General features: G+C 40.8%; 1 protein-coding gene across 5 annotated transcripts; it reads right to left on the minus strand.

Annotated features, from left to right (window-relative positions):
- Positions 1-2,836: 2,836 nt before the first annotated feature.
- LOC147460307 (agamous-like MADS-box protein MADS1) lies at positions 2,837-11,947 on the minus strand. 5 transcript variants are annotated; one of them, XM_086511392.1, is made up of 8 exons: positions 11,492-11,650; positions 10,161-10,522; positions 8,614-8,689; positions 8,188-8,249; positions 7,919-8,018; positions 7,722-7,763; positions 3,358-3,399; positions 2,837-3,276 (listed from the first exon to the last, which is right to left on the minus strand). In XM_086511392.1, exons 2-8 carry the CDS (start codon positions 10,457-10,459, stop codon positions 3,145-3,147), a joined length of 753 nt encoding a protein of 250 aa, XP_086367518.1. In that variant the 5' UTR covers positions 10,460-10,522; positions 11,492-11,650; the 3' UTR covers positions 2,837-3,144. The 5 variants fall into 5 exon arrangements, with proteins under 5 accessions (XP_086367518.1, XP_086367517.1, XP_086367515.1 ...); XM_086511391.1 differs by having other exon boundaries at positions 11,496-11,634; XM_086511389.1 differs by having other exon boundaries at positions 11,478-11,616.
- Between the last annotated feature and the right edge of the window lie 60,142 nt (positions 11,948-72,089).

Consider the following 72,089-nt stretch of genomic DNA (forward strand, 5'->3'; position numbering starts at 1 on the left):
CATGCCTAACCAGACCATGGCGCTACTACATCTTTGCATGACAAGGCTACTACAAGCTGCATTACACAATATTGAGAGAAAGCCTAGGAGGAAAATGAGCTTAAAATTTAATTTCCCACTCTCATTAGATAACACCATCAAGGAAGGGACACCCATATTTATGCAACCTCACATCACTGTCCAAAACCCTCCCTAATTTAGGGTAGAGTCCAACAAGGATAAGGTGTGCGGTACAGAAAGTTAGTTGTGTCTAAGCATCTAACTAGCCATCTCTGATGTGTTTTGCTCTCATAGGCCCTAGTTTTTGAAATAGCTGGTGAACACAACAATGTGCAACCAACCTAACTACAAAGGGGACATTCTAAGATGGCAAGGGTGTTGGCCAAGAGAATAGTAGGGCCTTGGAATTGTCGTGGTGGAAATAATGGGGCTTTGGATGGACAAAGCATTCCTAAGCCTCTAAAAGTACTCTAAAAATAGCTTCAAAATAAAAAAAATCTTTAGATTGTATAAATCATAGGGAAATCCTTGCCCAATTGATTGCTCCATGGAAAATGTCAAATTGAAATAAAAATGCAAACTAAAAACTTTTATATCACAAACGAGAATCAAAATGCAACATGTATAATACAAATTTTTATAGGTTTTCTATGAAGAATGCACCAAATGTAATTTTTTAAACTAAAATTAGTACTAACTTACACGAAAGCCTACTCCTACAAGCAACAATTCACATGTGAAAACATGGTTATTTTGCAAATGTATGAGTAATAGCAACTCTTATGTACACAAAAGGTGATTCACACTATAATCCCTACTCCAATTCGATTCATTTTGCAAGAAATGGAACCTAAATCTATGGCTAAGTATTGTAATTACATCAATGTGGGTGTGGATTTCCATTTGGGTAGGCTAATGCTTCTTGACAATTGGTTACTTGAGCTACAATCTACACGGTCCCTTTACAAAGCATGTACACACACACACACACACACACACACACACACCCCTCAATCGAGCATAAAATGCACATTCACACTCTCAAAACACATAAATACCCACACAATGGAGAGATCACCTCTCTAAACGTACACAAGCACATGCACATAGAATCAAACAAACACGTTCATAGATTAGGAAGTAAAGAAAAAGAGAGCATGGACTCATCATAGAGCAAGAGCATGCGGATGCATACTCACAAGTAACCCTTCATCAATACAACCATAGAACAAGCATGCATAAGCACAAAAGCTAAGGAAAGCTTGAGCTTGAGAGCTTGTACACTCGAGAGCTCTACGCTGCAAGTAGGGAACAAAGCTCTTTCACATCTTCCGAAAAAGCATGGTTTGCTCGAGCATTGTCCATTCACACACTAAAAAAACTAAGTAAAGTAAATTTCAAGAGATCTCAAATGACAAAGTGAACCTTAATAGAGCTCAGTCTAGCAAAGGGAAGTATAACATCATTCACATTGTCACAAGATGGTCTCAAGGCTGTACAACATTGCTCGCAAAATAGGTGAAGAAATGGTTGAAGTGGTTGGCATTGGTAATCCTCATTTGCTCTAGTTCCTCACATATGCAATCTCCATTCTTCCATGGATGTCTTTGCTATATAGGGGAATTATCAATAAAGTCTTGATTGCACATGATAATACCAAAGTATAAAAAGAGTGATGCATGTTGAATGTACCATGACTTCAATGCAAAGCCGAAGGTGGACATGTTAGTAGTGCTCGAAAAAAACCTAGGTTTAGTGTAATCGAACCTACAAATTTTGAAATTTACCTCCAAATTTTATATTTGAAGGTGGGAAAACCTACAAAATTTTGAAAAAATTAGTGTAATTTGGTGTAAAAACCTTCAAATTTTGTCAATTTACCTCTATTGTTTTGCATACGTAGGTTTGTCAAGTTTTTGGAAAAAAGTTTTTTCTGAGCACTGCACGTTACTTGAGACCTATGTGTGCACGCATGCATGTGGGATCATTTGATCCTCTTGGGATTGTTCCTTCAAACTTGAAAGTTCTATTCTTATTTTTCTCACTCGCCCCCTTGATTTTTCAAATTTCTTCTTACATCTACTCAGTTTCATTAAATAGAAACTTGACAACACGTGGACATGGAGAAAGATGCAAGCCAACAGACATTTAAACCAGTATACAAAAGGAAGATTATACTAAATTAGCCTTATTTGCACATGAGTAAGAGCATTCTGAAGTCATTGTTGACTTACTTCTCAGGTTTTAATGTTTTGTTGCCTTGATTTTCTAAGTGCATCAACATTTGAGAAGCTGAGCAATAAGAAAACAAACATGTGTAGAGGGTAGAAATGTGGAGGAGTTTGTTCTTGCAGTATAAAGCTAATTTTTCCACTATGCCTTGATTCAGGCTTCTCTGTAGTTTCTTTTGTTGTTAGAAAGTATAACTTCGACGAATACATAGTATGGCAATATAGGTATAATAATTCCAACACCCGATACCCTTTTGCAAAGCGTGAAATCCATACATGTTGGGGACGAATGAAACTTACATTTTAACAAATGTCATGTAAGGGCAAAATGCAAATCCCATGTTTGCATGCCCCACCGCCCAAGTTGGTGTTGTTAGGCACTAACTCTTTCTCAACGTTCCATTCTTTTCTAGATAACCACTATGGCGTCAACCTGTATGTCCACTCCGACGCCTTTAAATTCGACGATAAAAGAAAGCCTTGGAGAAACAAGTGGAATCCACAAGGTAGCCACTTTGAATTTTGTGTGTGTGTGTGTGTGTAGACATTACAAAAAAAATGTGTGTGTGTGTGTGTGTGTGTGTGTGTGTGTAAACAGATGTATGTGCTCGCAAAAAAAGGCTCCAAGTGAACCTTCAAATTACGTCTTTACACTAAAAAAAGGACCGTTCTTTAACTTGAAAATTGTAATCCTACCAAATATTATGCGCCTCCAACCAACCAGGTCCAAGTAATTGATCAGTATTTGAGAGGCCACATGAAAAACCAAAACCTTAAAAGTCTACTTTCTCTCTCTCTTCTAAAAGCCCTCAAGGAAATACCTGCATGATAAGAAGGTATCCATGGAGCTTGGATCTCTCTCTCAAGTAGAGCATATTCCTCACTATGGATGCGAACCTAACAGCAAACTCACTCATCCAAGCTTCAGTTTGGTGTCCAGCACTTGTAATTTGCCATTGTCACTGCCACTTGCACCACTCCCACCACTTGCAGTCACACAACTTGTTGGAATATTCTCTCCACTTGCTTGCAACACCTCTTCAATCTGTATATATTTATATGCCACCACACAAAGAGCATCAAAACACAGAACCTGCCACACCACTCCCAAGTAACAGAAAACTACCTTTCGCTTCAGCAGATTGTTCTCTGTCCAAAGATTGTTCCCCTGCATCCACAAGAAGTTTGGACAAATTCTTACAATAATTCCCACATTGTGACTTACCTCAACATCATGAGCTTCTGTGAGGGAGGCACCACATACCTAGCTAGGTACCGAGCAGAAGCTCATGATGTTATGCATTGTATGAAAAACACTGGAAAACACTCCATTTTCCTACATGAGAAAATTTATAAATCTTCTTGTGATCATCATGGCCAAAAAAACCGAGGACGCTCATTCACTGTTTCTTTCTATATTTGCAAAGTAGCCCTTCAAGTCATTTAGAAGAACCAGAAACAAATGGCCTACATACTACACAGAAAATAGGATAGGAAAACAAATGCCAACTATCTCTCACAATGGCCTACATACCCAAAAGACATTGCCCAGTTAAATGCCTCTGTTATAAGAAATAGGGATAAAACAAGCTTTCCATCATTAACTTGCCAGGTGGCACTAATCAACAAGCTTTTATCCAACGGTCCACAATGGGTCCTGAGAGTTCAAAGCTCTTATGTAGGTCAAAAAGAGGAAAATCAGGAGATTTCAAAACAAGCAGGCTTCAAGCTCTGATGTGATAGGGAGGTGATGGTCATATGGTCTGCTTCGAATTCCGTGCCCTATTCATTCAACCTCTTCATTGCACTCTTTCCCCTTGTGTTTGTCTAACGAGTTGTCGCCCTCTTTCCTTGCGACGGAAGGGGACACAGCTATGGTGCTTCAAGAAGCGTTGCAAAACAGGTTTCCCTCCTTCCCTAATGTACTAATCCCATCAGCTTAGGCCCTCTTTTGGTGCCTCTCCCCACTAATACGGTAGGAGCCAGGCCTCTCCACGACAATCTGAAGTCAGCATTGAAAATCAAAGCTTCAGCCATAGCCTATTCCCCCAGCAGCTTCAGATGAGCTTTGCCCCTATGGCCCCAGTTCAGCAGACCTATGCTAATATTACAAGCATACCTGATCATGAAAGGCACTACAACCCCTTGTATCGACCTACAAACCCCCAGTACCAAGGTATGAATCTCCCCTTTTCTGTTATTCAACAACAAGCCCGGAATGTTTTACCTAGTCATGCTGAGCAAGGGCACAAAATAGATGAAATATCTCCTCAGGGAAGGGTATGGGTGATTGATGACAGACCATCAGGGAAACATCCTTCAACCATAATGTTGAAGGATCAATGATAAGGGTGTCAATGAAGCAAGCTCTAGGCCTTCATCCTCAAGTCGCCGAAGGCAAGGGGGGGATCTTCAAAGCGATGCAGTAACAATTAATAATCAGGATCTGGACTCCTGGTTTGGGCAGCTACAGAATAAGGTGGTTATAGGGTTATATATGGTCCCAGACCCTCCCTAAAGGGATGGATAGCAACCAACTGAGAAAGTAGTGGCCTTTTCCCCTCTCACATACAGTATCTACCTAACAGCTACTATCTATTCTTTTTTGATGATGCTAACAGTGCTCTTGAGGTAATAACAGAGGGACAGTGGTTAATTAAAGCACCTCTATGTCCTTCAAGTGGTACAGTGGCCCGAATGATAAAACAAGAGGAGTGTCAGATTGAGATAGCTCAGACAGTGAAAGGGGAGTCATTAAAAGTACATAGGGAAAGAAACCCTTCAACAAGAAGGAATTTGAATATGAGCTTGAAGCTCAAGAGCAGCAAACAAAAATGAACCTGCCAACTTCACCAGAGGCCTTGTGACTCAAGCAGAGGAGGAGACACTACCAATGCAAAAAGGGAAAGCTTAAAGGAAACAAAAGAAGCCTAATTGAAAATCGAAAATAACCACTCTATTACAAAGACTAGCACCCAAGAAGGCTATACTCAGCTTTGCAACACTCATAAAGTCGTGGAAGTTTTGGATGACCGTATCAAGAAAAATCCTCATAGGATGATGGTGAAAATATTTTCTTTTCTTTCAATGGTAGGACCGAGATTTATGTAAGGTGCAGCGGAAGTGAACGTTGAACTTTGCTCAAGATGAGTGCTCCAAACTGTGCACAAGGTTCCTTTTACTTATGGAAGGAAGAGCCTTCCGTTCTTTAATGAGAGAGTGCAATGGACACCAACAAAGTGAATGGACAATGTGCATGAAAGTGCATGAGACTGAGAGATAGAGAGAGAAGAGAATACGACACCAGAATGTTGTCAAACCCTCCTCCGAAGGCCCCACTCTCTATGGCGAGAGCAATCTACTTATGATTGCACAAATCTCTACAATGCTTGGACTTGTCGACGACGATGAGGACGACGACGAGACGGGCTGAAGTCTGAAGATGCTAAGGGGCTGAAATCTGCAAATCTTGCATCTGCTGAATTCTGACTCTATGTCGATGACGACGGCGATGCAACGACGACGTGCTGAAAACGCAGATGTTGAAATCTGCATGATGCTGAAATCTGCGTTTTCCAGGCTGAATCTGCAAACTGTGCTGGATCTGAACGTGCGGGAAGGTGAGATCTGCGAGGTTCGGGACTTGTTCTGCAATGTCTAAAGGTCGAAAACTGAAAACGCTGGTTCTAGGGCTAAATCTGTCGCGAAGATATGCAAAAACGCTGAGGTTGATCTGCAAACCAAAAACGCTAGGGTTGGAAACCAACCTTGCGGGGAAATCTGCTAACGCTAGGAAATCTGCTATATTGCTATTGGAATCTGCTAACGCTAGGGCTGATCTGCTGTCTACTGTCGCCGGGAATCTGCAAGTACAAAAACGCTGGTGATCTGGTCCAAAAACGCTGGGCTTATGCTATAGAGCAAAAATGTTAGGCCTCTTGGGGGTTCTGCTAAGAAGTTGCCTGTTGAGCGAGTGCTCCTGCTTCCTCTTCTGCCAGAAAGTGCTAGCGCTAGGTTTCTATTTATACAAATTTAGTAAATTTGCACTACCTACTTTTCAACAAAAGTCACAAGAGAGAAATGTCAAAGATAGGGAAAATAGGTTTAATGCACTAGAAAATTCCCTTGATGGATTCTGATGGATTCTAATGGGAATACTGATGATCATGTTGTGTGCAATCGGAGGATATGCATCTAGCTCAGCGACTGGCCATGCACGGTCTGCGAACAGACTCACAAAAGTGCCAGAACACTTCCTATTCTAGACTAACTTGGCTGAATTGAACCATGGTCATGTTATAGCTTGTCCACGGACACGTAGGATTGGATGTGTCACGTGTCAATTTACTTCTAGCTCACACCTGAAAGTACCAAGGTAGAGCCTTTGTTAGTACTTCACCTACTGCTTTTGGCATCACCTTGACTACCTAGTGAGGTAGGCTTATTCCACTTCCTTAGGGCACCACCATGGAAGACCCTTGCACTATGCACGATTAGGACGTGACAACGGCCAATAATTCCTTTGTGGGAACCCAAGTAGTGTAGGACTTGCTTCGGCCTTCCAACTATCTCATACCTAGAAGATAGCCTATCGTTCACCTTAATGAACTGCCTTTGTAACCCACCTATTCTCGTGAAGGGAATTCCACACCCTTTAAAGGACCTTGGCCCACATCATGGTTCCATAAAAAAATTAATGGCATTCTCACAACGCTTACTAGATAATAGTTATTGCTAGCAAGATAGAGAATATACCTCACATGTGAATTTTGATTGCTGTATTACCAAGGCTACCATTTAAGAATGAGACAAGGACAACATGGATAAAGTCATGGAGGTTTGAATAACCGTATTAAGAAGGATCCACAAAAACATTGGTGATAATCCAAATGTAACATACAAATTACATGAGAAAATAAATAGCATTCTCACAATACTCGCTTCTTCTTTAAAGAGATGCATTTCCAAAGAGCAAACATGATTAAAACATTAGAGATTACAAAGCTTTCAACAATGATATCCTTTATCTTTCATAAAATTAAACGCTCTTCGCTCTTCCATGCTTGCTCATTTTTGCTCCGTATATATTGTACACAATAATAAATAAATCTTGTCTTGATCTCTTTACTATGTAAATATTTTTTACAAATCATGAAAAAAAATATTACCTTTAATTACCTAACATTGAATGACAATGTATATCATAGTCAATGTTCATTCTCGAGAACTTATAAGAGTTGTATAACTTAGAGCTAGAAGTCAAACCTCTTGTGACATTGAAATCTCTCTCTCTCTCTCTCTCTCTCTCTCTCTCTCTTCGGTCAAGATGTATGAAGAGTTTACTTGAAAACATTACAGTGTGCGTGATGAAGTGTATACTCAAATATAGTACATTGTGCACGTTAGAGAGAATAAATATACCGATGAAAATTATGCACATCCATCTAATTTAATGTACCAAATGCAAAAGCCTTCATGAAGAAGCTTTACCTTATTTATAATCTCTCGAGTCTGCGCTTCAAGTAGCTCATTCTAGAAAACGAAAATAGAAGACAATAATCAAGTAAGATACAATAATCAAAATACAAGACAATAACAAAGAGAAATACTCATTCTAGCACATAAGAAAGAAAGTATTCAAGCATAGAGTAAGAATATAAATATAAATGATAGTGACAGACATTTACCTTTCGAGCACGAATCTTATCCATAATCGATTCAAAATGTGTTTCAATACTTTTTAGCTCGTTAAAGGACAGATCTATAGCATTTCCTCCCGTCATATAGCTATAAAAAGTTTATGAAATCCACGTATAAGTAAAATTATATAAGATAAAATGTATCTCTTTAACCAAAAGAATATATTTCTCAAATACAAAGAGCTTCTCATTCATTTTACAGAGCTTGACTACATTAGATATGCAAGCTTCAAATCATCATTTAAAATAGATTTTACCTTTGCAAATCATTCAAGTATCCAACTTGTTTTCTTAGGTGAAGAGCTTGGTGCTTCCAATACTACAAAACACAATAGCATATGATTTGAATCAATCCACTCAAAGTACAAACATATAAATCTAATACGTACGTAAATGAGATTAATTTTCATATCTCTATTTAGATTCTACTACAAATAAAAAGTGTATGCTTAAAACTTAATTCTAGATATAGCTCTGAAAAGTATTTAAGCTTCAAGTATGCTTTCTAGTTTTGAAGGCTAGATTAAATAAATTCAGATAAACATACTAGCTTCAAGTATACATAGATTCTTATTAAAAGATGAAGGAAATTGAGAAATATATTTATCAAAATCTTTTGAACTATAAGAGACTATAATGATGATACACTCTAGACATATAAAGATGTGAACAATAAAAATTACCTCTCTTTCTTGTGACAATATTTGATTTGTATTTTGAGGTTGAAGATCTTCATAGCGTTTGATAATTTTGGTCACACTACATATCCCAATTTGAAGATTAGAGTCTAAGCAATAACGATATAAACATTGAATCAACGATAAGTACAAAGCTACCATAAAAAACAATATAATATTCAACACTTAGAATAAAAGGTAGACTAGTTTAGTGAGCTACTAACTAGACAATGAAATTTGACATCCAACTCTAAAGAAGAAGACACCATAAGGAAACTAAGCACTATCAAGTTAGATAAACACTAATAAAAAGGTTTTAATTTACAAACACGAATTGTGAATAATAAAACGATATATGAGTAAATGTATTGTAAAATTTTAAAAATCCTCCTAAGGCAATGCAAAGAGGATTGCAAAAAAGATTTTCTTTTATGATTGATAATTGTAATCACAATAATATGAGCAAGATAATTTTTGAAATATAAAATTTGAAATTAAATGTATTTCAAGTAAAGCCAAAAGAGATGAATATATAATCATTAACAACTCTATAACTTAATGAAGATAATTTTTATTAAATTATTATAATTACATAGATAATCTATTAACTTATAAAAAACTTGAACTTATTATTTATGAAAAATTTTATAAAGATAATCTTTCATTATTTTAATAAATTACTGAAAAACTAATTATATCATTCAATAATTTATTAAACATAAAGATACAAAAGATTATACTAAAATTATAATAAACATTGTATATCTCATAACAACAATAAAAAGCAACAATTTTATATTATTAAAAATAAAACAAAATATATATAAAATATAATTTTAATTTAATAATAATATCAATAAATTATAATTTATTTTTTTAAAAATAAATATTATAATATTAATATATCGCATAAATTATTATCTTTAACCAATAGATATTATCAAAATAATTATAAAAAAATATTAATAGATTTTTAATGATAATAATTTATTATATAAATGAAATTTATCTCGATGATAAAAAATTATATAATTTCTTCCCAAACTGTTTTTCAATTAGTGAGTGATCAATTCTTCTCTCTGCAAGTAAATAAATTCAATAAGTTGAAACTAAACATAATAAAAAATTACAATAAAATCAATAAATATAAAAAAATCAAATATTATAAACCTTCATTTATTTGCTTTACAATCATTGATAATACTCAATACTTTAACTCGATATTACTACCTTAACCTATAAAAATTCTTGAAAAGTGACTTTTAGAAAATATGAATAGGTCTCTTAACAAAAAAAATCAACTCTTAAATCTTGACGATGAAATAAAGATGAAGTCAAATAAGAAATTAACTTATAACAAAATAATACATATCTAAATTTTATATACATGAGATTATGCATATTCTTTATGCAACAATGTTGGAATAATTTGTTAACAAAGTTTACGAGTCTTATATCTATTTTTATAAACATCAAGCATATATATCCTTGCATATTTGTGCTAAAAGCTACATATTTTCTTTATACCACTAAGTTGACAAAAGTAAACTAACCTTGAACTAGCAAACTCAGAGAGCTTGCCAGTGGTTGAAAAGACAACAACAGCAACCTCAGCATCACAAAGAACCGAGAGCTCATGCGCCTTCTTCAAAAGACCATTTCGACGTTTAGAGAAAGTGACTTGACGATTAGTATTATTTTCTATACGACGAATTGCAAGCTTAGGAGACTTGGAGGAGATGGAATGTTCGGTGGACAATCGGCTTGACCAATTGTTATCCTCATGCTCTGAGATGATATTGTGGGTTGCCTCTGATTGACTAGATTGAACCTCATACATGTTGAAATCCATTGAAAGTTTCTCTACAGAGAGTAATGAGGAAGGAGGAGCCAAGCTTGTATGCTTATTCAACTCCTTTACAAAAGAAAAAACCAAGATGAGATCATTAACAATACTCTGTAAAAAAAAAAGAGAACATACATAATAAGCAAGAGATATGGAGTCAAAACGTAAAATTAGTACTTAGTATAGGCAAAGAAAATGTTCAATATTATATATGCACATGCTTATATTTATTAATTAAATTGAATTACATACATGAATGCACCATGTATATCAATCCATGCTACCAACGCCTATAGAATATAGTACTCCAAAGACATTTTCTTATCTACATCTACAATACTAAGTTAAGTCATTTGTTCTTACCCTCTCAAATAAGAAAGGCATGTGATTACATAATACACTATAAAGAGAAAAGATAAATGAAAAGAAAAATCGTGTACATTATAAAAGGTAGAAACTTACAAGCTTCAAAACATGTTTAAAAGATTCACAAAACTGACATCTTCAAAACAAAGTCAAAAGATTCTCAAGCAACATGAGACCGATAAGGTATATAAAACATAAAATTGTGCCTTGGTATTCCATTACAATGGTACACTAGAATTCTCGATGATAGCACATACATAAATTGATGCCTTTGCAAAAGATAAACAATATAGATCTTTTTTTTCCTATTCTTGCTCGTGTGAATTCGTGGTGCACTATCTGCATGTGCATAGGAGATTATAAACCCAAATTTTCATATTATAAACCTTTAAGCTTAAAATTTATGATTAGTCCCTAAAGGGAATTGTTAAAACCGCTCCTTGATATAGGGTATACTCCATTTAAACACTTACTCTATTTTTGAGGTCTCTTGGGCTGGTTCCTACAACGTTAAAACCAGTCTCTCTCTCTCTCTCTCTCTCTCTCTCTCTCTCTCACACACACACACACACACACACACACCGCATACAAGTTACACTAACTATCAAATCTAGAATAGATCCACTATCCGAGAGAGAGAGAGAGAGAGAGAGATCACCAAGGGCAGCATACTTGCCGTAGTAAGAGGGGTGAGACAGCTTCAAGGTAGAGGAGGGAGTAAGGAAAGAGGATGCGCCACTGCTCACAACTCGCTGAAATCTCATACTTGGAGAAGTAAAATCGCCATCGCCCTTTACTGGAAGACGGGGGTCTGTGAGATGGAGGACTCTCTCAGAGAGAAAAGAGAGAAGGGAAAGGATGGGTAGAGAGTAGAGGAGCAGCAGGCCCACTCCCCCCTTTCCCTTACGATCTACTTCCGGCCACGTGCCTGCTGGGCCCGGCAAAATTCTAGGGTCTGTCTCGAGTCTCCATCTCCTGAAGCTCATCAGGGACCAGGGACAGCCCGGACAAGTCTCTCTCTCTCTCTCTCTCTCTCTCTCTATCGTAATTGGTAGGTAGTCAGTACCGGGTACTCTCTCTCTTGTCCGAACCATATGCTCGTTGGGCAAGTTTCCAAGGTGCATGGAGAAGAGTCCATAACCATGGCGCAAACATTACCTTTCTCTATAGGTGGAGGCCCGAGGGAGGAGTTGTGAATCACGAGATGAATCTCGGCCATCACATTTAATGAGGAGCTAGGGGTGAGCTAGCCTCGTTTATAAGTGACACGGGGTGTCACTCGAGGGATCAACGACGGGGGCGTATTTTTGATCGGGCGGAGAGCTTTGGGCCGTCGGATCACCGTAGCAAGGAAGGGGGGGGGGGGGGGGGGGGGGGGGGCAAGACTTATATAGCGCAAGCCTCGCATTACTTTCAACATAACGCGCTAGGCAAGATGGATTGAGTGTGGGAGAGTGAAGGGACAGGTTGCGGGGTCGAGCCTCGACGGTGGACGGGGACCCTTCCCTTTTACGCTTGCTGAAAATGAATCGACGGTGGATCCTCTGCTCGTCGTTGATCCCTTGAATCAACCCCGTGCCACCTATTAACGAGGGTGAGCTAGGAGGCTTCAAAAGATGTGCCCCTAGAATGATGCATAAATTGGGGGTGAAGTGGGCCTCAAAAGGTGCGCTTGACATGTGGGCTTCGATGGAGATCTTCTACCAATGAATGATAGTGAGTTGGGGGTGAGCTAAGGGAATCGAGAAGGACGAATCAGTTTGAGAGAGGTGCACTACAGAGCACTTCCAGACAGTAGTTTGGCACTGTACAGATGCACGTGTTGGACCACTCGGTGCAACACTTTTGGTGACCATGATGATGGCAATAATGCCAACCCCGCGCCTTTGCGCAGTGGGAGCACGAATGGATAAGCATTTCCTCCAAATGTGCGTGTCGCGAGGAGTGACGATGGGCAGCACAACAGCCGGTAGATGGCGCTGCCACAAAAGAGCATGAGAGAAATAGCATATCGAGTTAGAAAAAGTCTTCAACAAGAGGTTGACAGTGTCAGAACCAACCACTCCAGTAGTATTTGCACAAGAAGGGCCCACTGCTACAATTTGTCGATCCTGCTCTCTCCTTTATTGCTAATGAATTTCGTCGTCGAAGGATCCCAACTATAGGGCGCACTTGCCCATTGTTGCCCCTATCCTCTACACCCTCATACAAGAATCGTTAAGCCTGCTTAGAATCGTGTTGTTTGAAGCACCCTCGAACTCTTTTTGCTAAACCCTCCTCTCATCGGCCCACCTTCCACGCTCATACCATTCCTAACCACGACGCCCTTTTCAGCTTCACCACCCATCGTTTCTATGCTGCATGGTGTGCTTCTATAAGGATGACAAACTTGAAATATCCTAAGTTTTTTGTAGCATCGATGCAAGATTCTAGTGATCATTGCATTATGTTCGAGGAAACATATTATCTGAATAATCCCTTGGTGGATATCAACGACGTGATCGCCATCGAACAACTGTAGATGAAAAGGACTTTTGCCACCATAATGATCGGCGTGGCACAAGCTTTGGTAATGTAGTACATGGCCACAACTGTCAAAGTCGACGATGCGGAAGCGTAGAGACCAAGGAAGGTAGGAGGGAGAGAGAGAGAGAGAGGAGAAGAAAAAGAAGAAGAAGATTATTATTATTTTAACATCGTAGGAAACTATCCCAAGAGACCTTAAAGATCTAGCCGATGAGGAGAGTTGAACTCAAGACTTGTTATTCGAGAGGGAAATGGCATAACCAATCTACCACACTTGGGTGATAGAAAGGTTATACCATTTTCCTCTTTTTATTAGCACACACACACCCACACACACACACACACACACACAAGAAGAAGATTATTTTAATGTAGTAGGAAACTATCCCAAGAGACCTTAAAGATCTAGCCGACGAGGAGAATTGAACTCAAGACCTGTTATTCAAGAGGAAAATGGCATAACCAATCTACCACACTTGGGTGATAGAAAGGTTATACCATTTTCCTCTTTTTATTAGCACACACACCCACACACACGCACACACACACGAGAAGAAGATTATTTTAACGTCGTAGGAAACTATCCCAAGAGACCTTAAAGATCTAGCCGACGAGGAGAGAGAGAGAGAGAGAGAGAGTCTCTTGAACCAATCAATCTTGGCAATGAATAATTGATTCTAATGTACAATGGGGGCAAGGGGTCACATATATACCCACCTCAATAAATTGCCCTACCGAGACTTTGACAAATAAGTAAAATAAATACCTAAAAGCCAAAAAAAATGAGATCACTTTGGGCAATTTATTTGAGATGCCAAAACTCTAACACCCTCTCTGCAGCTCATAGTGGACATAAAAAGTGAGACTAAGTAGATGAAGAAGCTACCATGGACACCCCAGCTGTAATGGAATTGGCCTATTAACTTGAGAGTAGCAGAAATTAAAGAGAGTACTTTTATGAAATTACTTTGTGAGCATAACAAGTGAACATAATTGATGGTAGCAACATAAACATAGCATTTAGTTAACTTGGCATGAACAATACTTTTGCAAGAGAGAGAATTTAGAGAACATGACAACAGTTGAGGACCGGATTTATGTGGAGCCGGCGGTCCCCCCTCCAATAGGCATTTGTATTATGATTTCTCCCATCAAGAGAGACTTGTTACAATACAATATTTGTGTTCCTTGTGACCTCGGTGATGCAATGAAGATGGAAAGCTTCATGCATCACGAGCATAACATAAACTTTGAGGAAAGCATTAACTATCTCAAGCCTCACTCCCAAGACCTCAAACACCTTCGAAGGTAGAGAGAGCTAGCAGGGAATGAGGATAGGGAAGAGGAAGAAGAAACTTTTCTTAGGAGAAAGAATTAGTTCCTTACTTATCATCACTCTTCTTGCTAGCATACATAATAGCATAGTAATGAAGATGGAGAAAATGGAAAAATTAAGCATTGAAGCATGGCTCTTGGTTGGATTTGTACTCCATAGCCAAGAGTGTTGGTGTAGGCTCTCAACCTCTCTACTTGCTTGGAGAAGGAGAGGGAGCTCTTGCACTTTGCACTTCACAGAATGAGAGTGTGTGTGGGAGAGTAGACCCCTAAGCAAGCCCCTAGCTTCCTTGGTCGACCCCCCCTTGTAGCTCATGCTTGAAGCTCATTCAACCCCTCTAGGTCTAGCCAATCACAAGCAGGAGGTAAATCAAGTAACAAGGGTAGCTTTGGGACAAGTGTCCCCCTTTCCCCTTTGAGAGAGAGGACTTGATAAATGTAAAAACAATTAATTAAATCTTCTAATTTATCATTGGACCCCTTGGGTGGCCAACTAATAGGCTTCAGACACACCATTAGGGCAACATGAGAAGGAACTTGACAACTGTCCCTTTTGCTTTCTTTGTACCAAGCATGCCTTGTGTGAGTGTGTGTGTGTGTTCTCTCTCATCCTTCCTCTTGTAGGGCTCGCCCCCTCCTTGTAGGGATTAGCTTTGACTTTTGTGCCACCTCAAGCCCCTCAAACTTGGGCCTAGTTCTCACCACAAGTTTGGCCCTTAAGCCCCTCAAGCTTGGGCAGGGTTCTCACCTCAAGTACAGCCCTAGCATCTCAAGCATGACAAGCATCTCAATCATCAAGCACCTCAAGCATCTCAATCATCAGGCACCTCAAGCACCTTAGTCATCAAGTGCGACAAGCACCTTAATCTTGGGCCGGATTTCCACCTCAAGCTCATCCCTAGCTTACCTAAGGTCAAAGGACTTTTACACTAATTATTGGAGGTCTTCAATGAAGCTAACCCTAAGGTCTTATGCTCCATTGGTTAGCCTTGCTCTTTGATAGACCGTCTCTCATTTGGGCCCCTTTACCATTGGCCCCATGTTGAGATAGATCTATAAGCACATGTCTATATCTTAACCCTTGTTCCTATTTATTCTCCCACATTAAATGATCAGTTTAATATGAGAAAATCATTTGGGTTGGTTAGATATTAGATTTTATGACACCAGTAACATCTCCTTCTTGGATACACCTCATATTTGCTACCCTCAACTTTGTACTAAGAAAAATGCCATCTTGAGCATCGGTGCCTTTTGAAATCTTAAACTGTAGGCCACACTACGTCCAAGAATCCCCATTCATGACTTGTGAACACATCACATTCAAAATACTCCAAGATAATGAATTGTGGAGCACATCCTTTCCATGATCCGATGAATAACAATGGATTGGTGCACTCATCCATAGTATTTTAGATACGTCTAATTGGTTCCTTGCTAGATGCATGTGCCTTGAACTCCGACCAATGGGTTCAAACACCGATAACTTGAACTCCAACACAAGGGTCCAAATTAATTATAGGGAGAATTGTTTGCCCCTCTTTGCCACTCACAAGATTCTCTCTAGCTGAATCTGGTGGCGGCACTGTCCTCCATGTGAATAGAAGGTGGGAGTCCTTGCCAGTGCATACTCCACTGCACTAGCAGCCTCTTTGCTATCCTTCCATGAGTCACTATCACTACTTTCCTCATGATGCTTGCTTTTATCTTTGTCCTTTCTAGAACCTCTGTCTTTGCTTTTGGATCTTTAATCTTTAGACAAATGACCTCGCTTTCTACAATTGTAACAACGGTTATTGATCTTTTTTTTTAAATCCGAAGCAGCAAATGCTTCCACACCTTTCTCAAAAATATGAATTTTGCCTTGAGTTATTAACAAGGCTTCCTCCTCAACGAAAAAGAGCTGAGATTGTCAAATATCATCTTTTCCTTTGTGAATTGTAGCGAAAGTGTCCTAGACAGTGTTGCATATGCCTCTGGCACTTTCGTGAGAACCAAAGCAGCCAACTGAGTACTGGTTAGTGCACTTTTCATAGCCGATAGTTGATCATTAATAACTTTAGCATTAATAAGGAATGATTGCATGGAACTTCTAGGTGGAAACTAGATGGCAAATAACTGTCCAAGAAGGCTGATTGCTTGCATCGTAGAATCCCGATCAAACATTCCAACAAGCTTGAACCACATTTCGTTGGCAGTTTTCAAAGGTTGAATGACTGGAAAAATTTCCTTTGAAGAGATTTTGCAATGGCCGACATTGCCTTCGCATTATGAGGATCCCAATTGACACACGATTTTTGACACTCGTCATCTTGAAGGTGGGTACACCCGTAGTTGCTATTTGGATCCCTTGTAGGACGGGGCTCTGAGCCGTCAAAAATGTCCCATAAGCCTTTTCGTGAGAACCAAAGTCGCATAATCAAATTCCAATGGGCGTAGTTATCACCTCTCAATTTGTATGTGGCTCTTGTGCGAGGGGGGGGGGGGGGGGGGGGGGTTGAAGTTGCAGGATCTGGGTACTTGAGTTCCTTCTCGCACTCCAAGAAGGTGGCCACACAAACTCCACCAAGCCGCTTCGCCCCATACTAGTCCTCATTCACACCTCCCAAGGGGTGGCCACACAAGTCCCAAATAATTCTCGAAACTTTGCACAAGGAGGTGACTCCTAAAAAATTTCTCTCCAACACACCTAGACGATCGTCCATGGGGCTTTACTGCCCAAAGGGTGCTCACAAACCCATTGCAAAAACAACGTTTCAAAATGCTAGTAAAAGGAGGGAAATCGTGCTATCACTGGTAGTGGGTGGACCAGAGGGTCTTTGCCAAGGGAGGCGTTTCAAAATACTAGGAAAGGAGGGCACTCGACACTGGCAAAAACAAAAGGTGCATTTCAATTGTAGCCCACATCGCTACACATTTTGAATCCCTTGAATAACATCAAACAACATGGACACTCAATCTATGCTTATGCAATAGAAATTAGAAAGCTAGTGAATCGGATTGACCCAGCCAACCTGTCACAAGATCGGGCACCCTGTTGTTGTATGTGGTTAGCATTACAATTGGGATAGTTGGTGTGTAATAGTTGATTATGGTGCGTTATTTTTTCTTTTTACTAATGGTGAGATTGATGATGTGTAAATTGGAATTCTAGGAACTTAGGAGAAGGCGCCAAATAATATCTTTTGGCCATTTATATTTGCACAATGTTTTAGTTATTTTGTCAATAAGCCAGTATGGTTTCATTGTAAATACCTAGTGAGAACTCACCCTATAAAGGGTCATGCAATAAGTGATAGCCACTCCCTGTGGACTAAAGTGTAAAGTGTAAAGAGGGGCCTCAAATACTTGGCACCTAAAATAGGTTAATAATAAAAAACTAAATATTCAACTCCACAAGAGGTGTTGTGGAGTTTGGGGGTTATAATTTTAAGCCAGCTTGTGCAAGATGTGTGCATAAATTATGTCTAAATCTCCTTCTCTTACATGTTTTCACTATCAAGTCTATCCTATGTGTATGTGTGTGTATAGTGTCCTTGTCTAATTGTGTATACTTGGATTTTGGGAGAGATGGTGAGAGGTTGATGGTTGTTTGTGTGAGAATAATTGAATAGTTTAAGCTTTTTTTTTCCCGGTCTCCCATTAGTGGTATCATAGAGAAGGTTCATGGCAACTAACAACTTGATTTTCAATTTCTAAGGAGGAAAATTCAAATATGTTGCATTGGACTTGCAAATATTCAAACGTGATTTTCAAATTCAAAATTGAGCTCACAACTAGTGGAGGTCAACTCCAGAGTGGCTAACACTAACCGTAACAAGAGAATGCCTTTCTCTTCTAGCTTTGATAAGAACATGAATAAAAGCCGTACCTTCTTCAAGAAATGTAGATTTGACAATTCTACTACACCTTCTCAGCCCCATGGCAATAACTATAGCAACATCCACCATAGGGGAAACCAAAAACCTTCCAACAATCAACGTCTTCCTCAACCTTCCAACGGTAATAAAAAGGTGAAATGTTTTAAATGTTTTCAGTTTGACCACTATGCAGATAAGTGCCCAAACAAAACTTCTAAGAGCAACGGTCATTCCAATGGCCAACTCAATGGATTCATGTGTAATCCCAACCAAAGACCAAACAACAACAACCGCCCAAACGGTGCAACATTTAGCCTTATCAAAGATGCTATTTTTGACAGCAATGAAGTTGAAGACAATTATGGTGAGGGCTATGATCTCAAGTATGATGCCAATGAAAAAACTTCTCTAGGTATTCCTATATCTTTATACACTTTATTCAAAGTGAAGAGGTACAATTAACCATGAAGATATCACAATTCTCTTAGATGATGGTAGTAGTCATGATTTCATCTCTGCATGATTGACACAACTCTCTCTCTCTCTCTCTCTCTCTCTCTCTCTCTCTCTCTCTCTCTCTCTCTCTCTACCTTATAAAGTAAAGACTACTTTTAATAATCAACATTTCAATTGTAAAACTCAAGTCACTATTGAAGTTTGCATTGGTGAATTTTGCCATATACGTACATTTTTAGTGGCACCACTACATGGTATTGATATGATTTTGGGAATGCCTTTCCAACATGAATTTAACCCACCAATCACCTAGAAAACACGCACATTGACTCTCACTCATGAAAACAAAACCTTCTCCATCCAAGTAATCCTCGACCATAAAAAAATTTCACTACTTTATAACACTCAAGTCAAACGAGCAATTAGAAAGCAAGGGAAAACATACCTAGTGCTTGTAACCAATTCTCTGCTAAAACTGAAACTCAAAATCACTCTTCACATTACATTTTGGGAATGCCTTTTCGACATGAATTTAACCCATTAATCAATTACAAAACATGCACATTGACTCTCACTCATGAAAACAAATCCTTCTCCATCCAAGCAATCTTTGAACATATAAAATTTTCACTACTTTCTCGCACTCAAGTCAAACGAGCAATTAGAAAGCAAGAGAAGACATACCTAGTGCTTGTAAACCAACTCTCTATTAAAACTAAAACTCCACATCACTCTTCACATGATGATTTTCTCTCACAATTTAAAGATTGTTTCGTGCATGATTTGACTCCTAGAATACCACCTTTATGCATTGGAGACCGTAAAATTGATATTATATTGGGTAGTGAAACTTCCTGCATAGCACCCTATCGTGCAAACTCAATTGCACACAACAAAATACAAAACCAAATCATAGATTTACTTGATTGAGGGCATATTAAACCTAGTAGATCACTATATAGAGCTCCAAAACTTCTTGTTAAGAAGAAAAATGGAACCTTTCATATGTGTATTGACTACATGGCTTTAAACAAGATCACCCTTAAGAATAGGCTTTCTATTACCTGGTTGATGATTTGTTAGACAAACTAAAAGAGGCAAAAAAGAAAAAGCATAATTGACCTTAAATCGGGGTATCACCAAGTCAAAATGTTTGAGCAAGATGTTTACAAAACTACATTTCAGAACACAAATGGGGCAAATTCCTTGTCATGCCATTTGGTTTGACAAATGCACCAACTACCTTCACACGTATGATGAACATAAGGTTTATTGACCATCAAGATTTTGTCATTATATTGTTAATGTTATTTTTTGGTGTTTTGTACATTTGAGCAAGAGCATGAAGAACATTTAACATACGTGTTTGATCTTCTTTCACAAAACCATTTATACATAAATCCAAAAAATAGTTTATTTTTCCAATCTGTAGGTGAGTATTTGGGACCCGTTGTTGGGGTATAAAGCCCAATGTGGTCGCCCAGGTAAGTGGGCGGGCCGCCAGGTATGTACACATATTCTTTTGTAAAAACCTAATAAGAACTCACTATGCTCTACACATTACAGTAGAGCGAGTTCACCATATCATCGTGCTCTTCTTCTCGTACTCTCTCTCGCGTCGCACTTCCGCTCGTACTCCTTCAACTGGTATCAGAGCTCAGATCGAGGCTCGGGGCAGCACTGCAGGAGGCTAGAGTCACCAACTCAAATTGGAGTGAAATTCGACAACCGAAGACACGGCCCCAAATCTCGTGGTGTTGTCAGAATTTCATTCTGAGGTCATCTCGGCCACCGTTCGGCTTCGACAAAGGTCTGTGCAGGCCATTTTCGACTACGTGGTCTCGACGGGTGCAGATCCGTCTCTGCAAATTTGGGGTTTTCGGCCTACGACTGCAGGTGCTGAGGATATCGACACTCCCAGAGTGTTGATTTGTGGCTGTCTACACATCGAAGGACGGCTCACAGTTCTTGGAGGCGTGTCACATACGACACGGGCGCATCTACACACAGACTGTAGGCGACATCCACTAGTTCATCAGGTAGCTTGTGTTTGCTGCTTGATATTCCAGATTTCATCTTGACATTGCAGGTACTTCCACATGGGATGTATTGTCAGAGATGATGTATGTCTGTTGAGGGTTTGCTGGCTGTGAGTCACGCAGCAAACAACCGCCACAGCGGTTACAGCATACAGTGGGAAATTTGTGGATGTATGACTTTGTGGGAAGTCTATGTACTATCAGATTTACTGCAGCCTTTGTTGAGGGTCGAGTGAGGTTTTATTGAGCTGGGGGATTCTCGAATGTTGAGATCCTTTCGGTGATACAGGTCTTGGAGCGATCCCTCGAGCACCCTTAGATAGGCAGCTAGGATGTATTGACTGTGAGTTAGACAGTTGGGATTGCATCTTTGCTTTACTGCCAATGAGGCATTGTCGCAGTCTATGCTTATAGGACAGTGACAGGACAGTCAGAGACAGTACAAGTGCAGGACAGGTTTACCCACAGCTTACAGTGTTAGAGAGACAATGGTTTTCTGAGCTGTTTTTTGGTCTGTTTTTAGTACACCAGAGCCATTTTACAAAGGAGACTCTGCCAAAATTTCTGTAGAATCTGAAGCTTTCTTGGTTCATTTGACAGGTTGATATTGGTTCAGAGGTCAGTTTACAGGGGAAACTCTGCCGAAGTTTTCCCAAGAATGTAAACTACTGTGAAGCGTAGCTATGGCTGGATCACAGGGCACTGCTCTTTACAATATCAAGAAGCTGGATGGAACCAATTTCCCATTGTGGAAGAAGCATATTTGGCACGTGTTGGTACAAAAGAAGCAGATAAAACCTATAAAGCTCAAGGGGATAAAACCAGAAGATATGGACGAAGATGAATGGAGCGAAATGGATGAATTGGCACTTTATACCATTATGCTGACTTTGGCATAAAGCGTTTACTTCAATGTAGCAGACGAGATGTCGGATTATCAAGCATGGTTAAAGCTGAGTGATCTTTATGAGAAGCAGAGTGCAGCTTCACATGTATACTGGCTTAAGAAGCTTGTTGACTTGAAGATGAAAGAAGGGACACCTATGTCCAATCATCTGAATGAATTCAACACAATCTATAGTCAGTTGTCAGCTCAAGGTGTCAAGTTTGATGAACCTGTTAGAGCTATGTTCTTGTCGATCACATTGCCGGAAACTTGGGACACTTTTCGCACAGCTTTGAGTAATTCTGCACCTCCAGATGGTTTGAACATAGCAGGTGTAGAAGAAAGTCTGCTTACTGAAAAAACCAAAAGAAAGACAATGGACAAAGGCAAAGGAACAGCCTTAGTTGTCAGGGGAAGGACCAAAGAAAAGTACAAAGGTGGAAAGAGGAATCAGTCTCGTAGCAAGTCCCGCAGTGCTAAAGGCAAGAGTGACATAGAATGCTACCATTGTGGCAAGAAGGGTCACATGAAAAGAGACTGCAGAGAATGGAAAGCGGGAAAAGGCAAAGAGAAAGCTGAAGACCATGGTGAGAAGAACAAGTCCTCATTGAAGATTAAAGAAATAAATGTGACAAACACTGTTGTAGAGGATGACAATCTAGTGTCAGGAGACATCTACTTCTTGAAGAACACAATGGACTCAGCTCTTCTTACAGCATCTGATGGAAATGCACTGAGTGACTGGATTATAGACTCAGGGGCATCACTTCATGTGTCTCCAAACAAGGAGTGGTTTACCTCTTATGTGACCACTAAAGATCATGTTCGGCTAGGCAACGGGCAGACATGTGAGATCTTAGGTGTTGGAGATGTTCAATTGAAGTTTCAGAATGGCTCTTCTTTCACGCTGAAGAATGTGAGACATGTTCCCGCAATTACAAAGAGCTTGATCAGCACAGGTTTACTTGATGATGTTGGCTACGTCACCACTTTTGGACAGAACATGTGGAAGATATCCAAGGGTTCTATGACAGTAGCACATGGAGTAAAGTCTGGAGGACTTTACATGATTTATGTATCAAATGTCTCTAAAAATGTAATCAATGTAACCGAGCAGCCGAACGTTTCTTTGTGGCATAGCCGGTTAGGACATATGTCCAAGAAGGGAATGGAAATCTTGTCTCGTTCTGGTTATTTGCCTGGCTTTTCATTTAATGATTTTGAATTATGTGAACATTGTCTGTATGGTAAGCAAACACATCAGCCACATAAGCATAGAAGCAGTAGAAGAGATACACAGTTGGCACTTGTTCATAGTGATTTGTGTGGACCTATGCCTAACCTATCTCTAGGGGGAGCTTCTTACTTTATGACATTTATAGATGATTACTCGAGGAAAGTATGGGTTTACTTTCTCAAGCACAAGGATGAAGCGTTTAGTGTTTTCAAAACTTTTGTGACACTTGTGGAGAATCAGAGTGGCAAGAAGCTTAAATGCTTACGCACTGACAATGGTGGAGAGAATGTTTCAAAGGCCTTTCAGGACTTTTGTGAGTCAAAAGGTATAAAACGTGAACTTACTGCTCCTTACAATCCTCCTCAAAATGGTGTTTCTGAGAGGATGAATAGGACCATACAAGAGAAGGTCAGAAGTATGTTGTCTAATGCACAGCTGCCAAATGGGTTTTGGGCTGAAGCTGTATCAACAGCTTTTCATCTTGTAAATAGATCTCCTAGCAAGGTTTTGCAGAAGGATTCAGTGCCAGAGATGGTATGGTCAGGCAAAAAGCCCTCATACAAGCATCTCAGAGTCTTTGGCTTTGAGGCATATACTCACGTTCCAAAGGAATTTAGGAACAAACTTGAGCCAAAGAGTAGAAAGTGCATCTTTCTAGGCTATGGTAATTCTGGTGAGATGGGGTACAGACTTTGGGATCCCGAATCCAGAAAGGTTGTCCGCAGCAATGATGTTCACTTTCATGAATCCAAATATCATTCTAAACCAGAGAGGGTTGAGGAGATTAGAAGAGTTGTCTTCCAAGAAGATGGACCTGCACATGCAAGACAAAATGTCAGGGCTCAAGAGGAGCAAGGACAGGATAGAGTGGAACCACAGGTTGTGGCTGAGCCTGAGCCACCTATTGTGCGTAGATCTGGACGTGTCACGCGACCTCCTGATAGGTTTGTTCCATCTATGAATTATGTCATGTTGACTGATTGCAATGAGCCTTCATGTTACAAGGAAGCAGTGCAAATGAAGGACTCTGGGAATTGGCAATTGGCCATGCAGTCAGAGATGACAGCTCTGCATTAAAACCAGACATGGAAGCTAGTTAAATTACCACGGGGCAAAAAGGCTCTACCCTGTAAATGGGTTTACAGATATAAGATCACCGCTCATGATAGTCATCCAAAGTACAAAGCAAGGCTTGTTGCCAAGGGCTTTAAGCAAGAACAAGGCATTGACTTTGAGGAAGTCTTCTCTCCGGTGGTCAAGATGACTACATTGAGATGCTTTCTTGCATTGGTTGCCATATTAGATTTGGTGTTGCACCAAATGGATGTCAAGACAACGTTCTTGCATGGTGATTTAGATGTGGAAATTTACATGCAGCAACCAGAAGGGTTTGTTGAGAAAGGCAAGGAAGATTGGGTATGCCAGTTGTTAAAGAGTCTTTATGGCTTAAAACAATCACCGAGGGCATGGTATCATAAATTCCACAAGTTTATGCTTTCTCAAGGCTACAAACGTAGTGAGTTCGATCACTGTCTATATACAAAGAAGGCTAAGGATGGGAGTTGGCTGATCCTTATTTTGTATGTGGATGACATGTTGATTGATGGCAAGCACTTGGAAGAAATTTCAGCTTTGAAGTCAAAGATGGCAAAATCGTTTGACATGAAAGACATGGGTGAGGCAAGTCATATACTTGGTATGCGCATTGAGAGAGATAGATCACAGAAGTTGATTTGGTTATCTCAAACAGAGTATATTGACAAGGTTTTGCAACGTTTCAATATGGAGAAGGGAAAGGCACTGAGTGTTCCATTGCCACCATATGTGAAACTTAGCAAACAAGATTGTCGTGTGTCGGAGGAAGAACAGGCTGAAATGGATAAGATTCCATATGCGTCTGCAGTGGGTAGTTTGATGTATGCAATGATTGCTACTCGCCCAGTCATTGCATTTGCAGTGGGAGTAGTAAGTCGATACATGTCAAACCTAGGCAAGAAACATTGGGAGGAAGTGAAAGGAATATTGAGATACCTGAAAGCTACATATATGCTATGGGAGTCAGGAGCTAAGTGTAAAGGGTTTTACAGACTCAGATTATGCAGGTGACTTAGACAACCAAAGGTCTACGTCAGGGTATGTCTTTACATTGGCTGGTGGAGCAGTATCATGGAGTTCTAGATTACAAGATTGTGTTACTCAGTCTACTACAGAGGTTGAATATGTTGTAGCATCAGAGGCATGCAAAGAATCAATTTGGCTTAATTGACTAGTAACAGATTTGGGAATCAAAGAAGAGATGCCTGTGTTATATTGTGATAGTCAAAGTGCTATACAATTGGCTCGCAATCCAGTTTATCACTCAAAGACAAAGCATGTGGATGTGAAGTATCATTTCATCAGGGAAATGCTCGAGGATAAGCAACTTCAGCTTGTCAAAGTTCACACCACAGAAAATCCTGCTGATCTACTTACAAAAGGACTTCCCTTACAGAGCTTTGCGCATTTTCGCAAGCAGTTAGGTGTAGGGTAGTACATCACTTCTCTACATCTCTTGTATATTAGCTTGTATAGTAGCTTCTCTCACACTTAAAGTACCACATTGGACTTTAAGTGGGAGGTTGTTGGGGTATAAAGCCCAATGTGGTCGCCCAGGTAAGTGGGCGGGCCGCCAGGTATGTACACATATTCTTTTGTAAAAACCTAATAAGAACTCACTATGCTCTACACATTACAGTAGAGTGAGTTCACCATATCGTCGTGCTCTTCTTCTCGCACTCTCTCTCGCGTCGCACTTCCGCTCGTACTCCTTCACCCATTGTATCGAAAAAGGGAATACATGTAGACCCAAGAAAATTGAATCTATTTAATCATGGCCTGAACCCAAAAACCAACATCAGCTACGTTGTTTCATTGGTCTTTGTAGTTTCTTATAGGAAGTCTATAATTTTTCTTATAAATCTCATTATTTGACTCTCCTGCTAAAGAAAAACACTCCTTATGTATGGACTGATTTACAAGACAAAAAGAAAGTTGAATGTAATTTTTTTGTCAAAAACCATTAGATTTCTCTTTCATTTTTTAGTAATGCGAAATTTGAGGCTATGAGCTTTTGAGTTGTATCATTAGTTAGACATTTTGCCCGGCTAGATTGCTTCGTTTTGAAGTAGATATAGCCCTTGTACATTTGAGACCCCAGCATGGGTATAAAAGGAAATTTTTGTAAACCTAAAGGAAGAAGTTAATTAAGGAGGAGTTTTTAGAGAAAAGAGCATACGTGAGAGAGAGTGTGTGATTGAGAGAGAGAGAGAGAGAGAGAGAGAGAGAGAGAGAGAGAGCTAAACTTTCTACCTTATCTTGCATGCACCGCACCATAGAGAGCAGGGAATTGGGAACGAAGACCACCATCACGATAGCCTCACCAGCCTCTACACATTGAATATAACATTGCACGTTGAAACGATGTTGCCTTGCATTGCCTCCTACAACCTTCTAGGTGATTTTTTGAGAATTTAGAATAGTAAAATGCAATTTCACTAGTAAATTAGTGATCCCCTTAGTTTGGAGACCCTGTTAGGCACATTAGATGTCTATTTTGACTTAGTGAAATTTGTTGTCCAAAATAATCGCGCAAAAATTTTCAGAGTACAAAAATGGGTTATTTGTATTTAGAAGTGTTTTCGATGTGCTACGTAATAAGCCCATAAAGAATTGTGTCAAATGAAAAAGAGTTGCTATTGAAATTTGATGCTAGACTATAGCAGGATTGTGTAAGTAAGAATGCAAGAAAATTATGTGTAGAATTTCAACAAAGCATTAGGATAGAGTGATCTTATATGTTGACAAACTCTTAGCGCGTCAGCATGCCCTAGTTGGGTCAGCTACATCCCTTAGATTGACATTTTGTTGTTGTGGTTCTTGCTATGCTATAGTTGGCAATAGCTGGGGTGGTCGGAAGACATTAGCGTTGTTGCTAGGGATCAAAGCACTTAGACTAGAGTAGATGAACCATCTGTCTTAGTCTCTAAAACTTTAGGTTTTAGTTTAGTTTTAGTAAGTTAGGGAGAGTTGAGGTATCCTTGACTTGTGTGTTTTGGACTACACGGAGGTTGAGTTTCTTGTCAAGGGAGTTCAAGTGTTAGGTTTTATTGCTGAAAGTGGATTGGAAGCTTAGCACAAGGTTCTAGCGGCTGGAGAGGCTGTAGAGCTCGTGTTAGGCTAAAAATGCAAAAGGACGTAAGGTAGAAACTTTAGGATTTAGGCGATCCCTTAGGCGTTTGTTTTGTGTGTTTTTGTTTTTATATAGGAGTTGGATAAGGAGAAGAAATTTGATAGATACTCTTAGCATTTTGGATTTGGATTGAGTTGAAAAGGCCATCATTGTGTTTTTGAATTCAGAGTTGTTGTAAAAGTCTAAGAAGTGAAACATGTCATTGCAAGATGTTATTTGAGGGTATAGATTGCATGTAGAGGAGTGTGTAAGTGCACAACATCAAATAGAAAAATCAAAAAGTAAGTCATCAGCCTCTATGAGAACAAATTCCAATTTTTTCCAATAGGGCTAATAAGGTAAAATTTTGCATCCTTGACTTGACCAAAGTGTTTGACATATTTGTTTAAGCACTTATGTGAGAGATTGTTACAAAGTGAAACATATTCTATATGCAAGAGCCAAGCGATTTGGTGTCAATAAGGTCATATACTTGTTAAATCTACTTTAAAAAGTCAAAAATAGTATACAAGCCATCCGTTGTGGTTAATAGAGTCTGATAAGGGCACAAGATCTGGAAAAAGGGAAAAAATATTTTTTTTAAAGGTGATCCTATAGAAAAAATCAATATTTTTCCTTTCATCAGATACATGGGTCAAAAGTTTCCAAAATTTGGGACATAAATACTTCTTAATCCATAAATCAAGCCCACAAATCAAAAGTGAGTTTGTGCAGATAGTTTGACTGTGAGGTCAAACTCAAGATCTCAAGCTAGGGAGAGTTGCTAAAATTAGCGTAAACTCAGACCAGTGGGTCAAACTCTGTGAAAATTGGAGAGTGTACTCCTTAGAGAGGACAAAACACTTGGAATTGAGAAAATTGCAATTTCTAGAGAGCCAAGAGCACACATTTTTGAAAAAAAAAATCATGACACAAATTCAATCCTTGTGTGTCATAATTAGTCCTTAGGATCAAGTGATGTGTAGAAACTTTATCTTGCTAGATTTTTATATGAAGGGTTTACTTTGAGTCAAGGAACACTAATGTTCATCGCTAATCAAGGAGAGGCTAGACAAAACACATATCCCCAGAGATCATATGCCCAATAACCAAGACGATAGAGAATCATAGGACCTTGTTTCAAGTGTCAAGGAGATCATTTAGAGAGAGATTGTGTGGCCAACTAAGCTAATGTAGCAGACATGATCCCTAATGTGACTAATAATGCTATGCAAGTAGAAAGCAGTGCTTCACATGGACATTGTAGTGATTGTGGACAAAAACACTTGTACCAAGATTGCCCTCAGCACGTAGATAAGAAAGAAAAGCAACAGTACACATTATAGAGGTTGTACTCTCTTTAAGTGGTTTAGATTTAGATGCTAAAGTGCAAGTAGAAAGCAGTGCTTCACATGGACATTGTAGTGATTGTGGACAAAAACACTTGTACCAAGATTTTCCTCAACACGTAGATAAGAAAGAAAAGCAACATTACACATTATAGAGGTTGTACTCTCTTTAAGTGGTTAGATTTAGATGCCACTTAAAGGTGGTTTACGAGAGCATAAGCAAGACAAAAATGACAAGTAAGAAAAGTAGTGATGACTCTAACAAATCCATGAGTTTGAAATTAACAAAGAAAGCTACGAGAGATAGAGTTAGAGATGAGTATCATCAAAAGTTAAAGGCAATTACAACTGAGATGTCACAAGCTCAAGAGCAGTTACAATGACTAAAAGGATCTTCATCTAGTGTGATACTAGAAGAAATACCCAAAACAGTACAAAAGCCAAGTGGATTGGAGCCAAAAGATGTTAGTTCTAGAGGTTCACTCTGAGTGGATAAAAAGTTCATGATGCAAATTGGATTGTGCTAGCTAGAGTGGATGAAAGAGAAACATCGTGCACACAAATGAGAGTGAGTTGTCTAGATTATCACTTAAGCGAATTAGGTTCCAAGATCAATTAACTTGGACTCATAAACACGATCTTGAGTATTTGCTAAGCCATCACAAGCTCACCATAAACAAGGGAGATGTAATGCAAAATGGAATTTTGTTTTCTTTTCATCCAATGAGCTTTAAGTATCTTTATAGCCTTACACCACTGCATGTGGTATAAATCCACCTTTTCTCTCCTTGACTCATACTCTGGGATTCTAGGACAAAGCTCACACCTTACAATCCTCCTCTTGAGGTTTGGACTAGGAAGATGCAATGAAGGTTCTTTATCCACTGAGGATGACACATGGTATCCACTAAGGATGTCTACATGAGAGGAATCCTCCCCTTGAACTTTGGGCTACAACTTGATGAAGAAAGAAAACACTCCAATCCAAGAGAACAGACAACATACATCCCCAATCCAGGAGACAAACATAACACTCCAATCCAGGAGCAAAAACAACGCTCTAATCCAAGAGAAAAATTTTAAGTAGATGTATGCTTTTCTCTAATCCAAGAGCACCTTCGCCTTCTCCAATGCTTTGTCTTCAACTGCTTCATGGTCTTTGTCATTGTATCCTCCCCTCAAACAAGTGCTTCTCTTCCCCTTTTGTTGTGCAATCAGGCTTTATTGAAAAAACAAGTGCAATGCAAAAATACTGATGCGGATGCTAATACTGCCAATCTCCCTCTGGTCATCCTCCCTTGGTTGATCAATGCCCGATCTTTTTCCATTGGAGCCACACAGTCTGCTGGATTTGCATTTTTTGACTCGATCATATGCTTTGCATTTTCAGTCTTAATAAGTGGAACTCAAGTCTTTGGGCATTTCATTTATTTATTTTTAACATAGTTTTGTGTGTGAGATTGTTCCCTGCCAAGGTAAAAATTAAATCACCCTTCCCCTTTCTTAAGTCGGCACTTTGTTGCTTTGCCAAGGTCAAAGTTGAATGACTTCTTTGGGTCGACACGTTGTGTGAGAACGGGAGCTATGCCAAATAGTTGAAAATCTGTTTAATGCTGCATCAAAAGGGTGAACAATGAAAATCATGCATTGCAGCAGGCTCGAGGGTAGCAAGCCTCGAGGTGAAGGTGGCCTCGGAAAGAGCATGCATGTGCTGCTTGCCAATGTTTGGTAGTGGAGGGCACGTGCGTTTGAGGGGATGACCAAGGAATGCGAGCACTAATCAGTGCTAAAGGAGGTTGCTCGATGTTAAGGAGGACTCGGAGTAGTGCAACTCATAGTCGTCGAGGGAGGATGAGGATGAGACTAGAGGGTGCAGGAGTGAGAGTGCAATGCAGATTAAGAGCCAGGCATTGGTTAGGTACTAGGGACCGCAAGCATTGAGCATGTAGCAGCTCGATGGAGACTTGTAGGTTGTTGGCACCGAGGCAACAAAAAAAATGTAATCGACAGACTTGGCACCATTCTGGGTTGTAGATGTTGGGGTATAAAGCCCAATGTGGTCGCCCAGGTAAGTGGGCGGGCTGCCAGGTATGTACACATATTCTTTTGTAAAAACCTAATAAGAACTCACTATGCTCTACACATTACAGTAGAGCGAGTTCACCATATCGTCGTGCTCTTCTTCTCGCACTCTCTCTCGCGTCGCACTTCTACTCGTACTCCTTCAATTGGTATCAGAGCTCAGATCAAGGCTCGGGGCAGCATTGCAGGAGGCTAGAGTCACCAACTCAGATTGGAGTGAAATTCGACAGGCAAAGACACGGCCCCAAATCTCGTGGGTAAGCTCGAAGGCCTTGGTGTTGTCAGAATTTCATTCTGAGGTCATCTCGGCCACCGTTCGGCTTCGACAAAGGTCTGCGTAGGCCATTTTCGACTACGTGGTCTCAGCGGGTGCAGATCCGACTCTGCAAATTTGGGGTTTTCGGCCTACGACTGCAGGTGCTGAGGATATAGACACTCCCAGAGTGTTGATTTGTGGCTGTCTACACATCGAAGGACGGCTCACAGTTCTTGGAGGCGTGTCACATACGACACGGGCGCATCTACACACAGACTGTAGGCGACATCCACTAGTTCATCAGGTAGCTTGTGTTTGCTGCTTGATATTCCAGATTTCATCTTGACATTGCAGGTACTTCCACATGGGATGTATTGTCAGAGATGATGTATGTCTGTTGAGGGTTTGCTGGCTGTGAGTCACGCAGCAAACAACCGCCACAGCGGTTACAGCATACAGTGGGAAATTTGTGGATGTATGACTTTGTGGGAAGTCTATGTACTATCAGATTTACTGCAGCCTTTGTTGAGGGTCGAGTGAGGTTTTATTGAGCTGGGGGATTCTCGAATGTTGAGATCCTTTCGGTGATACAGGTCTTGGAGCGATCCCTCGAGCACCCTTAGATAGGCAGCTAGGATGTATTGACTGTGAGTTAGACAGTTGGGATTGCATCTTTGCTTTACTGCCAATGAGGCATTGTCGCAGTCTATGCTTACAGGACAGTGACAGGACAGTCAGAGACAGTACAAGTGCAGGACAGGTTCTACCCACAGCTTACAGTGTTAGAGAGACAATGGTTTTCTGAGCTGTTTTTTGGTCTGTTTTTAGTACACCAGAGCCATTTTACAAAGGAGACTCTGCCAAAATTTCTGCAGAATCTGAAGCTTTCTTGGTTCATTTGACAGGTTGATATTGGTTCAGAGGTCAGTTTACAGGGGAAACTCTGCCGAAGTTTTCCCAAGAAAGTAAACTACTGTGAAGCGTAGCTATGGCTGGATCACAGGGCACTGCTCTTTACAATATCAAGAAGCTGGATGGAACCAATTTCCCATTGTGGAAGAAGCAGATTTGGCACGTGTTGGTACAAAAGAAGCAGATAAAACCTATAAAGCTCAAGGGGATAAAACCAGAAGATATGGACGAAGATGAATGGAGCGAAATGGATGAATTGGCACTTTATACCATTATGCTGACTTTGGCATAAAGCGTTTACTTCAATGTAGCAGACGAGATGTCGGCTTATCAAGCATGGTTAAAGCTGAGTGATCTTTATGAGAAGCAGAGTGCAGCTTCACATGTATACTGGCTTAAGAAGCTTGTTGACTTGAAGATGAAAGAAGGGACACCTATGTCCAATCATCTGAATGAATTCAACACAATCTATAGTCAGTTGTCAGCTCAAGGTGTCAAGTTTGATGAACGTGTTAGAGCTATGTTCCTGTTGATCACATTGCCGGAAAGTTGGGACACTTTTCGCACAGCTTTGAGTAATTCTGCACCTCCAGATGGTTTGAACATAGCAGGTGTAGAAGGAAAACTGCTTACTGAAGAAACCAATAGAAAGACAATGGACAAAGGCAAAGGAACAGCCTTAGTTGTCAGGGGAAGGACCAAAGAAAAGTACAAAGGTGGAAAGAGGAATCAATCTCGTAGCAAGTCCCGCAGTGCTAAAGGCAAGAGTGACATAGAATGCTACCATTGTGGCAAGAAGGGTCACATGAAAAGAGACTGCAGAGAATGGAAAGCGAGAAAAGGCAAAGAGAAAGCTGAAGACCATGGTGAGAAGAACAAGTCCTCATTGAAGATTCAAGAAATAGATGTGACAAACACTGTTGCACAGGATGACTGTCTAGTGTCAGGAGACATCTACTTCTTGAAGAACACAATGGACTCAGCTCTTCTTACAGCATCTGATGGAAATGCACTGAGTGACTGGATTATAGACTCAGGGGCATCACTTCATGTGTCTCCAAACAAGGAGTGGTTTACCTCTTATGTGACCACTAAAGATCATGTTCGGCTAGGCAACGGGCAGACATGTGAGATCTTAGGTGTTGGAGATGTTCAATTGAAGTTTCAGAATGGCTCTTCTTTCACGCTGAAGAATGTGAGACATGTTCCCGCAATTACAAAGAGCTTGATCAGCACAGGTTTACTTGATGATGTTGGCTACGTCACCACTTTTGGACAGAACATGTGGAAGATATCCAAGGGTTCTATGACAGTAGCACATGGAGTAAAGTCTGGAGGACTTTACATGATTTATGTATCAAATGTCTCTAAAAATGTAATCAATGTAACCGAGCAGCCGAATGTTTCTTTGTGGCATAGCCGGTTAGGACATATGTCCAAGAAGGGAATGGAAATCTTGTCTCGTTCTGGTTATTTTCCTGGCTTTTCATTTAATGATTTTGAATTCTGTGAACATTGTCTGTATGGTAAGCAAACACAGCAGCTACATAAGCATAGAAGCAGTAGAAGAGATACACAGTTGGCACTTGTTCATAGTGATTTGTGTGGACCTATGCCTAACCTATCTCTAGGGGGAGCTTCTTACTTTATGACATTTATAGATGATTACTCGAGGAAAGTATGGGTTTACTTTCTCAAGCACAGGGAGGAAGCGTTTAATGTTTTCAAAACATTTGTGACACTTGTGGAGAATCAGAGTGGCAAGAAGCTTAAATGCTTACACACTGACAATGGTGGAGAGAATGTTTCAAAGGCCTTTCAGGACTTTTGTGAGTCAAAAGGTATAAAACGTGAACTTACTGCTCCTTACAATCCTCCTCAAAATGGTGTTCTGAGAGGGTGAATAGGACCATACAAGAGAAGGTCAGAAGTATGTTGTCTAATGCACAGCTGCCAAATGGGTTTTGGGCTGAAGCTGTATCAACAACTGTTCATCTTGTAAATAGATCTCCTAGCAAGGTTTTGCAGAAGGATTCAGTGCCAGAGATGGTATACTCAGGCAAAATGCCCTCATACAAGCATCTCAGAGTCTTTGGCTGTGAGGCATATACTCACGTTCCAAAGGAATTTAGGAACAAACTTGAGCCAAAGAGTAGAAAGTGCATCTTTCTAGGCTATGGTAATTCTGGTGAGATGGGGTACAGACTTTGGGATCCCGAATCCAGAAAGGTTGTCCGCAGCAATGATGTTCACTTTAATGAATCCAAATATCATTCTAAACCAGAGAGGGTTGAGGAGATTAGAAGAGTTGTCTTCCAAGAAGATGGACCTGCACGTGCAAGACAAAATGTCAGGGCTCAAGAGGAGCAAGGACAGGATAGAGTGGAACCACAGGTTGTGGCTGAGCCTGAGCCACCTATTGTGCGTAGATCTGGATGTGTCACACGACCTCCTGATAGGTTTGTTCCATCTATGAACTATGTCATGTTGACTGATTGCAATGAGCCTTCATGATACAAGGAAGAAGTGCAAATGAAGGACTCTGGGAATCGGCAATTGGCCATGCAGTCAGAGATGACAGCTCTGCATTAAAACCAGACATGGAAGCTAGTTAAATTACCACGGGGCAAAAAGGCTCTACCCTGTAAATGGGTTTAGAGGTATAAGATCACCGCTCATGATAGTCAACCAAAGTACAAAGCAAGGCTTGTTGCCAAGGGCTTTAAGCAAGAACAAGGCATTGACTTTGAGGAAGTCTTCTCTCCGGTGGTCAAGATGACTACATTGAGATGCTTTCTTGCATTGGTTGCCATATTAGATTTGGTGTTGCACCAAATGGATGTCAAGACAACGTTCTTGCATGGTGATTTAGATGTGGAAATTTACATGTAGCAGCCAGAAGGGTTTGTTGAGAAAGGCAAGGAAGATTGGGTATGCCAGTTGTTAGAGAGTCTTTATGGCTTAAAACAATCACCGAGGGCATGGTACCATAAATTCCACAAGTTTATGCTTTCTCAAGGCTACAAACGTAGTGAGTTCGATCACTGTCTATATACAAAGAAGGCTAAGGATGGCAGTTGGCTGATCCTTATTTTGTATGTGGATGACATGTTGATTGCTGGCAAGCACTTGGAAGAAATTTCAGCTTTGAAGTCAAAGATGGCAAAATCGTTTGACATGAAAGACATGGGTGAGGCAAGTCATATACTTGGTATGCGCATTGAGAGAGAGAGATCAAGGAAGTTGATTTGGTTATCTCAAACAGAGTATATTGACAAGGTTTTGCAACGTTTCAATATGGAGAAGGGAAAGGCACTGAGTGTTCCACTGCCACCATATGTGAAACTTAGCAAACAAGATTGTCCTGTGTCTGAGGAAGAACAGGCTGAAATGGATAAGATTCCATATGCGTTTGCAGTGGGTAGTTTGATGTATGCAATGATTGCTACTCGCCCAAACATTGCATTTGCAGTGGGAGTAGTAATTCGATACATGTCAAACCCAGGCAAGAAACATTGGGAGGCAGTGAAAGGAATATTGAGATACCTGAAAGCTACAAAGAGTATGCGTATATGCTATGGGAGTCAAGAGCTAAGTGTAAAGGGTTTTACAGACTCAGATTATGCAGGTGACTTAGACAACCGAAGGTCTACGTCAGGGTATGTCTTTACATTGGCTGGTGGAGCAGTATCATGGCGTTCTAGATTACAAGATTGTGTTACTCAGTCTACTACAGAGGCTGAATATGTTGTAGCATCAGAGACATGCAAAGAATCAATTTGGCTTAATTGACTAGTAACAGATTTGGGAATCAAAGAAGAGATGCCTGTGTTGTATTGTGATAGTCAAAGTGCTATACAATTGGCTCGCAATCCAGTTTATCACTCAAAGACAAAGCATGTGGGTGTGAAGTATCATTTCATCAGGGAAATGCTCGAGGATAAGCAACTTCAGCTTGTCAAAGTTCACACCACAGAAAATCCTGCTGATCTACTTACAAAAGGACTTCCCTTAGAGAGCTTTGCGCATTTTCGCAAGCAGTTAGGTGTAGGGTAGTACATCACTTCTCTACATCTCTTGTATATTAGCTTGTATAGTAGCTTCTCTCACACTTAAAGTACCACATTGGACTTAAAGTGGGAGGTTGTTGGGGTATAAAGCCCAATGTGGTCGCCCAGGTAAGTGGGCGGGCTGTCAGGTATGTACACATATTCTTTTGTAAAAACCTAATAAGAACTCACTGTGCTCTACACATTACAGTAGAGCGAGTTCACCATATCGTCGTGCTCTTCTTCTCGCACTCTCTCTCGCGTCGCACTTCCGCTCGTACTCCTTCAATTGGTATCAGAGCTCAGATCAAGGCTCGGGGCAGCACTTCCGCTCGTGCTCCTTCAGTAGAGGGTGGGAGTGGAGATAGCCAAGGGCCGAGGGGCTCTGGGCAGCTTTGTGATGCCTTCGATAGGACAACCCAACTGTCGAGTAGCGAGGAGAGCCTGGCAGGATGGTGACGGCGAGGGCAATCCTTACCTAGTGTTGGTATCCTGAGAAGCTCAGGCAGTGGGTGGGATCGTGCGAGTGCATGACAAGGCTTTGATGAGGCACACACGTCATGGGCCCTAGCAAAACTGAAAGTTTGACGCCTTCAAGGCTTCAATGCAAGAGCAAGCAATCAGTGGTCACCAGGTAACAATGGGATTTGGCAGACTGAATGTATGCAAAGACTTTAAATTTGTCCTCAACGCCCAAAAAAGAAAAAGAAAACAAAAATTCTTTTGTTGAAGGTGGCTCCCACAAGACACACTAGATTACAAACACACACACACATGCACACACTGTTAGCAGCAAGCTAACACGGATACCATTTTTTGGAGTTCTCATTGTAAAATACTTATTATTTTGATAAATCGAGAATATTGTAACTCCTATTTTCTCAGATAAACTCTGTAATTAATGAGCCGGGGCTACAAGCTTCCAGATTGTATCAAAAACCTTGACCAGTGGAGGGCACGCATGTTTGGTAGTGCCCAGATTATTAGTTTGACCACCAAAAACCTTGGCTAAGGTATAAAAGCCAATTTTTGTAAGTTATTTATAATGAAATACATAGCGTGAGCTAACGGCGCTCATTCCTCTCCTTCTCACGCTTCCTACTCCCTCCCGCTTGTCACATTGCAGTTGCGTTTTTTGATTGCAACCGCAGGTAAGAGCTCTACGCATTGATGTAAGCAGTTCACAGTAATTCATAGCTTTTGGCATCGTCGACCCGTGGCCTAATTTCATCATAACTAGGAATTTACACTTTCAAATAAAAAACTAAGCATAGATGGGATATTGGGGCATCATTGCTAAGCATTTAGATGCATTCTGGGTCGAAACGACTAGGTCAAAAATCCACTGCTATTAATAATCACGATTTTGGAACTTGTCCTAAAGTGGGGTTTGAAACTATAAGCATGTGTGCTTAGGTCTTATAAACATGTCCTAGAAGTTTCATTACGTTTGGATGTCATTTGATGCTGTAACGGATGTGATTTGTTTGTCGATGAGCGATTGGCTTTTGGTAATTTCAGTCACTTGAGTGTAGCTTGAGTTAGATGCAAGTTGATAGTTGTTTTCCGAGAGATTGACAACCTCTTGTAGCCTCTATGCACTAGTCAAGTCAGCTTCATCCCATGAATTGACAAATTAATCATGGTTCTCGCTAATACTGCAATAAGATAGAATGGTGAGGTTAGACATGCGTCCCACATTTGGCACCGCTGCCGGGGATCAAAGAGACCTAAACTAGGAAAAAACACGAGCATCTTGTGAAGTTATCCTTTAACTTCATCTAGGATCGCTTAGAGTTCAAAACTTTCTTTTAGAAACTGCATAGCTTAAGATTGTCATCTTTTGCTGTGTAGAGGTAGCTTGGAAGTAATCGTACTTGTGAGTGCCTTTAGGATTGTAGGATTGTAGAAATAGATTAGGATTTTGAGGATGATCGGTAGATGAAACAAGTCTTAAGATGTGCTTAGAAAACCATAAAAGATAAGAAAACGACTGTTTGTGGACACTTTCCACAACCCCATTACATGAGAATTTAGGAGTAGGGTAAGTAGAATCCGAGGTGGATTTCAGAACATTGCTCTCTTTGAAAGAATCAAGTGTGAGTTGTTATTGGAAGTTGCAAAATTTCAGGTCTACGGTTAGAAATAGCAGGAAAAGACTCGAAACCACTCAATCCGACTGGAGAGTAAGCTTAAAAGTTGTCTGAATCAATTGGTAAGCTCAAGGACACTTCGAGGTAAAAATTTCAAGAGTTGGTCAAAACTCAGATTATTTACTTTTTCTTGACATTTTAGGCCAAATTAAGTTTTGACTTGATTCTTGATTCATAGGCTTAAAATAGCTCATGTAAAGATTGCAAAAAAGTGTTCATTTCAAGCATGAAGTTAATAATCGTGATTATTAACTTTTTGCTCCAAATTGACCAAGGTTCATACCATTGACTCATTGCATGTGTACAAACAACTTTTGTAAAGGCCCAAAAGATTTGGATCACCAAACCTTTTGGGCCTTTACACCAAACTGGCAAAAAACTGGGTAAAAACTAAAGTTTGTACTGACTTTCTGAATCTTGAGTGTAAATTGGGGAAAAAAATGTCCAAACTTATTGAAGATTGATTCATAGGCTTATATTGATGTGATAAGCATGTGTACATGCTCAGTTGACCAAAAAGATGCAAAAAGTTGCTAGTAGTAAATAATCGCAATTATTTACATCTGCCGTAATTTTCAGCTTTTTTGACCAATTCAGCATACCACTAGTTTTACCATGTTGTAATAAGCCCACAAACCAAATTTGGTAAGATTTGGATCACTGGATTGAAAATTGTGACCAAATTTGCAAAGTTAGTCTGCAGACAAAAAATTGATGACCATTTGACCAAAATTTGTCCAAACTTGATGAAACTTGGCTAGTGACCTTAACTTGAGGTGCTTAATCGATCTGTGTCAAAATTGGGGGCTGAAGTAAATAATCGCGATTATTTACATCTGCTTCAAAACTTGATAATTTTGCAAATGTGAGTATACCACAAGGTCAAGCATATCAAGTAGACATTACAAATCAATTTTGATGAAATTTGGATCACAAAAGTAGACTTAAGCCAGATTCTTGAAATCAGAGACTACGGACACAAAAGAGTTGATAAACTTGATCAGATTTTGTCCAAATTTGATGAAACTTGTCCAGGGACTTTAACAAGTTGTATACTTGCCAAACCAATCCAAAAGGTGTAAAAAACTAGCAAAAGAAATAATCACGATTATTTACTACTGCTATCCAGGGATATCAGTTTTGACTTTTGAACTTATACAGTGTTAGACCTGCATAATACAAAGCCACCGGGCAATTTTGGGTTCAATCGGATCGAATTGGTACATGTTCACTCAGTTTCTAGGTTGCAGATTAAACCTTTGGTTTTTTGCTAAAGTCGAATTTGAAAGTCAATTTTTGACTCCCATAGCTCGATTTGAAGTGATGTACATAGACCAATCATGAGAGTTAGCAAAAAGTCTACTGTCTTTATTGAAGAATAGCTAACTTTATCAAATTTGTACAGGAATCAGGTTGCAGACGAGGAATCAGTGGCTTGACAAAAAGTTGCAATCGAATCAAGTGGAAATTGATGACAAGTCAATCCAAAGATAAGTACTCTATTCAGGGCTTCATAAGTCTATATGAACCTTAGATCTGGTCGTGTACTAGGAAATCAAGGGATACTCGGAGAAACCTCCAGTAGAGTATCCACCGAAGACATCGTAAATCAAGACAATTCCTTGCACACAATTCTTAAAGAAGTCTCAGACACTTTTTCAGATTCAACATCTGAAATGTCTTCTTACTCGATGGAACGACAATGCGCTATAAGCATATACTCTCTTTTTATAAGACTAACCGCCATGGAGCCCAAGTTTACTTGGACCCTAACGAGCAGTATGCTATTCGCATTGATGACCATGGTATTGAGTTTGAAGAAGGGATTAGGGCAAACAAACAAGGAAAAATGTACATGGACAGAAACGGAACTCAGTATGTACAAGTCGAAAACCCTGATGTGGTAGACAAATGGGGATTAGAATTAAACACCATAATCCCAGATATGTCAGCAAAAGAAGGACCACCAACTTTAGAATTTGAGGGATACGATCAAGTAGATTTGAGGCCTTTGAAACGGCTTAGTACGGATAATCCTAGGATCAGAGTCTATTGTTGGGAGGATAGAAACATAAAAGATCTTCTATGGGCTTTGCATGCCAAATCAGGACAACTAACGGCCATGAAGATCATTTATATCTTCAAGATCACAGATAAGGGATCAACAGACATATCAACCTATCTGTTTAGGGATTGTTATAACAACAACTTTGTTATGATGACTCCTGAGGAGGTAGAGAAAACCAAATACCAAGGGTATTCCATAAGGGACTGGATATTGGGACAAGGACCAAAAATAATTCCAAGAGATGAACACCGTGAGAGATCATCTAAGAGTAATGTTAAGAAATTAGAAATCACCTCATTACATAGAAAACCTGGTGGCACTAAGGCCAGTCCAGGGCTACATGAGTCACTATTTCCAACAGACTGGTTTGAAGGACTCGGAACAGGACCAACTGCCAAGAGACCTGTAGTTGAACCAAACAGACGCGTCAGAACAGCTGATTTTCATAAATGGGTCAAAAAATACAGTGGATCAGGGGATCCATACGACCACTTAGCAAGCTTTAAGCAAGTGCTAAGAGCAGAACGTATATTCGATTTTCATACTCAATTCGAGGGGTTTGGAGTGACATTAGAAGGAAAAGCCTTGACATGGTTCCAAAACATTCCACCAAGGTCAATCATGGACTTGAACACATTAGCTCAAGGATTTGTAGCTGCTTGTTCCAAAACGGGGATCAAACATAATATGGTAGCTCAAATCTACAGCTTTAAACAGAAACATGGTGAGTCCGTTAGGGATTGTGCAACTCGAATAAAACAATACATTGACAGATGCCTAGGGCTAGAGATACCTGCAGAAGAAAGACTCGTATCTTTGTTTCTAGAGGGACTGCTAAACAAAGAACTTCATGCTATAATCTATAGTAAAAAGCATACAACCCTAGAAGAGTGTGTGTCAGATGCTATTGACTTAGGAGACAATTGTGATATTTTTAATGAAGAAGATGTCCCTAAGGATAACCAAAGAGAGAAAACCGCATCCACTAAACTAGCACAAGTGGGAACGGCTACTGCAGCACCACTTTCAGTCATAGAAGATATGCTCAAAAGAATGAACAACATGATGAACAACATGCAAAAAGCACCTATGAGGGGACCAGGACAAGGGATACCTCAACAAGGACAACCAATTAGGCCACAAAAATGGTGTGCAATTGAGGGTAAATGGACCAACCATGAGACCCATGAGTGCTACTTCAGACCAAAGTATGATGAGAATGTTCAGTACGTGCCTATGAGGCCACAGGGACAACCCATGTACAGATATTAGCTTAATATGACCCAAGCTCAAAGACCACCAGTGGGCATGGAAAGACCTCAACCTGTGTTGGGACAACAACCTCCGTACCCAGGACATAATGCAGTGCTTGTAAAGTACATGCACTCTGAAGGAGTCATAGATGAACAAGCATTAGTGCCTGTTACACCCTATGTGGAGCCTAGTCCATCTACAGTAATGGTAGAAGGAGATTGGTATAATTCACATCCACCACCAATGGAAGAAACTGTGACTTCCAGAGCTCGCACCAATGTATTATGTAGCTAATCAAGGTGTCATACCTCCCATGGTAAGACCCATGATTAAGCCAAGAACGGAAAACTGTCACAATTGTGGTGCAGATGATCACTGGAAAAATGAATGTCCAGAGCCTGACAAAAACCTCGAGCCAGTTGAAGCCTATTGCATACAATGTTGTAAAAAGGGAGGACACTTTCCAAAAGATTTTCCTAAAAATCCTTTAAACAAGGATAAAACAGTAGTAAACGTAGTCCAAGTGATACCTAGTAGCTCATCAGAGAGTGAACCAATTGTTCCAATCAAGGTAATCACTAGAGCCCAAGCCAAGAAAAAGAAACACAACTCCTTTGATGATTCAAAAGTTTCCTCTCAAAGAATCAAAAGAAGTAGAAGCCAAAGATATGCGATAAGGAAACAAAAACAACGGGTTGAAATCGAGGAGAAAGCAAAAAAGCTATTCTAGGAAAAGTTGAAAGAAACTAGAAGTGAAATCAAGGAAACAACCGTGAAATCTGGAGGATCCATTCTAGTTGATAAAATTTTTGAGCCTATTAACGCAGCCTTGGAAACCTACCAAGCAGGACTTAAAGCAAGCCAAAACATGGAAAACAAATGAAAAAACTGTCCTTCTCCACACATGGAAGCAGCTAAGCTGGAAGCTTATCAAAATTGGGTAAGAATCACGCAAGAAATGCTGGAAAAACAAAAACCCAAGCTTGAAAGTATCGCAAAACCTAAAGAGCTTGTGGTAAGAGACACTACCGATGTGGTGGTAGAACCCCACCTTGAAACAAAAGAATCAGAACTTATAGTGTCGGACAACGAAGATGCCTTAGATGGAATTCCATTCCTAGAGGAAGATTGGCCATGACACTTATGGGAAAAAGTTAGAGAGATCAACGATGGGAGCCTAACTCTAAAGTCAACTCCAATAGAGGAAGTTTGGTTGGATAACCTACCTTTTGATATGAACATGGATGTAGAATCCTTGTACGGGGATTGCGGATCTGAAGCTTCAGGAATGTCGAAACCATTGCCTGAAAACATTACCCTCTTACTTGGGAGATAACGAAGATGAATCCATAGTGTGTAAGACCACTCAAGTAAAAAGAGCTGAACAGATCCTAGAAGTAGACAACATTCATTCAATCGTGTCTACACCCATCCAATGCACTCTTACTTGGAAGAACTCTTAAAACTTAGACAATATTTATGGAATAATCTACAGAAAACCCCAGAGAAGGTGGGGATAACGGGGTTAATCTCAAAAAAATTGGAAAAATTAAAAAATGAAATGGACAACAAAGAGATTTGATCTGTTCCCATGAACAAGGTCAAAGAATATTACGAAGGGGAAGAAGGAAACACCACCCTCCCAGTGAAATATAATGACATTGAAACCATGGCAATACTGGATAGTGGAGCAGGCATAGCCATAGCCACGAAAGCAGTATGGGAATCTTGGGGACAACCAGCCATTAAACAAACTCAAATGAAATTGCAATTGGCTGACGGACACATTGAGAGACCATTAGGGCTTCTTGAAAAGGTGATAGTCAATTCCTGTGGAATTGAATATCAACACACTTTTGCCATAGTAGACTTTGGGAAAAAACTTAATTATGAAATCATACTGGGAAGACCTTTCATGCGACAGGTACAACTTATCCAAGATTGGGGAAACAGTTATCTGTACTTGAAGTAAGTGGGATCTATAACAAGAGTAAATCTAAAAGATCACACTTATAGAGATGTCTTGAAAACACCCATACAAGAGTTTGATTCAGTTTCTTCGGCTGAAACTAAGCTTCCATCCTGGTTAAAAAAAGACACTCCTATTTGGATGTGTGGAGCTTCAGAAAATGGGAGTTTAAAACGAGAAGAATGTATCCTAGAAAGGGACTACACAGACGAAGCCTATGTACCTGAACCCTTTCCAGGGCATTTGTTTGAGCCATTTGAGTGGACTCAAATTTTAGTGACAGTCGATGTATGTGTGAATACGTCTTTGCCTACTCAATTTGCAATGAGGATGGCTACAACATAATTCCCATCCAAATGATTTCAACTCTCAACATTGAAGATGAAAATGAGGAACCCAAGGACTTGATGAAAGCTCAACAAGTCTTTTTAGACCTCTACTACGATGCAACAAATGAGTTAGATGAACACTCAGCTACCTCAGAAGATTCGTGGTCAGAAAAAGAACATGTAAGAGCTAAGCTACTCTTGAAAGGAGGGGAGGAAAAGTTTTTTGACTTTCCCAACCAGAAATCGAGAAGACAAAAATGGTATAGACGAAAAAGAGACACCAGAAATATGAAAACACGACATATGCCATCAGTCTCCAGTAGAACACAATTCCTAATGCAGATAGATGCAAATGATTGTGTCAAGGACAAAATCACTGGCAGATATCCTTCAAACAAAAATTCAAAAATGTCTAAAACATCGAGAAAATCAAGGAAGGATACTCAAGTAAACCCACAAGATAAAAAACCACTCATGACCCGAGTTTAGCGGAAAAAGAAATATCAAGAGTTGAAAAAGCTATATATACGACCAAAATGGAAACCACAAAAGAGGATGGTAAGGATGTAATGAGTGTTCCATCCTAGTACAAAAAGTATACTCTCTAAGATCGAAAAATCATAGTCGAATAACCTATTAGGGAACTACGTAAATAGGGCGAGTCCTACAAAGGGCATGAAGACGCTAAAAAGATAGACCTGGCTGAACCAAGAGAAGAGCCTAGACCTGCTTACATTGCGAATGACCTAACAGAAGAAGAAGAAGAGCCCTTGATGAGCTTGCTAAAGGAATACCGAGATATCTTCGCTTGGTCATACAAGGATCTCAAGGGTGTTGATCCAGAAATCTATCAACATACCATACCCATGAGAGATGATGCCAAACCAAGTAGACAAAGGCCATACACGTATAATGAAACATTTTCCAGGAAGATAAAAGAAGAGATTGAAAAACTAAAGGAAGCCGAATTCATTTACTAAATTGAACACACAGATTGGGTGTCTCCAATTGTGGTAGTACCCAAGACGAATGGAAAATTACGAGTGTGTGCTAATCTCAAAAAAGTGAATGCAACTACCATTAGAGACAACTTTCCTCTTCCAATCATTGAGCATGTTTTAGAACGAGTTGTAGGAAAAGAAGCTTACAGATTCTTAGATGGCTTTTCGAGATACAATCAACTTTTGGTTGATCCAAAAGATCAACATAAAACTGCTTTTGCAATAGAATGGGATATTTTTGCCTATCGGGTTATAACGTTTGGGTTAACTAATGCTCCAGCCACATTTCAAAGGTTGATGAGCCATGCTTTTAAAGAATATCTTAGGAAATTTTTAGAAGTATATATGGATGATCTATGCGTACATTCATTAATTTGTGCTGATCATTTTGAACACCTCAAAAAGGTATTCGAAAAATGTAGACTGTATAGGATCTGCTTAAATCCTGAAAAGTGCACATTCATGGGTAGACAAGGAAAAATGCTTGGACATATAGTGTCTAAAAATGGCATAGCTACTGATATGGATAAAATTCATGCTATTGCTAATTTGCTTATACCAAGAAAAGTCAAGGGGGTTCAAGCCTTCATGGGGCATTGTGTATATTACAGACGGTTCATCTACATGTACGCTATAATTGCAAAACCCATGTATAGCTTGATTACACACTTTGAGTGGACCAAGGCATGTGAAGAATCCTTCATGAAGCTTAAGCAAGCTCTCATCTCAGCTCCAATATTGAAAGCACCGGATTGAAATAAAATATTCCACATACATGTAGATGCTTCCAATTTTGTTATCGGCTGCATACTAGCTCAACCAGGAGAAGGGAAAATTGACTTTCCTATTTCTTATGCTAGCTGACAATTGAACATGGCGGAAAAGAATTACACCACCATCTAAAGGGAAGGATTAGGAATGATCTATGCCGCTAAAAAGTACAGACATTACCTATTAGCCAACAAGTTTGTGTTCTTTGTAGACCACCAAGCTTTGTTGTATTTAGTCAACAAGACATGCAGCACAGGAAGAATAATGAGATGGTTCATCATTCTTCTGGAATTTGATTTCACTGTGGTTGTAAAAAAGGGCACTACACATCAACGAGCATATCATTTGTTTCAGGAGAATCACCTAAAGGGGTGGACGATGATCTACCAGATGCCTATTTGTTCTCCGTGGAGATGATACCTCGATGGTCGAAAAACATTGTGTCATTGATGACAATAGCTCAAGTGGATTCACAAATATCACTTCCTATACGATCGGATTAATTGAGCAATCGGCTATGTATCAATTACTAGCTGGTAGGCTATACAAAAGAAATCAAGATGGGATATTGCTCTTATGCATTAATCCTGAAGAAAAACAACAGTACCTGAGTCAAGCACATGTTACCATAGTAAGACTTCACTTTGCAGAAGACCAAACTATGCAACGAATCTTGAGACTTGGAGTATTTTGGCTGACTATGAGGAGTGATGTTCGATCTTTTGTAAAGGATTGTCCTCAATGTCAAAAACAAACACCCATACCTCATGTAATTATGTTTCAAATGTCGCATGTTCCTAAGTGGAGTAACTATCTGTTTACTTACTTACCGAGCAGAACATTTCCTAAGGATATGAGTAAACGCAGTCAAAGAGCAATTGAAACTGAAGCAAGAGATTATGCTCTTATTGGGAACCAATTGTATCGGAGAGGTAAAGATGAACATTTGCAATTTTATGCAAATGAAGACGAGTATATTCCAATTATAGAACAAGCACGTGATGGATTAGCTAGAGGTCACTTTTCTAGTGAGACCATAGCAAGAGCAATCTTGATGGCAGGCATATGGTGGCCAACACTTTTTGCAGATGCCAACGAATATGTTCAAAGTTGTGATGCTTGTCAACGAGCAAAAATGCCAACACGTGTAGATAGCATGCCCTTAAGACCAATGATGGGGGCTAGAGCTTTCACAAAATGGGGTATAGATTTTGTTGGGCCAATACAACCACATGCTTATAGAACCCAAGCTCAATATATCATTGTAACTACGGACTATTTGACCAAGTGGACCGAGGCTAAAGCAACTCAAAAGAATGATGCCAGAACCACTGCTACATTCTTATATGAGTATGTATTCACGAGATATGGGCTGCCAATAGAAATTGTCAGTGATCAGGGAACTCATTTCCTCAATGAGGTAATCGAGTATTTGCTGAATGAGTTTATGGTCATGCATAACAAATCAGCTCCCTATCATCCACAAGCAAACGGACAAGCTGAGCGTACGAACAAAATTCTTAGCTCGATGCTAACTAAAGTGGTTAGTTCAGGAAGGACAGACTAAGAAATGAATCTCCATGCTGCTCTATGTGCTTATCGAGTTTCATTCAAAACAGCTTTAAATGCTACACCCTTTAACCTTGTTTATGGTCTTGATGTCATACTACCAATAGAATTTATATTACCGACATTAAGGGTAGCACGGAATCTTGAGTGGACTGGACATGAATTGTCAGAAAGACTTGAAGAGAAGCTAGATGAGCAAAGACTAACTGATGTAGCTCGCATCTATGCACAAAAGTAAAACAAAAACAGTTTTTTGATTCTCACTTAATCACAAAAATCTTCAAGAAAGGGGACTTATTTTTAGTCTATTCCCTTAAGCAACACATTCCCAAGTTTAAGAAAAAGGGAAACAGACCGTTTATCATTGAAGATGTATCTCCAAGTAGAGCCATAAAATTGTCCACCCTAGATGGTGAACCAATGGCTAATTGGATTAGTGGATGTCGTTTAAAGAAATACAATTTGCCGCTAACCAATGAATTTCTAGAAAGAATGCATGCAGCCAAACAAAGAAGGATTAAACAACAGCGGGTTATTGATGAAGCCCAAGAGGAAGCTCGGCTTCGGGTACTCAAAAGGAAAGCTGCTCTCAAGAATCAACAGATACCGATTTCCATCAACACTCTGGAAATAGATGATCGACGATGGGAATTACCTAAAGATTCAGTTTCATCAGATGATGACTGGTTAGACGGAATGGACCTGCGCATCAAAGTACAACTCAACAAGCATAGCACCAATGATTTGGTCGACACGGGAGCTAGAGTAAATGCAATCAGTTATTCCACGTACAAAAAGGCAACAAGTCAAGCATTGACAGTAGGAATAGCGACAATCAAAGGATGCAACAAGAACCCAATCCCAACATTGGGAGTAGTCAACTTGAACGTGATAGTACATGGATGTTCATGTCCTCATCAATTTGTATGCTTACCAGATAACCACATGAATGAGATGATGATTCTTGGAATTCCTTGGATACAGATATACAAAGCAGTACCAGATTGGGATACAAATCAGCCCAAGCTATCACCTAAAGGCGGGCAACTCATTGTTCCAATTGCACCAAGCAAGGAGGAAAGGAAAGGAAGCAATCATCATACCAAACCACGAAGTAATCAATCTTCTCCATCCCCTTGACAAGCAAAAATGCTACAAGTAGCATGCAAGGAGTCATGCAAATTTGGGTACCAAAAGCACAGCTTAAGGATAAACCGATTCAAATCTGGGTGCCTAAAACTTCACCGAGAAAACAAAAGAAGGTTCCAAGGGTTAAAACACAGAGACAAACATCTCTGAGCAAGGAACCTAACATGAAATTGGTTTGGAAGAAAAAAGATCACTTATCTTCTCCACACATCGTAAAACCAACCAAGCAATGGCGAGTTAAGTCTCAAAAGACTCCACCACACCATACAACACTAAGCAGACCAAGCTACCGAAAAAGCTCAACAACAATCAAAAGTGCTACCAACAGGTCAAGCAATCAGCATGTTGAAGCATCCTGATGGTACAATCAAACAGAGAGTACACAAGCTACAAGGATTGCTCTTTGGAAGACATCAGCCGCAAACCTTGACATCAGAAACCCTTGAGTTAATTACTCAAGACCCAGTTCTTGCACAGCATAGTGGTTTGAATTGCATTGATCTTCAAAGCATGGTAGAGCCAACCACGGCTATGCATAGACACGATTGTTCAACCCATGCACACAGTCGTCCCAGAGTACGCCGTCTAGGAGGGGTGGAAGGGCATTAAGCAATAAGTAATTAAGGGCAATGTTTGAAGAGGGAGAAAAAAGTTTGATATTAACTGTGATTTTTTACAAAATTACCTAATAATGCCCTTATAATTAATCATGAAGGGAAAATTCACTGATAATATCTTCCTGATGAGTGTAAATAATGTATATACTATCAAAAAATCATCAAAAAATAGTCCTTTTTGGGTATTTTTCATCATTTTATTGATAGTGAGACTTAAAAATAGAAAAATCCAACAAAAAATTAATAAACTTGTGTTTTTTAATGGATTTTCTTAATTATTCGATTTTCACTTTACTTTTTTAGAGAATTTTGTTATTTTCTTTGATTTTTTCAAATAAACGGGTCAAAAGTTAATAATAAATAGCAAGGAAGCTCATATGGAAAAACGGAAGACACGATGGTGATCAAAAAGACAAGGCGGACAAGCACAAAAATTTTCAATGAAATCAGAAGATGGAAGCGGGAAGCCTAATTTACTAGGCATACTTTTGCAAAATTCTTTTTGCAGAATGAGCTACAGGAATCCGATCAAGGAAATTTTTGAGTCTAACATAGATTTTACGACTTAGTAGGACTAACGGGGGAATCTGGGGAAAATTGGTTCGGAAAGTCCGGGTATAGATATCCAAGGTAGGATAAAACCACCTCATTTCCACTTGCGGCCTTTGCAGAGAGAGCTTTTCGACCTCTTTCGTGCGTCTTTTTCGGAGTCTATAGTTGCCCGTTTTCAGTGCCGTTCACACAAGACATGAGGGGTAGGTTCTTTACTAGTCAATGATCCATTTTGTACGGCCGGTGCTAGTCTAAACCCCTAGAAAAAACCCTAGAAATAGAGCAGGAATGAAGACCTACGACCAAAAACTGACCATAGCGGCCTGTCAGCTCGACCAAATCAGATGGGATTTGAACTGAAGTATGCCCTAACATAATAGAACCTTTATATATCATCAGTTGACCATTCGGCAAGGGTTGAGGGGGTCCCCAGTAGAAAAGCTAGATTTTTAGTAAATGCCAGAATTCTGATCTGACTCCACAGACAGCTTGCCTACGAGGTTCATATATGATTGGTTTAGTAAAATCAATCAAGCAAAGCCCTCGAAAAGTAGAAAACGGCTCGAAGGCTACAAAGCATCAAATTCGACATACGGGGTCAAAACTGACTCCAAATGAGTCAGAATTGGATGAGTTGCTTCACGACTATGTTGCGGACAAGTCCAAAGCCTCAAAATTGACTGACCAACTCAACAGGCAGTGTAGTCATAGAAATCGGCGATTTCATAGTCGACAAAGCACAAAGTGATGTCGACATGACCAAACTTGAGTAAATTCAATTTATGACTTGTTTTAGGTGTATACAATTGTTTACTTTTGCACTATTTTTGCTTGGAAATTGTATCATCACCTCACCTATCATATGTACACATAATATTACATGCCAAAAATCAAGTATGAGCCAAAATGAGCACCTATAACTTGGAAAATTGCCAGAAAACGAAAAGAAGTCTTTGCAAGCCAATTTTTGGGTTCTGGACAACATTTCTTGATCCAAATCACCTCATATCACATCTAGAACCAATTTGTACCAAAAAATGTTGATTTTGGTAGGAAAGTTAATAATCGTGATTATTTACTTTCTAGCCAAAATGGGGGAATTTTGATATTTTGCCATCATACATCGCAAGTACATGATGTGTTGAGCCCACTAGCCAAGTTTGAACCAATTTGGAGCTCAAAATCTCAAATTTCCACTATATCTACTATTTCAGAGACCTAAAGCCAAAATCTGGTACCATTTTCACCCTATGCATCCAAATGAGGCCATATTTCAGTCAGAGCATGTATTTGGTATATGCTTCATGCCTGTGATGCCAAGTTTGCAAAAGGTTGAAAAAAAATGCTTAGCTGTAAATAATCGCATTATTTACTTTGGTTGCAAAAACTTGTTTGGACTTTACAGTTTTGTTCCTTGCATGTTTTTATGCATCCATGCTTGTTGAAAAATTGATTTGAAGCAAATTCGACCAAAATTGTCAGCATTTCAGACTTAAGGACATTTCAGAGAAAAATCCGACAAATCTGCTAACTTTGACACTCTATTTATTGAACAAGAGCTATGCAAGCAACAGAGAGAGCCAAGAAGAAGCTCAACCAGAAAGAAAAGTTGCAAGAGCTGCCCACATACCAATTGGATCCAGATTCAGTCAAAGCCGCCAAGGCAAACTATCTCTCCAAAGAACATCTAGAAGAGCATCACACCACCGTATTCACCGGCAGATTCAAGAGTGAGGAGGGACATGAGGTAGAGTTGCAACTCCTACCGAAAGAAGTATATGATGTTGCCGCGAAGCCTGAGACCAAAGAAGCCAACCGCAGGCTAGGACTCAGAGACTTTTATGAACATGAGCCGTGCGGTGTGGATTTCCAAAAAGCTTACGAGCTTCTATCCACGATCAAAGAGGATGGAACTGCCCAAATTTCTGACCCGCAGGGAAATAAAGTCGAAGTGGTGATAACTAAAGAAATAGTGGCAGAAGCACTCATACTGCCCACAGAAGGAATGACGATGAGGGCAAGGGACAAGAAAATGGCAGGTACTTTCACCAAAGAAACCGCCACATCCACCTTTGCAGATTTAATTCACAAGCAAATGGAAGATCCAACCAAGTTATACCACGAGTATTTCCACTCCTTGGCTAAAAGACCACCAAGGTATACCACGCCAAATCACGCGGTTGCCACCACTTTCACGTAAGTCCTCAAGTCAAGAACTAGGCAACCGGTGGACCATGCGCAATACGTCTTGACCACTCTAAAGGGCACAAAGAAAGAACGAAAGATCACTTACCTAGGTGTACCAGAAGTCTTGACAAGGATTGTGTACCATGCCATCGGCATGGCCGACAACCTACTACCTGCCCCAGACCAAAACACGTGGATATTGTCAGCACAACCATCTTCTAGAGCTACAAGATTAGCCAAGAGATCCTACAGATTTGATGAAGAGTCGGCTGAAAGATCGTTGGAAAGGCACAACAACGACAACTTAGATAATGAGGAGAAGAGAGCACGAAGAGAGGAGATGAAGAGAAAAGCCGTGGCCGTACACCAAGAAGAGCCCGTGCAAAAGCAAGCCCGCTTTGAAAGAGAAAAACATGCTTACCAACACAACCGACAAGCACAAGGAATGGACCCGGAAAAATGGATGCCTAGTGGACTTAAGGGCCCGAGGACAAAGCATCACACCAGAAAAGAAGCTAAAGATCCAACAGAATCTTTGGAAAAAATGTATCAAGAAGCAGAAGCCCTAAAGTTGAAAGAAGCCCAAGAAGAGGCAAGGAAAGCAAAAGAGGCGGAGGATCAGAGACAAGTCGAGGAAACGTCAAGGGAAGAGGCACAACATGACCAAGGTCACGAGTCTCCCCGACCCACTTCACCATCTACTGAACAGTAGAATAACCCTATGCCGAGCCCACCACCATCATCGACAGGTAAGGACACCACAAAGGAGCCAACTAAAGAAGCGAAAGAATTTGCACAAGAGGCTACTGCTACACAAGAGAAATAAAAAGAAAAAGAAGCAGAGTCGGAACAAGACAAAGCAGCCGAAGCTACACAGGAGCCTGAACAACAAAAGGCAGATGAATATGCACAACAGGCAACCACTACACAAGAACAACAACTAGAGAAAGAACCTGAGCCAGAAAAGGAAACAAGTACTACACAAGAGGACACAACAAAGTCTGAGCCAGCAACCTCTACCGTAGCACAACAAGAGAAGGCCGAAACACAACCCTCTACCTCCACACAAGAACAACCAACCGCCACGATATAGCCAAAAGACACACAAGCGGCTGCGGAAACATCAACCTAGCTAGCACGACATGAAGACTGGCAATTGAATGATGAAGTAATACTGCAAGTCAACGAATATGCAAGGCAAATGCAGGATATGATGGAACGACTTCGATTAGCAGCACTTGGCCGTAGCACAAAGGCCAAGGAGTTAGAGATGGTGATTGACGCTCTCCAAGGAGAGTTAGAAGATAGATTAAACGTCATCACCGATCTTCAGAGGCAAGTGCAGGAAATGAAAGCCGAAGCTGAACAACATCAGCTAGCAACAGATAGACAGCAGAAGGAGATGGAGGAGCTAGGTGATCTGCTTACAAAGTTGTCAGATGCATGTAAAGCCAAGGATGAACAGCTGACAGAAGTTACAAACGAACTTCTAATGATAACCCTGTCAGCTCAAAAAATTCAAGTACAATTGGAGGTCGCCAATGCTTCTTTACAATATTCAGAACAAAGAATAAATGATCAGGCAATTTTCTTGCGGCAAATACGAGAGAATCTAGCCGTAGCTTCGATAAAAGGGACATATGAAGTGTACAAAGCATTAGAGAAAAAGAACAAAAACCTTGAGCTAGAGTTAAAGTTGGAGCAATCTTAGCGCAGGGACCTGGCTTTTATGCGGGTTCAAAGAGAAGAAGAGTTGTTAAAGGAGATAGATGAGCTTAAAAGAGTTAACCACCTGCTGAGAGACGGAAAGCCAAAAACAAAAGAAGAGGCAAGCACTTCGGAACAGCCTCAAATAGATATACTCTCAGTGTCATTCGCTGAATTGGAGACACAGTCCACAGCAAAGCTGAGTGGTGAGGATGATTTCCAGGTAAACATTACAGATGCAGACACAGTGCCCATGGTCCAACTCTCAAAGGTTGAAAAAGATGCGCTGAAAGAAAAGATTACACAAGAGGTGGATGAGCAGTGGAAGGCAGCGATGGATTGGGAGTTAAGAGTTCTTCACTCTTTCAACGTTACACAACTCACTCCCAATCAGACCTTAAAAACTCCCCAACAAAAAGAAAGAGCTGTCCTCAACTCGGGTGTTAACCCTCGTGGCTCACGGACACCCTATCGCCTACGACGGACACTGTAACCATATTATGTATTATTTAGAGTCAGGTACCGGGCTTGTCGGACCAATAGGGAAAGGTAGAGTGATCGCCGATGAGAGGCGCACTTTAACTTGGACATTCAAGGGATTAGTTGGTTAAGCATGGGCGCCCAAGTGTGAATGGGGTGAGCTCCTATAAAAGCCAACTAAACCTAATTTTTACTCATTCTCTCATTTGTGCAATAGAAGAGTGCTCTTGCTCCATCTCCATCTTCTTCTTCTTCACCTCCTTGTGTGTGTGTGTGTGTGTGTGAGAGAGAGAGAGAGAGAGAGGGAGAGTGTGTGTGCGATCGAGCATTACGAAGACACGACGGCGGCGAAGCGGTTGAGCGCGGCACGACTGCAGCTTCTTCTTCATCGCGGCGAGGAATCCACCACGAAGGCGAGCGTAGAGCGGTGAGTGACACACCCTTTGTTCTCTTGAGCTTGCTAGTTTAGGCTTGTTGTGTGCTTGGAGCCGTTTGTGGCTCGCACACGGTGTATCGGCAAGTCCCTTGCTTCGACAGTGCGGCAAGGAGCGCACATTTTTGGCGCTGTTGCCGGGGATATGCCCTACACTAAGCTCGGTTAGCACTTTACGCTTCCTTGTGGTGCAATTTCTATCATAGGAAAGGCAGGGAAGGAGTGTGTGGAGAATTCTGTTTTTTGCGTTTTCTGCATTTGCTGTCAAGTTTCAATTTCTGCTATTGTCTGCGTTTTTTCAATTTCTGCAATTTCTGCATTTTCAAGTTCGGCGTTTTCAATTTCTGCGATTTTCTGCATTTCTGCGTTTTTTCAATTTTTTGCATTTCTGCATTTTCAATTTCGGCGTTTTCAATTTCTGCAATTTTCTGCATTTCTGCGTTTTTTCAATTTTTTGCATTTCTGCATTTTCAATTTCTGCGTTTTCAATTTCTGTATTTTCTGCATCCAAAAAAAAAAAAGTTTTTGTTGGAAAAAAAAAATCTTAAAAAAAAAAAACAATAAATTTTTTTTTCAAAAAATAAAAACGCGAGCGAGCGGGCGGCTAAATTCTTCGAAAATAAAAAACGTGACTCTTAAAACGGACGGGTTGGTTTGTATAAAAGGTAGATCGGGATCGAGATCATTTTCCCAAGCCCAAGCCCAGGCCTATGATGTATACTAGACTCACTCTTATATATATACCCTACTCCCTCAAGAGAGAATGAGAGCATGTGGGACAAGTCCTCCACTCTCCTCCTTTCTCTTTCCACTTGCACTCTTAGACTTTCTAGTTTGGGCCTAGTTCCCTACTGGAAATTGACAGTTTTAGGGATTCCGAGGGCATAGAGTGACCAAACGGAGGGCTGTAAAGTACGGCACGACCCTCTGACCGATACGCTCGTTTCGAGCTATCACACGGCCCATTCCACGACACGCTCTAAAAAATCTAGCAAAAAAACAAACAAAAAACACGCTAAAAACTAGTCACAAGGCCTCCTAGAGCAGCTTTTTGACACCTTAGGGTATCAAAAGCACATGCACTTACGCTCTAGGCGGGTGCTAGAACACGAGTATATTGAGGGTGCCTCTGTTCATACGGACACCCATTATCCATCCACGATAAGCTCTAGACCCTCAGCGGGGACACAAGGTAGCACCACCCAAGACCCTAAAATAGCCGCTAGTGATTCCTCCTCCGACTCAGAGATCATGGAAGCATACCCTACCCAAAAAACTGAGAGAGAAGGCCATGCACCTCCCGAAGCTCCACAGCCTAGTACTAGTATGTTTAGCCGTTTCATGAAAACATTAGGTAGAGCTACTCGCTCGGAACCTGATGCAAATGAAGCACACGAAGGGGGTGGGGAAGTGGAATCTCCTTTCACATCGCACGTGGACCCCACACCCCCAAAGAGTGTCCATGTGGATATCCTACCAACTTCTTACCAAGAAGGCCCTGTTGAGCTGCCTCCTTCAGAAGTTCCCTCTAGAGTACCGTTGGTGACAAGTAAAACCACGGGGAGCAACATTGCTTCTACCTCACAAGAAACCGTTAACACGTCGACTCTAGAAGGATTGTTCATTAATGACCATTGGACATACGACCTCCACAGTGAGGTGTTGACGGATCTACACTCTGGCCACGCCTACCATGTAGGATGGATAGAGATTGTACAATCCACCTCTAGGGCCACGAGCATCGAAGATTAACAGAAAATGATCTGTAATGTTATCCATGGCATTATTCAATTAGAAAGGCAAAATCGAGGGGTAAATATACTCTTAACTGGCCCCATGAGATTTCTGGATACGAGCAAGGCTCAACAGCCTACTCTATCACAAATGGAGACTCCTCTAATGAGCCCCATGGACCCATCTTACGTCATTTCACCTGGGGTCTCTATGCAATCTGAGCCTCCGACCGAAAACTTTAGCTTCCCTAACTTGGCTCAACCCTCTATCAAGGAAAACACAGTGCTCACTCCAGGGATAAGCCTAACAGAGAATGTACCGATGACATCTACGGTTAGCGCAGTGCCACTACCTAGTGTTGTAGTACCTAATATCGGGCCTCGACCGTATGTGCCTCTAGCCCCTTATGCACACATGGCCCCCACACCTCCAATTGTACCACTTGCTTATGCTCCTCGAGTGCCGCTCCCTAGCTCTTATCCGAGTGGACCTATGCCCGGTTATGTTCCATATCCTGCATCATCCACACATATGCCAAGACCGGCACCCATCCCTCTCCCACATATGATTCCAAGAGTACCTCCACCGGCCCTGCCTCCTCACATAGGTGACTTGGCAGCGTTTGCTCAAACCATAGGTCGATCTATCGCGGAAAATATGCGTCATGCATCTGATAGAGAGCCTAGAAGTAAGGCAGTACAAATTGCCAAACTCACGCAAAAATTCAATGGGGACGAAGATGCTAGAAAACACATTGAAGTGTTTGAACAAGTATGTGATTCCTTAGGGGAACGTAACGAACTACATAAGTGCAATGCCTTAAGCTTGACATTAAGTGGGAAGGCTGGAGATTGGTATAGGACCCCAAGGGTGGACAAGAAAACAATCTACCCTACCCTTCGAAGGTTGTTTCTAAAGGAGTACATACGAGAAGGTGTGCTTTGGGGTGTAGCATCTCAGCTACAGAAGGCCGAACGTAAGGAAGGAGAGTCAGTAAGGGACTTCATTAGTCGTCTAAAGCACTTAAACTCTCGCTGCCCTGTAAATGAGCGCTTCAACAATAACCAACTGCTTGATCGATTCATTCGAGGGTTGAGGAATGAAGGAATCTATAATGGACTAGTGATTAGAGGTATCACAACCTGGGAAGATGTCACTGCCAATGCAATCCAATTAGAGGACAACTTGATGATAGCAGGCATGAGGGTGTCTACTGACACGAGATCCACTAGCTCACAAGCCATTGAGTATGAACCCATGACTGCAAAGCCCATTGCCAATGAGCCAAAGGTATTTGAGACATTCTTGACAGACCTCACCAAGGCAATCCAAGAGTCTCTTAAGGATAATCGACCCCCTCAAAATAGTCACATGTATCCAAGAAGGGAGCAACAATGGTGTTCCATTTGCTTAGGTCCACATAGCACTAGTGAGTGCCCTACGTTTAGAGTAAAATTTAATGGAACTTGCAACGCATGTGGTAGGTATGGTCACCAAGCTAAGGATTGTTTAATGATCAAACGTATGATGGCAAATAGACCACCTGTAGCCTGGACGGATCCGCCTCGAGCTCCTGTATTGATGCCTGCTCCACCTGTTGAGCAACTACCGCAACACATGGTCCCTAGATCTCAAAATGTTGTACAAGCTACACCGCTACCACCTCCTGTGCTAGGACCGCAGCCCCCGCATCCAAGAGTCGCCCCTATGAACCAAGTGGGTTGCGAGCCATCAAATGCTTATGCAGATGGCTGTGAGGAGGAAATAGACACTAGTATTGCCTACGGACTTGATACATTGGAAGAGTGTCCTATATACTACATGGAAGATTGTTGGGGGCAAGTCAAGCCGGTTTATCAAGCTGCTGCTCTTGCATCCAGAGGTCAAAATATCAACACACAGGCTAGGAGGCCACCTCTTCAATGCTACGAGTGTGGTGGACCACATCGAGCAGCGGAGTACCCTATTAGGCTGCAAAAGAATGCTGCACAGATGCAAATGAATCGAGGGAGCACGTCTGCAATGCCAATACTCACATGTAATTGTTGTGGCATAGATCACTTGATTGCCCAATGTCCCTATAACCCAAATGCGCCTAAAATCACACCCCTGAATTTGGTCGAAATTGCTAGTGTGACATCGCCAATACCACCCGTCGCACCCGCTTATGCGATTACACGGTCCATGCTTCAAGGGCCAGGCCATATCCTCGAAGAGAGAGATACCGCGTCAGTTATCCAAGCAAAGAAAAAGAAGACACGAAGGAAGAAGTCGCAGAATACGGAAAATTCAAAGCCAAGTTCCAAAACAAACATAGGAACAGGAGATGACCCCGTGTATATGAATGACCTCGAGGATGATTCAGATTCAATCGAGACAATGGAGACTAGAACCAATACCACAAAGGGAAAGACCGACAAAGAAAACCGTAACATGGAACCAAATGAAAACCGAATAAGAGAAAACCATAAAGAGCCTCTGAAAACACCACAAGTGTTTCCAAATCCAATCCAAGACCCCCAAGATAAACCGCAGGGGCAAAAAGGGAAGAATCGTAAAAAGAAGATTGGGACGTACCCAAACCCAGTAGACGAGATTAAGCAGGTGAAACATCTAAGAGGTTTAGTGGAGGAGACTCAAAGGAAACTAGAACCAGAACCCATGCATGTCAAAATTCATGACACAGTGTTTCCCACGCAAGTTCATCCACCCCATATGAACCATAGACCGTTAGCCATATCTAGTATCATCCAAGAAGGGAGTGAGGACGGGACATCAGAAAGTGAGCATAGACCCTTCTTGTTGGAAAGGATGTTTAATGAAGGAATACCTGATCCCATTGAGGAATATGAGATTCCATCCTCACCAGTTCCTAGTCAAGGACCTACACCCTGCAAAACGCCAATGAATGTTGCCAAACTAGTGGACTTCATGTCTTCTGAGGTCCGAACCACGATCATAGCAAAGCTGTATGGAGATCCTGAGTTATTCCTTGCACTTCGAGCATTCCTTAAAGGAGAGCTACGAACGGGATTACCGCAGTTTGCGCAACCAAATAGGTCTGACTCGATTATGATTGATGAGGAAAATCATGTGCAATCACTTGACTTAGATGGACACGAGTCTGTGATCGAGGTACCCATTAACGAATTAGGGCAGTATTTTGAAGGCGACGAGTCTAATGCGACCCTACCCATCACTACCAAGGGATTAACTATAAAGGGAATTCTTGATGGTGGTGCGGGAGTTAGCATCGTTACAAAAGATTGTTGGGAATCCATGGGAAAACCCCGCCTCAGTGTTACTAACATTGTGGTAAAGATGGCAAATGGTACCATAGCCAAACCTATGGGGATGCTCAAGGATCTTAAGATCAAAGTTCTAGGACACAAGGTACGACATACGTTCATTGTAATGGATTTCTCTAAACACCTTATGTCATATGAAATGATTTTAGGACGACCATTCATGAGGGAAGCACAAATGGTTCACGATTGGTCTAAAAATCATGTCTATTTGCAATTCCAAGACTCTGTCCTTAGAGTGGATTTGGTGACTGGTAAGGTACACCCCTTAGGGAGTAAAACCATTATTGATCATCACTCTGACACCACAGTTCACTCGGCCCCACTACAATATTGTTACACTTGTAAGAAGGATACAGACATTGGCCAAGATTCTCCTTACATGGATGTGTTACCGGGTATGACGGAATCAGACAACGTAGATTGGGTCCACCTAGCATCAACCATAGACACTTGGGGAAATAGGGGGACGACCTGGGTAACACCTGAGGGGGATGAAATGCCTATACCCTTAAATATGCTACAAGCAATGCGTATCGCTTCCGACAAGACTCATCCTAAGGTAACAAAGAAAACATACAAGTGGGTCCCTAAACCTTCTTTAGTGACCATAGCTAGTGCTAAAAAACAGAAGCCTTGTAAGAAACGTACCACTCGCTCCAAGAAAAGTAAGAAAATGTTGCGATGGATCCCTAAACGACTATTGGAAGCCAAAGGCTACTATCAAGGAAATGATCAAATCTGGGTGCCGAAACGTAAAGTGTACTCTTACCTATCACCTGACCCAAGTGAGCCCAATCCCGTAGCTCCAAAACGAATCAATGATCGTGGAACGAAAAAGATCACAGAATGCTACACACCCGCTCCCGAGCTAGTTTGGGTACCAAAGAAAGAACGATTTGTTCCACCTAGCTCAAGAAGGGGGGAGTCCCATGAAGCTTCTAGCTCATCATGTAATACAGCCATAGAGGTAAAAGCTTCTACACAGCCTCCATCTATAGTAGTGGACCTCCATGAAGCTACAAAAGAATCCACACCTCCCAGTGTTCAAGAATCACCTAATGAACCACTTCAAGTTCGATCCTGGGAGAGTACCTTACTACCCTTGCAGCTTGACAAGGCACCTAGGGTAATAACAAACTACTGGCAAAAATCCTCACCTATTACCAACTGGAACAATTGGTTTCAAAGGGTGACAAGCTCATTTCAAATGGTATGATCTACCCAAGGAAGGGGGGAGTGTTTGTGGACATCCATCATTCACTTGTTTCCCTCTCAACCTTTTTCCCTGACCTCTCAATTCCTGACCTCTCAATTCCAATCTTAGGGAATGTACATATAAAGCTTTATACTCACAAAAAAAAAAAAAAAGAGCAAGAGCAATTAGCAAACGAGTATGCACATTAAAGTCAAAACATTGACTCAGACCTACACATGTCACATTTGGTACAGTGAAACAGAAACCTATGCCATAAAACACCTTTGATCCTCATCACTTGAGTGATGGAGGGTAGGTAAGATTAGTACGATAGGAGTGTTTCTATTTTAGAGTTGAGTGATTAGCAAAGATCTCTTTTTCCACTAATGTGCCTCTTGGAGGTATTCCTTTTGTTTCCTAGTGTGTACAGGAGCGTGTTGCTATTGATAGGATTTGGACCTTCATGGAACCTTCAAATCGAGCGCAACCATCGACACAAACAGGTGTTTCTTGTCCATTAGCATTGCCCTTATCTTTTTTGCATCCATGCTTGTCTACTTTGATTGTGATTGGTAGCATAATATTCAGCGCATTGGCTTAGTATCAAAAATTTAATTCAATGTAATGTTTTGTCATAATCACTTGTTTAGGTGTAAAAATCAAGCAGTCCGACTAAGCTAGTTTGACCAAGCTAGGTATTAGAAATCTTCTCTTAATACCATGGGGAATGCCTTCCTAATAAGCAATGGTTACTTAGGTTCTTAATCCGATTTAGGCAGCATTGTATGAAATGTACTAGGGCTTTCTAGTGGGCTTAACACTAGTGACCTTTAGCTTAAGTATTATAAAGGGAGTTTACTAATGTGATGAGCCTGGGCAGGGTAACAGTGTTATATGACCCCCCAAAGTTACAAAATTAAAATGCTGAAAATGAACAAACAAAAAATCAAAGTGCCACAATGTAAAATTTTAAGCTGGAAGAGAAATCTCGGCTTGATTTGGTACTTCACTCACATGTATCGCCTATGGTACTAGAGCCCTAGAGGTTCCCAGTGTGGGCGCTTTTCCTTGAAAAGCAAAAAACCCAAGGCATACAAAATAAGCACACACATCATAATTGAATCACTGTGAAAAGACCTTGGGGGGTCAAAGAAAAAGTAATCAGTCAGGCGATGATTTCATGAGAAATTCTTTTTATGGTAGCTTAACTACAAAGTTTTCTAGATATAGCCTCTAGTCAGCCCTCGAACATGAATACTTGGCTCTCGCGATTAAACAACTTAATTGACCACAGAAAGTTAAGAAGCTTACCCATGGTATTAATATTCGATCTCTAGTGCCTTTCGACCGTCAAATTAGCGACCCCAGACTTGTTTAATTTTCTACCTTTACATCTGTTTATGCATTTGATTACATTGCAATTTAATGTTCATTGCTAACAAATTGTTTGAAATTCTTTTACCAATCAATTCTTCTACCTAAAACTGCATATGCTTTTTAAGAGAATGCAATTACTGTGCCAATGTTGTTTGATTTTGCAGTGACTGAAGAAGGCTAAGGACATTCATCTCAAATGCTCTTCCACCTCGACGACCCAGCTTCAACTCAATAGCTTCCGAGGACGGAATCTACATCAGGAAGGGGGGCATGTTAACCCTCGTGGCTCACGGACACCCTATCGCCTACGACGGACACTGTAACCATATTATGTATTATTTAGAGTCAGGTACCGGGCTTGTCGGACCAATAGGGAAAGGTAGAGTGATCGCCGATGAGAGGCGCACTTTAACTTGGACATTCAAGGGATTAGTTGGTTAAGCATGGGCGCCCAAGTGTGAATGGGGTGAGCTCCTATAAAAGCCAACTAAACCTAATTTTTACTCATTCTCTCATTTGTGCAATAGAAGAGTGCTCTTGCTCCATCTCCATCTTCTTCTTCTTCACCTCCTTGTGTGTGTGTGTGTGTGAGAGAGAGAGAGAGAGGGAGAGTGTGTGTGCGATCGAGCATTACGAAGGCACGACGGCGGCGAAGCGGTTGAGCGCGGCACGACTGCAGCTTCTTCTTCATCGCGGCGAGGAATCCACCACGAAGGCGAGCGTAGAGCGGTGAGTGACACACCCTTTGTTCTCTTGAGCTTGCTAGTTTAGGCTTGTTGTGTGCTTGGAGCCGTTTGTGGCTCGCACACGGTGTATCGGCAAGTCCCTTGCTTCAACAGTGCGGCAAGGAGCGCACATCGGGACATGCTTTAGAGAGTAGACAGACTCAATCTTTGGTCAACTTATGATCGAAGATGGTCAGTAACTTTAGGGTATTTAGATTAAAGGACAGTGAAACTGGTATGAACCTTGAATAATACACTTCTCTTCCATTTTTAGCGCTGACTCAAAAGTCTTAATCATAAACAAGTCTTAATGACTCGGGGTTACTTTAATTACTGAGTGTGATCTTACTCAACTAGGTATTTTTCCTTTGGTGTGATCGGATTGCGTTTCTCTTGTTAGGTCTGAAGAACATTTCTTCACTTCGCTCTCTATCTAGCCTTAATACTCTTACCATTCTTACCTAAACTTTAACATTTTTCCGTTTTGAGCATTGACTCATTTCTCTATTGATATCATCCAGCTGATACCATGTTCTTGACAGTTAAAGGATTTCATACTGATCTTTCAATTAAATCTTACAATATCTCCTCCCGTGTGTATCCAATTTTTATTTCCTCCATCCTTTTTTTCTCTTTTGTCTATAGCTTACTGTCTCATCTTTCACTTGGTAATCAGATATTTCACGTATCATAACAATTAAACTTGTAAAACACCATAGACAATTTGAATCTCAAAAGAATTGACTGACTAGAGATACTTGAATTCCATAATATGGCGATTGATTACATTCGCATAAAAATTATATCAAAAGTGCCATCGATATCTTGAAGAATAATTTTAAGTTGTTCCAAAGAACCAACCAAAAATATGATCAAGGGTTTGGATAAAAAGGAGATATTGATTTGATTCCAAAAGGTCCACAATATCTAAATGCAAGTTTAAGGAATTTCCCTAGCTTTAAGGAGCTGTGTTTGGGTTTGACTTTGAGGAAAACTTGTTCGTCTTTGCTAAAGATTCTAGCGAAGCGGTGAAGATAAGTGTAGCTCTTCTGCCTATCACTAGCTCTCTTCAGGTTGTCTCTAATGACTAGAAGTTGATGATCTATCTCTTCTAGGGTAGACTTAGCAGCAGGAACATGAAGAGCTGGATCGGCTAATCAAAGAGGGACTAAACATTCCTGACCATACAAGGCTTTAAAGGGTGACATTTCGAGGCTGCGATGGTGAGAAGAGTTATAAGCAACTCAACTAGGGAAAAAAACTTGATCCATTTCTGGGGCTATTCGTTGCAGTATGCTCGAAGCATATCTTCAATGACTTATTCACTCGCTCAGTTGACCATCAGTCTCCGGATAATATACTGAGCTGAGATTCAGTTGGGTACCTAGAGATCGAAACATGGCTTGCCAAAACTTAGAAGTAAAGTTGGCATCCCGATCACTGATGATTCTTGCAGGGATTCCATGTAATCTTACTACCTCTTTGACAAATACTTGGGCTATGTTGATGACGGTGGTAGTCTGCCTGACTGGAATTAGATGAGCCTCCTTAGATAGCTTATCTACAATGACAAAAATAGAATCATAGTTTCCAGTTGTCTTTGAAAGACTTGTAACATACTCAGACATTCCCACTTCATGTGAGGAATATCTAGGGGCTGAAGCTTTCCAGGTAGTAAAGAAAACCATCTGCTAAGGTATAGTCAGTTAAGTGTTCCCTCGGGTTCTGAGCTTGAATCTCTTGCAGAAGAGGTCTAAAATAGGGGTCTGCCTAAATTTGTTGTTGATGTTAGGAAATAAGACGTAGCTAAATAGATAATTGAGTAGATTACTTAATGGAGAGAGACAGATTTATATACACGAGATTATAGAGTAGAGAGAGAGAGAGAGAGAGAGAGAGAGTACACACGATATACGTGGTTCACCCAATGTGGGCTACGTCCACGGGAAAGCAGCCACTCAATGGCTTTAGTACTTCAAAACAAGAAGTAGTTTACAAAGGGATTATACCCTTAATGGAGCTCCCGCCTTGATTCACTCTCACCACCTCACACTCACCTTGTTGCATCAACTTCACACTATGAAATGTGTGTATAAATGGCCTCCTTTTATAGACCAAAAGGGCTGCCCTCTCTTATGAGAGACAGCCATGTGTAGCCGCCCTTGTGCGAATAAGTCCAAATCGGACCCTCCAATCCGCCCATGTGTGGCCGCCCTTGAGAAGACAAGTCCGCTTTTGAATCGGCCACCGGCCATTGAATTCGGCCACCGACCACCGGCCATTGACTTCCGACCACCGGCCACCGGCCATTGACTTCCGACCACCGGCCATCGGCCATTGACTACCGGCCATCGGCCAACCGACTGGTTGTTTTCTGACCACTTTCCGGTCGCCGTCCGGGCATAGTATTTCGGCGAAAAAGAATATTCCGACGAAAAAAAAAAGTCTCGAGGGCCTCCGCCCCTGAGGCCTTTAAAGTTGCCCCTGATTCTTGTCCGTGAAAATTTTGGTTTCTGGTGAGTGATTTTCCTTCACGCACGATGGCTTCTCCTCATAATGGGGGCCTTACAAATGTGCGCCTTTACCACAGAAAATTACAAGGGTAAATCAGGCTCCATACTTAACAATATCCCACTTGGAGACTCATCTCCAAACCAAACCTGTGACTGCTTTCCATTCTGGCTTCTTATCCTTGAATGCCGATTGAAGATGAGCAAAAGCTCAACTTCTCCTTGTTGACCACCTTTGTAAACATGTCTGCAGGATTTTCACTTGTATGCACCTTTCCTAGCTTTAGTTGTCCCTCTTCCAAAAGAGTGCGTATGAAGTGATATCTCACCTCAATGTGCTTTGTCCTTGAATGAAAGGCTGAGTTCTTCGCAAGATGGATAGCGCTTTGGCTATCACTATACAAGACACAATTGTCTTGTTTGAATCCAAGCTCTTCTAAGAATCTGTGAAGCCACAGAATTTCTTTGCTTGCCTGTGTCATTGCTACATACTCTGCTTCCGTGGTAGAAAGTGAAACCACTTTCTGCAGCTTTGAAGCCCAGCTTACTGTTGTGCCTCCAACCGTGAACACATAGCCAGTAGTGCTCCTTCGAGTATCTTTGTCACCTGCCATATCTGCATCAGCATATCCTTCTAGAAAAATATCAGTTCCTCCAAAATACAAAGCATTTGTTGTTGTCCCTTTTAGATACCTAAGTATCCACTTCACAGCTTGCCAATGCTCTTTACCTGGGTTGTCCATGAACCTACTCACAACTCCCACTGCATGTGCAATGTCTGGCCTTGTCCAGACCATAGCATACATTAGAGAACCTACCGCTGCAGCATATGGAACTTTAGACATATAGGCTATCTCCTCTTGTGTCTTTGGACACATATCCTTCGTTAGTTTAAAATGACCAGCCAAAGGTGTAGAAACTAGTTTTGCATTTTGCATTGCAAACCTTTCTAGTACCTTCTTGATGTAATCTTCTTGAGATAGCTTTATTGTCTTCTTCGTACTGTCCCTTGATATTTTCATACCAAGTATCCTCTTTGTAGCACCTAAATCTTTCTTTGAAAAAGATTTGGACAGCTCCTCTTTTAGGTCTTTGATGTCCTGCATGTTAGCACTTGCAATCAACATGTCATCAACATACAACATTAGGATGATGAATTTCCCATCTCCCAAATTCTCCATGTAGACGCAGTGATCCGAGTTGCATCTTGTGAATCCATGATCCAACATCCATCGATCAAACTTCAAGTACCATTGTCTTGATGCTTGCTTTAAACCATACAAGCTCTTCTTTAATCTGCAAACCATTTTTTCCTTACCTTTTACTTCATACCCCTTTGGTTGAAGCATGTAAATTTCCTCCTCTAAGTCACCGTGAGGGAATGCCATATTTACATCCATTTACTCGAGATTTAGATCATGAGTAGCCACAAGGCTTAAGACAAGTCTAATTGAGTTCATTTTTACAACAGGAGAAAATATTTCATTGAAGTCAATACCTTTCTTTTGAGAAAAGCCTTTTACCACAAGCCTAGACTTGTACATTTTCTTCCCACCTTCTTCTTCCTTTAGCTTGTACTCCCATTTGTTTTGAAGTGCCCGCTTACCTTTAGGCAACTCAACCAACTCCCATGTTTGGTTGCGATGTAGTGAGTCCATCTCCACTTGCATGCTCTTCGTCCATTCTTCTTTGGATTCATGTTGCATAACTTCTTCATATGATTCCGGCTCTCCAGAATCTGAGATCAAGAGATGGTTGAAGGAAGGAACAAACCTTTCTGGAGGTCTACTTGCTCTTGTAGATCTTCGGGGAATAGGTTGAGGCTCCTCATTTGGTTGACGTTGTTGCACATTGTCACCATTTGCAGTCCTTGAGTCTTCACCGTCCTCAAGCTCCATGTACTCATCAACTGTTTCTTTTGTTTGTTTTCTTTCCAAGTAATCTTTGTACATATTTTGTTCGTTAAAAATTACATCCCTACTCCTTAAGATTTTACCATCTTCAGGATTCCATAGGCGATACCCAAAGTCTCCTTCTCCATAGCCAATGAAGAAACACTTTTTGGACTTTGCATCTAACTTTGATCTTAGGCTTCTATCTATGTGCATGAAAGCCTCACACCCAAACACTTTGAGAAATGCATAATTCACCAGTTTACCTGTCCATGCCTCTTCTGGAACTCCCCCATCCAATGCCGTTGAGGGTGACCGATTGATTAAGTACACAGACGTACTTACAGCTTCCGCCCAAAGCTCAAGCGGTATGCCTGCATGTAGCCGCATGCTTCGTGCTCGTTCCATGATTGTCCTGTTCATCCTTTCCAAAATCAAATTTTGTTGAGGTGTCCTTGGGGTTTTCCTTTGCCTCCGAATGCCATTGCTAGCACAAAAGCTTTCAAAAGCTTGGCTGCAATATTCGCCTCCATTGTCGGATCTGAGGCATTTAACCTTGGTACCTGTTTCATTCTCCACAAAGGATTTCCACCTTTGAAATATGGAAAATACATCGGATTTATTCTTCATGACATAAACCCATGTTTTTCTAGTCGCGTCGTCTATGAATGTTACATAGTACAATGAGTCAGGTTTGATGAGGACAGGGCTTCTAGTCAAGAGGTTTTTGAGTCTATTGAAGGTAGCATCTCTCCCTAACAAAAAAAAGAAAAAGCTGTCCTCAACTCGAATAAAATACGTAATTGATGAAACTTCTTGGATACGTCTTGCGACTTAAGTTCTTGTTAACACTTTCAACTTGACTTCTCTCTTACACTTCTTCATCCCCAAAAATCTGCTAATATAATATTGGAGTCATGGAAAATCTTTCTTATAAGCTATCTTCTTGAATAAATCATCGCGTTTGTGGATTCTTTGATATGCTACATCCTCTTTATAAGCTACTGGTAATCTCTTCTTTATCAGCACTTGTTATCCTCTTATTTTTGCAATCTTCACTCTCTTGTAACTTAGTCATTTTCTTATCTGCTGATGGCATCTTGGCAAGAAGACTTGGTTCTTCATGTATGCATCGCTCACTTGCAGAGTGCAGATGAGGCAGTTAAAAGACAGTTCTTAGAGCGATACAAAGATCTCCTCTTTCCTCAACCAAATTCTTGTGTCGGCTAGACGATATGGAAGACATGGCGACATCTCACAAGAGTGACTCTTTGGGGTAGAGACCATTTCCGCAACAATACCCGACTTGCTATGGTTATAGAGGCTCTGGGACTTGTCCCTCGATACTACTGCGTCAAAAGGACATGAGATCCTGGGTTTTCCGCAAGGTTGTTCTTGCTTGTGCAGTTTATCCCCCATTCCAAGATTTACCTCAATACCATCTGGAGTCTTCCTCTTAGAGGTCCTTTTCTTTTCTCAGCTCATACCCGAGAAATTGCTCAAGTTGTTTCTCGTAGAACCATTCCAGAGGATGAGCGTCCTAACATGTGCGGCGCTTGTGATACTTGGTTATGTGACCATATATTACAGGATCTTCATGAGTTGTAAACTTTCTTGCCTCTCCATAATTACTTCCTTCCTCCCTTGTAATCCTTTTTGGCTTTAATTGAAGAAATAACCCTTTTTGAAAAAATTGAGTATTATCAGTATTTCCTTTTCTTCAAATGTTAGTTTCTCTTCTTCAATTGCCAATGAGTTTTTAATGACTTCTCTTTACTATGTACTTTTAATTTCTGCAAATGGTCTTTCGTCTACAATAGTCTTGAGTAAAGATTCCCACTTTAAAGTTCTTGGCTAACTCATAAGTTTGCTTTCTTATTCTTCTCAAGTCTTTGAATGATCCGCAGAATTTGTGAGCTTATCTCTTGCAGTTTCCCATCTTTAAGGGATTTCTTTTGGTCCGACTTCAAAGAAAGAAAAAAACTTGGTCATCACTTGCACTCTTAAGCTTCTTTCTTATTACTTGCAATTTGGCAATCCAATTCTTCACTTGATAAAAAAAATCCTTATGTCTGAAGATTATCTTTGTACGATTTACAGTAATCTTGAATTCTCATGAAGTCCTGACAATAGAAAACTTGGAAAATCCGCAACTCTTGCACTCAACAAGACTTCTTCAATTCAGTGGATAAGTACTCAATTTCTCATTGTATTGATGTAAACAAAAATGCCATCCTTGCCATTCCATGTAATCTTCCAATCCTGATAAATTTCCAACCTTCATAAATCTCATTTATGAGCTTTCTAAAATGTTCCAGCATCGCGAGCCTTTTCTCTAGCATTGCAGTTTCCATCCTCTCGTACATAATCCGCTGAATTTATTCTGGCAGATCCCAAGCCATCTTGAAATTTTTTGAATAATTTAGTGGAACATCAAGACTTCATTTTGTAATATAATTGAAATTTGGGTGCTAGACTGAGTTGTTTCTCTCTCATGCATTAATTTTAAATCCAAAGTTCTGAATTCCAAGGTCCAAGATTCAAAATTAGGCTCTGATATCACTGTGTGAGGGCCATACCCAGACTCGACCCTACTCACCTCCCTCAGTCCTCCAGACCGTTCCAGGGAATGACATAGATCTATCTGCAGGTATCCCTCCCACTTGGGACCGACACTCAGACAGGACTCCGGCCTATCTCGAACGCCAACCCAGCGTGAGGGCCATACCTAGACTCGACCCTACTCACCTCCCTCAGTCCTCCAGACCGTTCCAGGGAATGACGTAGATCTATCTGCAGGTATCCCTTCCACTTGGGACCGACACTCAGACAAGACTCCGGCCTATCTCGATTGCCAACCCAAGGGGGTACATCCCTTCATTCAATGATTCTATCCGTTTCTCATAATCAATCTGTCCTTGACAGCTTTCCGCACCCAGAATCGTGGTCCTTAGTCTTGATTCTCTTTATCTTTAACTTGAGGATCTGCTCTTACTTTCTTGTTCTCCCTTGGTTCATGGCGATAACACCTTTTTCCTGACAATCAGGCACAATAGTTATCACTTTCCCCTAAACAGAGGGATCTTGCAATCCTACCTGGTCTCGCTCGTCCCCGATTACCCATTTTTATCCCACGTAGTCCTAGCATTTAACATAAAAGTTTTAAATCAAAATCCGGCCATCTGACCCTCCGGATCCGCCCACCCACCGAACCATTTCATGAAAATCCCTTCTCGAGGTAGTACTTAACTACTACGAAATCAGGAAGACAGTAGTCTATCAGACATTATCAAACAACAAGCAGCATGCAATCTGTTGCATACCCTCATTCAGGGAAATTCATCTGGTTGTTCCCACCAAATCTTTATTTAGAAACTTTCAATTCATTTCCTTTCCTTTATCTGTTATAATTAGCTTGTAACTAGTTTCCTAGCTAATCATGCAACACATTTAGTTTCAACCAATTCATCTTACCTCCCCATTCAAGCTAAGATAATCGGTTACAAGCCATCAAAATGGCATCACCTTCACAATATTTCCCAGAATTTAAGTGTTTGGGAAAGGCTCATCAAGTAATTTAATCATTCCTTTCTAAGCATTTTATTTCAAGAGGTATAGCACCATCTAGTGACAGATGCACAGGATAGCCCCTATATTCCTGAAGAAGTACGAGCGGAAGTGCGACGCGAGAGAGAGTGCAAGAAAAAGAGCACGACGATATGGTGAACTCGCTCTACTGTAATGTGTAGAGCATAGTGAGTTCTTATTAGGTTTTTACAAAAGAATATGTGTACATACCCGGCGGCCCGCCCACTTACCTGGGCAACCACATTGGGCTTTATACCCCAACAACCTCCCACTTAAAGTCCAATGTGGTACTTTAAGTGTGAGAGAAGCTAATATACAAGAGATGTAGAGAAGTGATGTACTACCCTACACCTAACTGCTTGCGAAAATGCGCAAAGCTCTCTGAGGGAAGTCCTTTTGAAAGTAGATCAGCAAGATTTTCTGTGGTGTGAACTTTGACAAGCTGAAGTTGCTTATCCTCGAGCATTTCCCTGATGAAATGATACTTCACATCCACATGCTTTGTCTTTGAGTGATAAACTGGATTGCGAGCCAATTGTATAGCACTTTGACTATCACAATATAACACAGGCATCTCTTCTTTGATTCCCAAATCTGTTACTAGTCGATTAAGCCAAATTGATTCTTTGCATGCCTCTGATGCTGCAACATATTCAGCCTCTGTAGTAGACTGAGTAACACAATCTTGTAATCTAGAACGCCATGATACTGCTCCACCAGCCAATGTAAACACATACCCTGACGTAGACCTTCGGTTGTCTAAGTCACCTGCATAATCTGAGTCTGTAAAACCCTTTACACTTAGCTCCTGACTCCCATAGCATATACGCATACTCTTTGTAGCTTTCAGGTATCTCAATATTCCTTTCACTGCCTCCCAATGTTTCTTGCCATACCAAGTATATGACTTGCCTCACCCATGTCTTTCATGTCAAACGATTTTGCCATCTTTGACTTCAAAGCTGAAATTTCTTCCAAGTGCTTGCCAGCAATCAACATGTCATCCACATACAAAATAAGGATCAGCCAACTACCATCCTTAGCCTTCTTTGTATATAGACAGTGATCGAACTCACTACGTTTGTAGACTTGAGAAAGCATAAACTTGTGGAATTTATGGTACCATGCCCTCGGTGATTGTTTCAAGCCATAAAGACTCTTTAACAACTGGCATACCCAATCTTCCTTGCCTTTCTCAACAAACCCTTCTGGCTGCTGCATGTAAATTTCCACATCTAAATCACCATGCAAGAACGTTGTCTTGACATCCATTTGGTGCAACACCAAATCTAATATGGCAACCAATGCAAGAAAGCATCTCAATGTAGTCATCTTGACCACCAGAGAGAAGACTTCATCAAAGTCAATGCCTTGTTCTTGCTTAAAGCCCTTGGCAACAAGCCTTGCTTTGTACTTTGGCTGACTATCATGAGCGGTGATCTTATACCTGTAAACCCATTAACAAGGTAGAGCCTTTTTGCCCCGTGGTAATTTAACTAGCTTCCATG

This window comes from Adiantum capillus-veneris, chromosome 4, assembly GCF_014529385.1.
Source record: "Adiantum capillus-veneris isolate H3 chromosome 4, ASM1452938v2, whole genome shotgun sequence".
NCBI lineage: Eukaryota > Viridiplantae > Streptophyta > Polypodiopsida > Polypodiales > Pteridaceae > Adiantum > Adiantum capillus-veneris.

Bases quoted from the DNA above. Each gene is read 5' to 3' on its own strand.
- LOC147460307 (XM_086511388.1), bottom strand. From the start codon at position 11,913: ATGGTTCGGACAAGAGAGAGAGTACCCGGTACTGACTACCTACCAATT. The intron at 8,019-8,187 runs GTAAAATCTATT...AACTTTTTATAG, and splicing joins TACTTGAATGATTTGCAAAG to CTATATGACGGGAGGAAATG. The intron at 3,277-3,357 runs GTAGTTTTCTGT...AAATATATACAG, and splicing joins ACAATCTGCTGAAGCGAAAG to ATTGAAGAGGTGTTGCAAGC.